This window comes from Triticum aestivum, chromosome 6A (assembly GCF_018294505.1).
Source record: "Triticum aestivum cultivar Chinese Spring chromosome 6A, IWGSC CS RefSeq v2.1, whole genome shotgun sequence".
In the NCBI taxonomy this organism is placed as follows: Eukaryota; Viridiplantae; Streptophyta; class Magnoliopsida; order Poales; family Poaceae; genus Triticum; species Triticum aestivum.
The window spans coordinates 593,947,020-594,019,108 of NC_057809.1; the positions used below are offsets into that span (position 1 = coordinate 593,947,020).

Sequence of the window (72,089 nt, forward strand, 5' to 3'; positions counted from 1 at the left end):
TTGGTGTAGCTAAATGCTTGGATTGCTTCAGGTCTTTATTTCACATGCAATCAGTTAATTATTGTTACGTGATTCTTTTTTCTTTTTGCTTTCTTTTTTGCAAATGATTATGCATTTTGCTGATCCATTGATTATCTGACGACGTTGAAAGTCTTTTTTTGCAGATGACTGACAGGAGATTAGTGAATATAATTGTTGGTTAGTTGCTTTTAAAAATACTGTAAAAATGGTTGGTTGCTTTAAAACATGTTTCTCGTCTTTTTTATACAATAGGTACATTGCCAAACAATTAAGCAATAAATTTTTTACACTTTCTAGTTTAGCATGGCTACTGACTGCGATTATACTCATCAAGAACCACCTACCAGTCAGACTTGGTGAGATCAATTGCTGCTGGCTGGTAGTGGCATATGCATTGCCTTCCCCTGCATGTTCCTCCACCTCCAGTGCACTTTTTTTGAAACGGAGGCAAAAGTTTTGCCTCATCCATTAATTAAGATAGAAAATAGTTTGTTACAAGACACCTAAAAACACGGCATGTGGATTACTCTCGTGAAATAAAACACCCTAGCTTTTTTGCACCGACAACGACCCAAAGGTTGGCCCTCAGTAGAGATGGAGGAGAGCAAGATTGGCACTCTTATGTTTGATGCCCATCACTCCTCCACCGAGTTGAACAAGTGCCGCTACACCCACCGTCTTTGGTCTTTGATCATTGAGAAATACCTCCAGTGCACTGGCCGACGTGCTTTATCCCGTTTCTAAAAAGTCGAGCCGCCCCTCAGCCCTGATTGGATTGGTGCTTCACGGCACAATACCCTGTAAAATATACAGACCTCCGTTGGTTGTTTTTCTTTCCAACTCAAAATTAAGTGTGGCCAGTAAGTGTGGACAGTATTATACACCTATAAAATAAATACAGGTGTATAAAAATACCCCACGCCAAGCGCGGCCTCAAGCTAGCCTCGGCCACGCACGGGCTGGCGTAGAGCGTGTCACCTGGCTACCGCCCACTGGCTAGCACAGAGCCTGCCATGGCCTCTCACTACTACCTCTATATCTCTTTTCCTCTCCCTCCGTCGGACCAAGCCATGGCTATGGTTACCATAAAATGAATAGAAGGGAGCACCTATTTAATGGGTGCCTAATTTTTTCCAAGCCGTTAGATGTGAAATAGACGGCTGGGTGATCTTCTTTAACCTCCCAACCCCCTCCCCACAAACACACCCATGAACAGATCCACTGCACGCAATCAAACCACCGAGCAACGTCGACTAGACCGCAATCACCCTCCCCTGAATCATAACCCATCCCTCTAACCCCCACCTCTAGTTCTTCTCCGGCGCAGGCAACCCCCACCCCAGCACCCGAACCAAAGAACAAACATCTATGAAAACAAACCATATTCACCTTACTCCTATTCACCAACCAAAACTTGTATTGTTTATGATTAATTTATCCATTCCCTTCACTTTAGTTGTTAGTCTACTTTTGACAGCGTACCCCATTGACTCATTTCTATGCATCATTATGGTCTGACAAGAAGCAACTATCAAATTAGCTAGTCGTATTCACCTTGTCCCCTTATGCACACCAACAAGTCATGTTGCCTAACATTGATTTGTTGGTTACCTTGAAACTTTCTCTCGCTCTCCTCACCACATTATTGTTACATGCCATTTTAATCTAAAAATTTGAAAGGATATCATGATACACATTAGCTAAATGCTGGATAGAAATAACACATACTCCATCTTTGGCACATCATTACGGCAGCGCAATCATTTTGGGAGCGCAAAGCCTATGTTGCTTCATTTTCCTGTCATGTTGCCTTTAGCGGTCAATCCACATTAAATAACTAACTAACCCTATTGACTCCTTTCCACGAAACTTATGATTTGATAACAACAAGAACCAATGGTCAATTGTGAAGCCAACCATATGCACCTTGTCCACTCATTAGGAACAACCAACTATTCTTATTTATCATGTTACATGGTTTTAACTACCTCCATTCACAAAATCTCGATATTGTCACGCTCCCAAAAGTTTGTGAAACATATCCTCGCTCCCCTCGCCGCATTCTTGTTGCACATGGTTTCATTCTCCAAACCTGAAATAGGTCTTTTGTTAGAAATTAATCAAAATCTAGGTAAAAACAACACATACCCCACGTCAATCTTCCCATGCAATGACACATAGTGAGCCATATAATTACCCCTATGTACCACCGATGACAGGTCATACATTAACTGCTCCAACCCTTCTTAACCCTTTACTAGCATCTTCCTATTTTTGATAGAAACATACATTAAGTGCTCCAACCCTTCTTAACCCTTTACCAACATCTTCCTATTTTTGATAGAAGTTCTATGGACATGACAACAAACCTACTACACTTTTCTTGCACCATGTCATAGAAATCTAGTCCTGATGTCCATCCTTGACTTTCCACTTATCTCGCTTTCAAAAATCACTTTGCATGGCACTATAATGTCATTTACCTACTCTCATTCGTATCACGCTCCTCCAAAAACATGTGAACCACCCTTACCTCATCCATGTATTAGACTGACCCATGTGAAATTTGTAAAACATGCAAGGATCACATGCTTAGTTTTTGAAGCCACCTAAAAATGCATGCATTCTTAGGATAGCATCATTTATTAATGTGAAAAGATCAATCTAGTTGTAAAATAAAAGTATATCCGCCTTGTCTCCTTGTTGCTTGCAGCTCTAGCCATAAGTCAACATGTGCGGGCCACTTTTCTTTCCTTATGTACACATTCAACATACCCCCTTATAACTGGTATTTTCACACTTCATTTGTCATCCTATTCTCACGATGCTCGACCATGGACATTGAGGCAACCCTACACCTTTCTAGTTTATTTTGTACCTCTATTTACATGTATTCCATAAGAAGAGAAAAATATCAAAGGCAAAATGTCAGAGGACAATATAAATGGTATTTGTTCCATATAATGGAAATGTGTCTACTTATGCTGGATCGCTAGGGATGGTAACACATGGAGGATTGAATCTAAAATCATCTCAATAGTCATAAAGGGATGCATTTATCCTCTGTAGGGTGACTAGTACTTATCGGTTTCACGCTTTCTAACCTTGTTCTTAAGTCTTTCTTCCAAGTGCCATGATGAAATTTAAAGTCTTTATGTGGCTACTTCTTTCTGATAGGTGAAATACATGAAATTTACTCAAGCGGAGACACTTGTGGTAACAACTATTCTTGCATCACATCACTGGTGTACTCGACGAGAGAATTGACCACATCTCATTGCCCATTTAGCATTTCTTGTTTGACACGTCTTCAAATCTAATGGACTCCCAATGCCTTGTGGATTGCTTTGGTACCAAGCTAACATGTAATTTGCTATAACAACAACTTGGCTTATTTGGAAGGTGCACAATAATTTCATTTTCAAAGGTATTAGGCCTTCGAGATCGGGGCAGATAAAAAAGGGACTAAATCCGATCTACTACTCCATAAATCAAGTTATCACAGGACCTTACTGGTTATATTACTTCTATCATAGACTCCTTTTAGTATGCTTCATTTTACTGTTGCTTTCTCCTTTTACGGGTGCCAACCCCCTAATGATAAGGTAGTGGTTACCTATTTCCCCAAGGATCAACGTGGCTTAGGCATGCAAGACTAAGAGGTTGAAAATACCACGCTCCTCAGTAAATGGTGTTCAAGCTTCTTACTAGGGACGAGGCCCTCGCTCTAGTCACATATTCTATTTATAGACCATTCTAATCTTCAAGCACAGAAGTTATACATTAATTAAAAGCAAGGTAAAAATAACACATACCCCAGGTCAATCTGACCATGCAATGTCACATACAGAGCTGGCTAACTATCTATACACTCCTTATGGCCATATCACCAATTGATATTCATAATTTAACAATCGAACCCACCTTACCCATTTACCAACATATTTCTATTTTCACAAGAACTTAGCATGCTAGCAAACCAATCATAGTTTTCTTGCTCTTGTGTCGCAAAATCCTAGTCGTCATGTCTATCCTTGATTTTCCACTTACTTTGAATTTAGAAATCATTATGTGTGGCACTATACTTCATTTTTCCACTCTCATTCTTGCCATGCTACTCCAAAAACATATGAACCATTGCACTTTCCTTCTCCACATCTTAAGCAGATCCATTTGAAATTTGTAGAACATGGAAGAATTGTGTGTTTAGTATTGAATGCGGCCTCAAAACATATACCTTCTTTTGTTCACATAATTTAGCCAATGCAAAAGCCCGATTGTAATCTAAAAGTATATTAACCTTGTATCCTTCTTATCCGCAACTCCAACCATAAGTCATCACTCATATGCCACTTTTCTTTCCTTTTGTACTCATTCGCATTATCCCCTTAACACTTGTATTGTCTCACTCCATGTGCCAGGTTATTCTCCTCATGCTAGGCCACGAACATTTAAGCAATTATGTACCTCTTCCAGTTTCCTTTGCATATCCATTTACCTATACTCCATAAGAGGAGAAATTTTCAAATGTAAAATCTCAAAGGTCAACAAGCAATGGTAATTTGTGCCATATAGTAGAATTGTGCCTACTTATGCTATATTACTAGGGAAGGAAACACACCGAGGGAAGAACATGAAGGTGTCTCTATAGTTGGCAAGGGACACGTTTGTCCTCTAGAGATGAGTGGTTATTAACACCTCATTGGGTTCTAATATGGTTATTTACATGATGTCGCTCTTCCCAGTGCCAAAATTAAGTTGAAATTATTTGGGTGCCTACTTATTTTTGATAGGTTTAATATACCGAATATGTTGAAGAAGATACAATTTAATATTGGTATCAATTATTCTTACACCCTCAGTCTACAACTAATGTTGAAGATGTTGGGGAATGTAGTAATTTCAAAAAAATTCCTACGCACACGCAAGATCATGGTGATGCATAGCAATGAGAGGGGAGAGTACCGTCACGTACCCTCGTAGACCGTAAGCCGAAGCATTATGAAAACGCGGTTGATGTAGTCGTACGTCTTCATGATCCGACCGATCCAAGTACCGAACGCACGGCACCTCCGAGTTCAGCACACGTTCAGCTCGATGATGTCCCACGAACTCCAATCCAACAGAGCTTTGTGGGAGAGTTTTGTCAGCACGACGGCGTGATGACGGTGATGATGTTGCTACCGACGCAGAGCTTCGCCTAAGCACCGCTACAATATGATCGAGGTGGATTATGGTGGAGGGGGCACCGCACACGGCTTGGAACAATCAACTTGTGTGTCTTTGGGTGCCCCCCACCCCGCCCCTGTATATAAAGGAGCAAGGGGGAGGCCGGCCGGCCTTGGTGCGCCCCAAGGAGAGGAGGAATCCTCCTCCTAGTAGGAGTAGGATTCATCCTTTCCTAGCCCTACTAGGAAGGGGGAAGGGGGAAGGAAAGAGAGGGAGAGGGAGAGGGAAAGAGGGGCCACGCCCCCTCCCCTAGTCCAATTCGGACTCCTCATGGGAGGGGCCACGCCACCTCTTGGGCTGCAGCCCTCTCTCTCCCCTCAGGACCACTATTGCCCAATACTTCCCCGGGGGGTTCCGGTAACCCCTCCGGCACTCCGGTTTTCTCCGAAACCATCCGAAACACTTCCGATGTCCGAATATAGCCGTCCAATATATCAATATTTACGTATCGACCATTTCGAGACTCCTCGTCATGTATGTGATCACATCCGGGACTCCGAACTACCTTTGGTACATGAAAACACATAAACTCATAATACCGATCGTCACCGGACTTTAAGCGTGCAGACCCTACGGGTTCGAGAACTATGTAGACATGACCGAGACTCATCTTCGGTAAATAACCAATAGCGGAACCTGGATGCTCATATTGGTTCCTACATATTGTACGAAGATCTTTATCAGTCAAACCGCATAACAACATATGTTGTTCCCTTTATCGTCGGTATGTTACTTGCCCGAGATTCGATCGTCGGTATCCTCATACCTAGTTCAATCTCGTTACTGGCAAGTCTCTTTACTCGTTCCGTAATACATCATCCCGCAACTAACTCATTAGTCACAATGCTTGCAAGGCTTATAGTGATGTGCATTACCGAGAGGGCCCAGAGATACCTCTCCGACAATCGGAGTGACAAATCCTAATCTCGATCTATGCCAACTCAACAAGCACCATCAAAGACACCTGTAGAGCACCTTTATAATCACCCAGTTACGTTGTGACGTTTGGTAGCACACAAAGTGTTCCTCCGGTACTCGGGAGTTGCATAATCTCATAGTCATAGGAACATGTATAAGTCATGAAGAAAGCAATAGCAACAAACTAAACGATCATCGTGCTAAGCTAACGGATGGGTCAAGTCAATCACTGAAGGAAATATGCCCTAGAGGCTATAATAAAGTTGTTATTTATATTTCATTATATCATGATAAATGTTTATTATTCATGCTAGAATTGTATTAACCGGAAACTTAGTACATGTGTGAATACATAGACAAAAAGAGTGTCACTAGCATGCCTCTACTTGACTAGCTCGTTGAATCAATGATGGTTATGTTTCCTATCCATAGACATGAGTTGTCATTTGATTAGTGAGATCACATCATTAGAGAATGATGTGATTGACATGACCCATTCCGTTAGCTTAGCACTTGATCGTTTAGTTTACTGCTATTGCTTTCTTCATGACTTATACATGTTCCTATGACTATGATATTATGCAACTCCCGATTACCGAAAGAACACTTTGTGTGCTATCAAACGTCACAACGTAACTGGGTGATTATAAAGGTGCTCTACAGGTGTCTCCGATGGTGTTCATTGAGTTGGCATATATCGAGAATAGGATTTGTCACTCCAATTGTCGAAGAGGTATCTCTGGGCCCTCTCGGTAATGCACATCACTATAAGCCTTGCAAGCAATGTGACTAATGAGTTAGTTACGGGATGATGCATTGTGGAACGAGTAAAGAGACTTGCCGGTAACGAGATTCAACTAGGTATTGAGATACCGACGATTGAATCTCGGGCAAGTAACATACCGATGACAAAGGGAACAATGTATGTTGTTATGCGGTTTGACCGATAAAGATCTTCGTAGAATATGTCGGAACCAATATGAGCATCCAGGTTCCGCTATTGGTTATTGACCGGAGACGTGTCTCGGTCATGTCTACATAGTTCTCGAACCCGTAGGGTCCGCACGCTTAAAGTTCTGTGACGATCGGTATTATGAGTTTTTGTGTTTTGATGTACCGAAGGTAGTTCGGAGTCCCGGATATGATCACGGACATGATGAGGAGTCTCGAAATGGTCGACACGTAAAGATCAATATATTGGACGACTATGTTCGGACACCGGAAGTGTTTCGGGAGGTTTCGCACATATACCAGAGTACCGGGGGGTTACCGGAACCCCCCTGGGAGTATATTGGGCATAATGGGCCTTAGTGGGAGAAGAGGAGGGGCGGCCAGGGAAGCCGCACGCCCCCTCCCGCTCTAGTTCGAATTGGACAAGGAGGGGGGCAGCGCCCCCCTTTCCTTCTCCTCTCCTACTCCTACTTGGAAGGGACTCCTCATGGGGCACGCCATAGGAGGTCGGCCCCCTCCCCCTCCTCCACTCCTTTATATACGGGGAGGGGGCCACCCCTTGGAGACACAACAATTGATCATTGATCTCTTAGCCGTGTGCGGTGCCCCCCTCCACCATAATCCACCTCGGTCATATCGTAGCGGTGCTTAGGCGAAGCCATGCGTCGGTAGCTTCATCAACACCGTCACCACACCGTCGTGTTGATGAAGCTCTTCCCCGAAGCTCTACTCGATCGTGAGTTCGCGGGACGTCACCGAGCTGAACGTGTGCTGAATGCGGAGGTGTCGTACGTTCGGTATTGAGGATCGGTTGATCATGAAGATGTACGACTACATCAACCACGTTGTTATAACGCTTCCGCTTACGGTCTACGAGGGTACGTAGACGACACTCTCCCCTCTCGTTGCTATGCATCACCATGATCTTGCGTGTGTGTAGGAAAATTTTGAAATTACAACGTTCCCCAAAAATCACATCATTCTCTAATGATGTGATCCCGTTAATCAAATGACAACTCATGTCTATGGTTAGGAAACATAACCATCATTGATTCAACGAGCTAGTCAAGTAGAGGCAAACAAGTGACACTCTGTTTGTCTATGTATTCACACATGTACTTAGTTTCCGGTTAATACAATTCTAGCATGAATAATAAACATTTATCATGATATAAGGAAATATAAATAACAACTTTATTATGGTCTCTAGGGCATATTTCCTTCTGAAGAGACAATTGAGCACCTCGGCATTTCTTGTCATTCAAATATAGTGGTCTCGGAATGCCTCACGGATTACTTTGGTACCAAGCTAAAGTGATCTTTCATGGTAATCTACTTTTTTGAAATGTTTATTACAACGATGTTGGGTCTTCGTAGACATGCCAACCATCTCGGGAGTGGCCAACATCTATCATGTTGCCCCAAAAATCAAGGTGGCCTAGACATCCATATATATTGGCGAAATATCATCATTCTCAATCAATGGTTTCTTCAAGCTTCCTAATGAGGTGAGTTAAGGCATGATATAGTATGTAATAAATAAATGGGATCTAAGGCAAGTCCATGGTAAATATGGGGGTACCACTTTTGGGTTGGTTCATTGACGAGGAGGCAACACCTTTTCTAGTTTGGAACCTTTGCTAGCAATAACAAATCACATGTTAGGATTTGTCATAGGCCATGGTTGGGAAATGTATCACCTTAGCTCCTACTACTTATGGCTTTTTCATACACTGCATCATAAACATGTCATAACAGCGGAGGTGGTGGGTAACTTGCACCCATTTGTGGTTCTGACATGACATGATTAGAATGATAGTTGTGGCTTCCGACATGACATGATCAGAACTTAGTAGCCTAGAATAGGATCTAATAGAGTGGCTATATGTTGTTAATTTATAACATGGGACATACAAATTTTGATGGACTTTACATGAAGATGGAAATTTCTCCATGAATTCATTATACCATGCGCTTGTGTGTACAGATGCACTTATTAACACTAAGGTGATCTAGAAGCTTAAGATATATTTTCCTTATGGCATTTACGCAGAAGGTTCATCTTAACAAGGGAAAATCTTGCAAAGAAAACCTGGTGTGGGGTACACAATGTAGTTTCATGATGAGACAAGTAATCACATATTCTTTGATTATAAGTACACATGGTGTATGGCCTATAATACATGTCGCACATAATTTGTATTCTACCCGGAGCATCCCAAACTTGTTTGGTAATTGGTTGTGCGGTATACATAAAAACATGATATCTTTTATCTTAGTAGCTGCGGCAGCCTTGGTTTGGGCGTTATGGTTATACAAGAATGATGTGGTTTTGACAAATAGAAGATATTTTCTTCACTGCCATAGTCATTTTCTTGTCTACACATTGGCTCCGTACTTGGCATGTACTACAGTGTTTGGATCACATGGAGCTCTTTAGGATGGCATGTACTAAGATGGAGAGGGTGATTAAGAAGACTCTTCCAAACATGGAAGGTGTTGTCTTCAAATCTGTCTTAGATTGCTTGCTATTGTTCTTCTTTTTGCGTCAAATAACATCACATGTTTTCATTTCCAAGAATATTATGGATTAGTACATGTTGTGTGCATGTAGTTCCTTCAAAATCAGAGTGGACGTCAAGGGCCAATAAAAAATTTCTTACCAGAAAATAGTATGCCTCACAAAAACACGTTGACAAAAGAGCAAGTGCAACTTATAAGTTATGACCAACTGAATAACGGAGATCAAACAGACATACCATGGAAGCGATCCCAAATAACAGTTTCAGTGAGAAATAAAAATGGCAGAAATGGACCATGGAAGAGATCCATAACAACATTTCAACTATTACAATGAAAGTGACTTGGCTCAAAGAGCACCAGTGAGATAGAATGTCTCAACTTATTAAGGCTGCCTTTCCTGCATCTTAGCTATGGAAAACTAAATCAAACTAGACAAGATGCACGTAGCTGGCCATGAATGTCATTTGAGCTGGCTAACAACATGTATCCACCTTATGGCCTCATCACAAATGGATATTCATACATCTACTGGTCTAACTCACCTTACCCACTCACCAGCGTCTTTATAATTTTGCAAATCCTACTAGCATATTGGCAAACCAATCATATTGTTTTTAATCTTATGTCAAAGAAATCTAGCCCTCATGTCCATCCTTGATTTTTCTACTTACCTTTAATTTAGAATTCAGTTTGTATGGCCCTATAACTTCATTTACCTACTATCATTCTTGGCATGCTCCTCTCGAAACATGTAAACCATTGCACTTACCTCCCCACAGTCTAGGTAGACCCATTTGAAATATGTAAAATATGGAAGAATTGTGTATTTAGTATTGAATGCAACGTAAAAGCACATACCTTCTTTTGTTCACATTATTTAGCCAATGTGACAACATATATATTAACCTTGTAAACTTATCACCTATAGCTCCAATCGTAACTCATCACTGGTATGTCACTTTATTTCCTTTTGTACCCATTCACTTTATATCCTTATAACTTGTATTTTGTCTCTCCATTTCCAGATCGTGCTCGGTCACAAACATTGAAGCATTCCTGCACCTCTTACAGTCTCCTTTACATGTCCATTTACATAAGCATTCCATAATAAGAGACACTGAGAAATATGAAATGTCAAAGGTAAATTGAATGGTAATTTGTGTCATTAATAGATATTTCCTACTTATGGTAGATTACTAAGGAAACACCTGAAAAATGGAAAGTGTCTCGATAGTTGTAAAGGGAAGATATTTTCATCTAGGGACGTTTGGTTCTTATCACCTCTATGAGTTCTAACATGGTTATTTACATGATGTCTTTCTTCCAAGTGCCAAAATTGAGTTGGAGTATTTGTGTGGCTACTTATTTCTAATAGGTTTAATAGATGAAATATGCTGAAGCGGAAACACTTCACTGTTGATATTGATTATTCTTGCATCCTATGTACTGCTATTGATGAAGAGACCATTGAGCACCTCATTTCAATTGCCCCTTTAGCATTTCTTGTTGGGCATGCATTCAAATCCAGTGGTCGCCGAATGCCTCGCGGATTGCTACCTACTTTTTGAAATTTTTATTACAATAATTTTGGTTCTCTCTGGGCGGGTCGACCCCCTTGGGAGCATTTGGTTCTATCACTGATGAAGAATAATACGTGCTTTTTAGTAGATGGTTGTTTAGGACTCTTACCGAGTATGAGTGATGGCATGATATCCTCGGTAATAAATATATGCACTATGAGGCTCTCTCCGAAGTCCAAAATAAATGGGGGGGCTTCCACTTTTGGGTTGGCAACACCTTTTCTGGTTCGAACCTTCACTATCAAAGGACGGCTCGCATGTTAGGTTTTGGCATGACTCATAGTTGGGCAATGCTCCACCTTAGCATCTACTAGTACCTAGGGCTTTTACTGTGTCATCAACATGTCATAATAGCAGAGGTGTTGGGTAGCTTTCTGCCAGATGTGGACTTCATACGTGACATGTTTAGGCCTTTGTTAGTAGCATGGAAGGATCTACTGGAGTGTATGAATGTTGTTAATTTATACTACCTCCGTCCCAAAATATAAGACATTTTTTCAGTTCAATTTTGAATTGCAAAAACGTCTTGTATTTTGGGATGGAGGTAGTAGCACGATACATACGAGTTTCGATGGACTTTACATCAAGATGGACTCTTCTCTATGAACTCATTGTACTAGCTCTTATAGATATTGGTGCACCAATTAACAATATGTTGATTTTTAAGATTAAGGTTCCTCCAAAGATTAATGTTTTTCCTATGGTATTTACATAGAGGGGTCATCTTAACGAGGGAAACTCTAGCAAAGAAAAAATGATAGGGGAGTAGCAATGTTGTTTCTACTATCATGATGAGAAAATTAAGCATATATTCTTTGAGCAAGTATGCTCATGTTCTATGGCTTATAATACATGTCATGCATAACTTGTATTCGCCCAAAGCCTTCCAAACTTTTTTGGTAATTGGCTTTGAGGTATACATAAAAAACAAGATCTTTTATCTTAGTAGGCATGCGGGCCCTGGTCTGGGCGCTATGATTATGCATGAACGATATGGTTTTGACAAATAGAAGATATTTTTCTCCATTGTCGGTTATTAACTTATGTACGCATTGGCTCCGTACTTGGCTCGTCCTACAATATCTGGAGCACTGGGAGCTTTTTATATATGGTGGCATGTATTAAGATGGAGCTGACGACTATGGAGATCGTTTCCAAACATGGACGATGTTCACTTTGGATCTGTCTTAGGTTGCTTTCAATTGTTCTTCTTTTTGTGTCAAACAATGTTATGTTTTTGTTTCCGCAATTATTTTGGCTTCGTATAGATTGTGTGCATCTAGATACGCCAAAATTGGAGTGGACTCTTCATACTTGGATCGCTCACGTGTTAAGAGTAAATAAAAACTTTATTATCAAAAAATAGTATACCTCATAAAAACATGTTGACAAAAGAACAGGTGCAACTTACGAGTTACGACCAACTGAACAACACAAATCAAACAAACGGACCATGGAAGAGATTCCATATAACAGTTTCAACGACTAAAATAAAAATGGCGACCATGGAAGAAATCCATAACAACAATTTCAAGTACTAAAATAAAAATGTCTAGGCTCAAAGAGCACCACCGAGAGAGACAGAATGTCTCAACTTATTAAGGTTGCCTTTCCTGCCTCTTAGCTATGCCAAGCTAAATCAAACTAGGCGAGACGCACGTAGCCGGCTATGCATTGCACGCTACAGGAAAAGACTTCTCTCCATCCTACCTTACATGGGAGGGAAAAGACTCCAAGATGATTCTTCAGGGTCGACGCCGCCCGATTGCCAACCAAACCCCACATCCAAGGACTTCATCCCACTAGAAGAGCCGGTGTTGGCGCTGGTACCGGGGCCGTCGTGCCAATTGGTGCTATAGCCGACGCTGGTGCTGGTGTCGGCGCCGTCATGCCCAGCGGTGTTATAGCCATTGTGGGCCAGGGCATCGAGGTTCCTTCCAGATCTCACCTTGTCGAGTCAACCCTCATGCTGTGGCGGCACCTGATACATCGTTGGAGACCCCACGTGCATGTTGTCGGTGACGTATGGAGTGGGCGACGGCTGCTGATTCATGGCGAAAGACCCCATGTCCATGTTGTTGGTGACGTATGGAGCTGGCTGGGACGCCAGATACATTGCCGAAGACCCGCCCATGTCCATGTTGTCGGGGATGTATGGTACCTGGGGCTGCAAGACAGGGGTTTGTCCGCTAATTTTAGCGATGCTTTGGCCCACGCTCTTGAGGATCTCCTCCAGCCTACTACTGACGATGGTGAGCTCATCGACTTTGAGATCGGGGAGGTCACTGCCGAGCATGGCCTTGTGTAGCAGGATCCTGATCTCGGGGTCTCGTACCTTGTTTTCCTCGACCTGGAGCTTGCTGAGGCGCTGGCTGAGGAAGTCTTCCTGGTTCACCGTCTTCTTAAACCTCCCATCTGCCATGGTTTTGTACCTATTCAGGATATCCACCGCCTCGGGATGCGATGGGTACACCTTTGGTGCCGCATTTCCCTCATCGTACACCAACACGCAGGCCTTGGCGTTGCATAGAATAGAAACCTCGCGTGCCTTACTTGCCAGGTTCTTCATGCGCGTATCCAAGGTACGGCGCCGGCTCGACTTATTCTTGATGTACTGGAGGGCAATCTTCTTGCGAGCCATTGCCAATAGAGGGATAAAATGAGAAATGGAAATTAGGTTGATGGTTTTGGCCAGCTGGGGAGGTTTGATTTATAGTGGAGGATCGACCAAGATGGGGAGGCTATATCGAGAAACTTTTAACTCCACGCTCACAAAATAAGGAGGTGCGCTATCTTCATAAATGCATCATCAAACCAGTATTTTCTTTCATTAAAAAGTGCTTATAATGGACCAAGGGAACACATATCCATAGCAAAGAACTTTGGTTTCTCTCAAGAGGCCCATGCATCTTATCCGAATATGCTTATTTTAGCTATGTATTGTCAAAATTAATTTTGCAATTTATTTTGTTCCAAAGTTAGATGGTTATTCAAAATTGTACATCATCCGATTAACCATCTACTATTAATTTGTTACCACATTAAGAAATAACAATAAATAACGTTCATAGATTATCCTATAATGTAGGACGAATTGAAAATACTAATGTTCTACCAATTTTTTCAAGAGCACTGCTCTGCACACGATGTATGCACGCACGATCCATAGACGACAAGTCAGGTAGACCATAGGATTAGCTGGGTTGTTTAATCTGTGTGGCTCCTAATCCGGTCGGCCACAAATCGTCCAGGAGCCAATCGTGTGCCGAGCACTTTCATTTTTCCAATACTTTAACTGAATACGGTCCCACATATCCAGGGCTGACTATAGTTGCTTATTTTATCCCTGACGCTGGTGAGCTAACACGTTCACACAAATTATAAAAAGAAAATCAGATTTATGTACCCCCCCCCCCCCCCCAAAGCAGTAATTGCTTTACATCTAGAAGAGATTGATCAAACTTTTTGATTGTGTGCGTCACATGGCATATAGCCTAGCTAAGCTAACTAGTGCTGCCCTGTACTAGTTATAAATATTTACGCCTAAAAATTGCATATGTAGTCAGGGTGATTGGGACGTGGAGTAACTGAGCGCGAGCTCAAATGCGCTCGTTATCCACATCGTTGGTTAGCGTCTCCAGATCTGTGCCTGTAGTTTTATACGAGCGTCGGTGGTCTTCCAGAAATTGAGTACTGTTGCGTAATACGTACTTCCTCCGTTCGGAATTACTTGTCGCAGAAATAGGTGTATGTAGACATATTTTAGTTCTAGATACATCCATATCGGAGACAACTAATTCCGAACGGAGGGAGTACGTGGCAGCGTTGTGTAGTGGGCCGGAGGTAACGCTCGGACGGACGGCAGTTTCCTGCCAGGACGGTGTTCCATGGATCAGAATCGAAGCCGCCGTCTGATCCGTGGATCGGGAAGTTTGCTTTTCCGTCTGGCCGCCCCAGAGTCGAATTGAATGGAGGGTCCAGCGTCGTGTCTTGCAAAGCGAGTGGCGTTTTGAAGGCGACGACGGGGAGATAGAGGTCTGGAGCGGCGGCGGCGATCCACCATGGAGTTTTTGATGCAACCAATAGGCAGGTACGTGGATCCTCTTTCCGCCGGCGAGATTGTCTGCACTCTTTGGGTGTTGGTTTAGCTTGTTGACTGCGGTTGCTTTTCTCGCATGATTTAGATCTGCTCTGCTTGAGGAGGTAGGAGAGGGGTTGGTGCCTGCGCCTCTAGTTGCGGATGACGGTGTGCCGGAGCAGCAGAGGCTGCCGGAACGGAGGCCACAGCGGGCAGAAGGGATCTGACGTCCGAGGCTCTGAGCTCTCGACGGGGAAGATGAATCCCCAGGTACCCCGATGGAATAAGAGGTCAGTGGAAAAGCTTCCTTATGCCATCAGAGATGCAAAGATTTTAGTAAATAAAAATCGACAACAGTGCAGAAACCAGGCAGGTATAGCTTTCTGGATTCAGAAATAGTTAGCACACTGCATTCATTTGAAACTCCCTGATATGAGAGATGCAAAGATTTTAGTAAAGAAAAAAATTGACAGTAGTAGCGAATTCAGGTAGCTATAGTTTTCTGGGTTCAGAGGAGTTAGTACACTGCATTCAGATAATTGACATTCAGATAAGGAAAAACTTCCTTCTGTCATCAGACATGTAAAGATTTTAGTAAACATAAATTGACAACACTAAAAAATCAGGCGCCTATAGCTTTCAGGGGTCAGAGTAGTTAGTTCGCTGCATTCAGTTGAAAACTCCTTCATACGAGAGATACATAGATTTTAATAAAGAAAAATTGACTGCACTAAAGAAATTAGGGAGCTATAGCTCTCTGGGTTCAGAGGAGTAAGTACAGTGCATTCAGATAATTCATGCTTACTATTTGGTGTCTGCTGCACCAAGCAGGACACCTTGCTCAACTCGAATCAGTGTGTTTCAGAAGGCTGTTAAGAATTTGAGAGAGGATGGGAAATGCTGTTGGACAAATACAAGATGAGAACACATCCTTACATGACAGCCTTTTGAGATTAGGCAGAAATGCTGCTGGGCATCTAAATGATCAGCTTGCTGCAACTTCAAGCAGAACTGGATGTGAAATGTGAGCACAAAGAAAATGTTTGTTTTGAAAAATATTATTGACGCCGACATGAGAAAGTAATTGTTAAGTGTGTGCTTAATATTTTGTGCATGTTTTTTGCAGATCAGATGGAGAGAGAATCCCGTGCATCGGCATTGAATGTGCAGATGGGTTTGGTTGAAGGGATTATTGACATCTCTGACAGTGAACGCAACGATGAAGTTAATTTTGAAGAGTGGTCTGATCCTGAGCATGCTAAACTGGTTGAGACAGATAGAAGGTTGAGAGAGCAAGAGGAGAAAGATGCAGAGGTCGTGAAGATGTATCAGGAAATGTATGGCAAAAATGATGGGCACCAAGAAGTCTCAGGCACGGATAATGATTCACTTGTTGAGAAGCACCGTAAGTTAAGGGAGCAAGAGGAAAAAGACACCAAGGTTGCAATGATGTATCAAACACTGTATGATCAAAATGGTAAGTGCGGCTGAAGGAAAATGAGATACAGTAAATCATGGTGGTCATAAACTGGACAACAGTTATCTAAGCCGTTTTTTAGTAGTCATCTAAGCCATTTGTGTGTTTCTGCAGCTACTGAAGCTCAGATCACCAATGTGCCAGCAAACAGAATTCTTGCTCAGGCGGCAAAACCTGCAGGTCGGGAAAGAAGCCCCATGGAGGGTGGGCGTAGAGGTAGGTTACTAAACAGAGTAGAGTAGATATTGAGCGTATCATGCCATAGGTTACAATTTTTTCAAGTAGAAACAGTACCACAACTGTGAAATATGCTGACAGTGATTTAGCTGCTCTTGCAAATGTAGATGCAGCTGTTCAGGTGAATGAACATGCCGGGGAGAGTTCATACATGGAAGAAAATTTTAAATTTGTGTTTTGAGAATGCACTTTGAATATTTACTAACAACAACTTTGCTTTGCAGGACGGGGGTGCGTTGGTGGTGCCTCCAGGGCAGGGAACATGAATTCCATGAAGTGGTCTTGGAGGCGGAAAGGGAAGAAGTCGGAAACGGGATCCAAGGGGCAGAGGAGAGTGAGGTTCTCGAACACTGTGGAGACGATATGCCCATCGAAATCCTGAGTGAAGACAGTTCTAGTGATGATGGAATGCAGCAAGCGAAGATGATCACGAGCCTGCACATCTACCTGGTAGCAACGTAGATGGTTTGGATACATTAGTTGCAAATGACATCGTGGCGGCGAGGTCAAAGGAGGGTGGAAGAACCACCGTCAGCCATGTCAGGAGTGCAGCACGCGGTGGAGTTGGTACGTGCCTCCGTGATGCCCGTGACCACCATATTTTGTAAGGACTAGTTTTCTTTAGATAGTAAACATAAATGTTCTGCAATTGCAGACGCTGCTCCGCACGGACATGGGACTCACAAAGGCCCTGGGACCAGCCGATATCGGGAGTAGCCCATGTGGGAGAATTGAGCATCGCGAGAGCGAACCTGGATACACATTTCAGTGGTTCATCAGGTTAGTGCAAGCCTGGATGGTCGACAGTATTTGTAGCAAAGATGATGTTGGAAATGTTGAAGGTGCACATAATTTTCCAAAAAATGAATAATTCGGCATGGCGGGGAGGGTGGCAGTCCTCCGGTTAAGATTCGGTGGTATAGCCTTTGATTAGTCGGCGCATTTCATCAGCAATATCAATGTGATGCTGATAAGCACCTAAAATTCCTGATTAGGATTATGATGATTCTTTATAGTTCTCTCAGCAAAAGAGTACATTTCCCATACTGTTGCTTCTGGGTTGATCTGCTAGAATAGTGGTAGCAAGCCATCGCTTGAATTCATCAAAGGACTCAGTAACTTCTACGGCATGCTTAGCAGAGATATGTGATGTTGGTGCTGGGGGGTCTCCGGTGTGTTCTGATGTATGGCTACGTGTGGGTACGTCCTCAGCAGCCGTCTCCCCCAGTAAGGAATAAGGACAGTAAGATTGACCAGTCATAGAAAGCATGAAAAATCTTGAAAATGTAACTGTGACTCGTAGGACTGGTCAAATAAAGATTCCTGTGAAATGTTTGGAAAAATACTGATGTCAACAACTTCCTTTGTGCACAGTTATGCAGTAATGCTGGATATAATCACATCTGCTGGCTTACATGCAAAAAGGTTTGTAGTTAAAAATCCTTAATTTACAACAGTCCTTGGTTGACGTTTGAGCAGATGTTGGCAGAGCAATTTGGTCATCTAATACATGAGCACATAATAATTCTTGTTAATAAATCAATCAGATCTAGCGGTACTAATAGATGGTAGAGCATGATATCTTACTTCTGATGAGAATATAATTAGATATGATAATATATGTGCGTGGAATGGTATCTGAAAGTACTGCATAATGGAGAGATCGACAAACTAAGATGCATCACTGACAATAAAATTCAGTTTGGCATGAACATCTGATTTGGGTAGGAAAAACCTTGGTCTACCAACTGCGCGGCATGCGCGACAAACATCAGGAGAACCAAATCAAACCTTAGATGGCACACTGCGCAGCATGCATGTAGATCGAGTGGGTGTGATGTACTTGATCAGCCGGTGTTGTATACGGTGGTCGGTCAGCACGTAGACCAAGGTAGTGATGTGACTAGTGTCAAAGTGTTGTTAGAAAAAGGTCTCAAAGTTTAAAAAAAAAAAACTGTAGCTGGTGGAACTTGAAAAAAAAACGCAGGCGCAATGATTTGCAGAGCTTAGTACTACTCCATGTGTGGCGCCGGTCGTATTTTATTAGTAGAACCCATGATTACAGCAGACTATATACAGGCACAAAAGAACCATCAGGGCTGATGACAAAGGGCTTAGCGCGTACTTCCAAATCTAAATGACAGATTGCATAGTTCGTGGTACATTTGGGACAACACTCAGGCTAATTAGCTAAAGGACCGTTTAACTGGTTTGCTGCCCAAAATTAGGACCAACAACGCCAGGACAAGCAGGTGGTTAGTGCCGGCGAGGAGCACCAATGTGCATCTGCTGAATCTGTGGCTGAGCAGGTAGATCTGCCGATGTGGGGCTTGGTGCTCGATCTCGGTGCCGGCAGGGAAATGCTGCTCCCGGCGAGATCACTGGTGGAGAGACGAAGCTGGATGCACTGATAGAGGCTGCTGCAATCCGTGCCGGTGGGAGAGGCCATGGCGACTCAGCTCCGGCAGGTACGTGTAACTGGATCTCATGAATGAACAGAGTACAGCCTGCGGGCATGGGGCAAAACAAGGTAAATCTAGTATCAGAAAGCACGTATTATGTTTGTGGAACTGAAATCTTACATTTTGTTGAAGCACTTGTAGAACCGGACTCCAGCCCGGGAGGGCCGGGACGACGAAGGTGACGACCTAGCCACCACAATCAGGACAAGGAATGAGCAGGAGTATCTCCCTAGGGCGCGAGGAAGAAGATGAGGAGGTCATGACCGGCGATCTGGTTTCTTGCGGCGCGTTGGTTGAAGAGAATGAGGAGAGGAGAAGAGCAGGAAGGATCTTGAGGAGGGGGTGGTTGGTGAGTTGCAGTAAATAAGGGGCTGGTGTGGACGGCGCCGTTAGTGGGATGGGGGCTGAGCCGTGGCCCTTGGTTGCAGGCCCGTCTGAGCCGGTTACTCTGGGATGACGCCCGTGACATTAATTGGGGTAGGTAGGCGGGCCCCGCTCCGGAAATAGATTGGCTGAATACATAGGAATATACTAGCACAAATGTCCGTGCGTTGCAACGGGGAGGAAAATTATGTGTGTTCATCAAAAAGTTTACCAGAGCCACACGATACATTCCTAAGTTGCTACCTGGTGGCGGCAAAGAGGCGCACACCGGCATTTAGAAGAAAAACATTATTAGCTGCACATTAGTTATGAAAGAAGCCTTGACACCCAGGGCAAGAAACACTTTTTTTCATAATCCTGAGATCTACTCTCTCCTCCCGGGTTTGCCAGGGCTATCTCACAAATCTCAGCAATAACTAAAGGTAGATACTAATCAGAGAGAAGTAATATTACATGCTCAAAACCACACAATTAACGCGCCTATGTTTTCTGTAAAATATTGGATTAAATTAAATCATGTTATAGTGAACTGATCCGGGAGAATAACACTAACTATTAGTGGAAATGTTGGTCGCTTCTTCCTCGACACCGACATAATGTCTGCATGCCTGACAATATTAATTGTTGGTAAACATCTGTAAATATCTATTGTCATTGAATTCTAATGAACTAACCTTATGTAGTCTTAGACTGATCACAGGTGACCTCCTGTCCATAAGATATCATAGAGCTACAAAAGTAACACAAATACCAGGCAGTAAGACTGGTAAGCTATCTACAAAAAAGTAAAATATTACAAAGTTACATACATTACCAGCAATATAAATAGCATTTTTCTTGTCGAGCTCGCAAAATTTATTCGTATCATGAATCATTCTCACCTGCAGTTTGCACTCTCATTTGTGAGATTCAACCGATAATTCTGTGAAGTGTCAATGTTTGCAATAAATAATCTTTAAAGGAGAAACACCTTTAAATATATCTTTTAAAAACATTAATGACATACAAGAGAATCAATACCAAATCCCCATAAATAGAAAATTCGGAGGATTAAAATATGTGTATGACCTAGGCTGTCGACATGGCATGGCTGCCAACAAATTGGAAGAGACAGAGAGTTTTTTTGAGTAACAAGAGAGAGAGAGAGAGTTGGTGCAGCGCCTTTTGGAGGTTTCGGCCCATTGCCTTTTCTCATGTTGCACAGGCCCAACTGGTCAACACGGCCCACGACACACCTTAACCTAGTTCGTCCCAGCCACCCTCGCCCGATCCCCTCGTCCTCCTCGTCGCCGCCTCACACACACACACACACACGCACGCACGCACAGAGGGCGGGGTGTGCCCGGCCGACGAAAGCCTTCCCCTCTCGTGCCTCCTGAGGCGAGGCAGCACCTCGCGCTCGATCCCGCTCGCGCAGCCACCGGCGAGCCCACGCCGCCGTGCATCCTGAGGCGAGGCTTCTTCTAGCCTCCTCCTTCCTTCCCTCTCGTGCCTCCTGAGGCGAGGCACCTCGTGGTCGATCCCGCTCGCCCAGCCACCGGCGAGCCCACGCTGTCGTGCCTCCTGAGGCGAGGTGCCTCGCGCCCGAGCTCGATTTGTTTATCCCCCAATGGCATCGATGATTGGAGCTCTTCTTTCTCTCGTTCTATATGAGAAGCTTTGTTTATCCCCGGTGGCATTTTCCTCTCTTTGTTTATGTAACCCTGAGGCTTGTTGATGGTCTATTTTTAAACAAAAATGCTAGACATACAAAGACTTACACGCTTTTACACGCTTCTTCCATCTAACAACCAATCACAAACCTCTCTCCCCTGATTTTCAGGGGGGTGGACCGCCCCGCTCACTTATTGTCCAATCAAGATTAACCATCCTGTAAAAGCCTGTAAATCGTTTGTACGTGTAGCATTGCCGATTTTTAAACGTATATAAATTAGTAGGATTGGTTGAAAAGTTACAGGGTGGGATTATTAAGCGAGGCATATGCATATTCAATATTTTGCTTGTCCTTAGAGGCCCGGTTCAGATGGTATATGTGTGCTCTTGCACGTGTGTAGAGGAGCGGCGTGGGCCGATGGGCCGATGCGAACGTAGAGCGGCGGCTGACCTGTTACCTTAGACAACGAACAAAACTTGGCGTGAGGAATTAGTACCACCTCATGTATTTCACATAATGTAAGATCAGAGATGCGGGACGAAACTAAGAATATCACCGTGCTTTATTAGTAGGTATAGATATAGATATAGATATAGATATAGATATAGATATAGATATAGACATGGGAAGTTGTGAATCTTGATGCTAGCGAACGACTGTGATATTGAGTGCATCTGAGCTCGAGCTCAGAATAGCACTTCCCGGATGATTGTTCTTTTTTTGCGAGGAATCAGGGTGAGTGTTCGAATATAATAGGAACTAGTTAAAATATGATTCTAATTACTCTAAATAATTGACGTGTATATATAGGACCAGTAATTGAAAAATATGTCTGGCGAGTTTTATAAGCCACTGCAAATTAACTTAAAGAGTTTTTATCTCCCATATGTTCCTACTAGTCTCCTAGTTTAGAAAGAAAAATAGAGTGATTACATAAAAAAAATCACAAAGGTATGGGAAAAGACTGCAGAATAGCTAGTGGATTTGTCACATTTTGTGGATGAATATTTTGTATATAGAAGAGGAGTGTGAGGTTCAATATTGTGTAGGGATTCTATCCGTTTGGGTAGGGATTGGGGATCATGTCCGGGCGTGTCCTGAGATGCGGTGGCCGTGCGTTCAGCGCGCGGACGAATCCCGACCGCGTCCTGTTCGCGTGCATTTTTCTTTGCAAGTCTTAACTTTTTTATCATTCATTTTTGGTACATGACAATACATCATCACATTTTAACTAATAAAGCAAGGCCAAAGAAAATAAAAACAACAAAAATACATTTTAGAAGATAGCCAATTTCCATAACTGCCCCCTTGAGTTGGGTTAGGGCCTTCTCGATGCACTCATTGTTGATCTGTGGAGGAGACTCGATCTGACATCCTCCTTTCTTCTTCAAGCCAGAAGTAGATGTTGCTTCATCAGACCTAGTCTCGTGTCTAGCTTCTAATCTAGCAACAAGTGCAGTTGTCTCATTTACAGCCTCTATGCTAGCTAAAAGTGCACGAACATGTACTAAATTTCGCTCTATCAATATATCGATGTACTCTTTTTCCCAATACCAAAACTTGCATCCATTCTACACAACAAAATTTGAAGTTAGCACAACTAGTCAAATCTAGAGCACAAAACCGAAGCTAAAAAAAGCGCATACCCCGTCGTTTAAGAACTTGATGAACACCCATCCGGGATGTTCCGGCGTTGTAGACACGCGGCGCACGACTATCCTTGGGCAGTGGTCGCACTTAATGAGTGGCAACGGTACGCCGGCGAGCTTTTGGGCAAGCACCGAGCCCGGCCGACCGCCATCCGTGTATTTGCCGGCGGACCACCGATGTGCAGATCCGAGCGGCTAGAGGAGGAGCCACTGCCAGCATGTGGCCTTGCGGCCCTGCCAGGGCCTTCCGGCGAGGTGCCCGGCCAGTCCATGGCGCGGCCTGACCTTCCACAGCCGGCCGAGCTCAAGACCGATCGGATCCGCCCCAAATCCGGTCGGCGGGTGCGCAAACCAGGTGGCAGTGGTTGGGTAGCTCGGCGGCGCCGAGGGGAAGGGGCTGGACGAGCTCGCGTCCGAACTGCACGGCTGCAATGGCAGCAGCGGCGGCGGCGAGGGGAAGAGTGGGGAAGAGCGGAGGGGGTGCGACCGAAGGGAGGGAGGGGCGGATAGAAAAAGGCTCGCCCTGTGCCACCGACGGACGGGCCAGGGGAGGACACGCGCAGACGACCCGCGCGTCCGCGTGATGTCCGTTTCACCCTGAAAGCGGCGCAAACTTGGACCGAGAATGGGTCGAAAGCGGACACAAAACGGACAAAAGTCCGTTTGCTCCCAACCATCCTCGTTTGTCCGTTTTACCTCAAACGGACGGGGCCGAATAAGATAGGGTCGGGCGGTGGAGTTGGCCTAAGAGACGACGAGAATTGTAGAAAAAAGAACCCGCGAACACTTTATCTCACCTGCTACTGTAAGATGGAAGACAACCTCGCCTAAAGGCGTTTCCTTTAGTGGCTGGCCCAATCGCACGGTTTTGAAAAGGTTCTTTGAGTTGGTACGAACTGCTTTTAAAACCTTCTGCGCCATTTTTTCTTTTATGTTTTTTCTATTTGTTTTTTCTTCCACTTTCTTTTGGTTTTCTACCCTTTTTTTAGTTTTTCCTTTTCGTTTTTCAGTGGCTTTCCATTTTTATTCTTTTTTAAATACATTTCGGCTCTTATTTAAATACACATTGATCATTTTTTAGATACTTATTGTACATTTTTTAGTGCACATAGAACATTTTATTAAAACCAGTTAAACCTTTTTTTAGTTACACATTCAATGTTTCTCAAACACATATCGGACATTTTGAATACACGATAAACATTTTTAACACACACTGGACATTTTAGATGAATGCTAAGAACATTTTTCTCAAAACATGCAAAACATTTTTCAAGTTTTATAACCATTTTTAAATGCCACTAATATTTTTTGACTGGTATGAAACATTTTTTTAAATTACGTGAATATTTGACGTTGTATAAATGTTTTCAAACAATTTCATTAACATATTTTTGAAATGCTAATTTTTTAAAATATAAAAAAGTTGAATGGTACCAATCATTTTTTTGTAAATTACGAAAACATTTTTTACATTTTATATACATTTTAAACTCTATCATGAAAAAATGCGTGATGAGTGCTTTTTTTATGGAATGCGTGATGAGTGCTTTAAAAAATGGAAGTAAATTAAATTTTGGACTATACGTAATTAGAATGTTTCAAAAAAGGAACGAATACCAAATGAAGGGAACTAAAATTGAAACATAATGTATTTGTTCTGGTCTGCCCACTAACGGGTCCCGTGAGGCGAGGTGAGTTCTATAGCCGCGCCCAAACGAATCGATCAACATCAACGTGCACCTGTTTTTGGGCTTGGACCTTGTTCGCAGGGGCTGAGATGAGAAGTAATGGGCCAAATTTCAAGGTGGTCCATGGACCACTATGGTCACGCTGTGGCTACACCCCCAATTCTCACGACAGTTCCTCACACAAAAAACCAATTCTCATCACAAGCATATGACTATCTAACCAAATCCTATTTGGCACTTATAGCATCCATTAAGAGCAAAACGGTACACATCACACATCTCCATGCCCTTAGCTAGATTTTGTGGGCCGGACGGTTATGCTTGTTTCTGTGAAGCTTCCAACCGGTTTTCGGAAGCTTTCGGTCCATTTTTTTCGTCTCTCTTTTTTTTGCCCTGTTTTTTCATTACTTTTCTTATTCCTTTTTTTTATTTTTTCCCTTTTATTTTTTAAACGCATCAACTATTTTAGAAAATAGCTTCTAAACTTATTCAAATTCATGAACTTTTTAGGAATTGAAATATTTTTATATGAACATATTCAAATTCCCCAACTTTTTACAAAGTTTGTGATTTTTTTGAGGATCAGTTTGTGATTTTTTAATTCACATTTCTATTATAATTTTTCGGACTTTCTTAAAATTCATGAAGTTTTTTTCAATTTAACAAACATTTTTCAATTTTAGATTTTTTTTTCAAATTCATAATTTTTTCCTCGAATTTCTGAACTTTTTAATAGTTTAAGTTTTTCCAAATTCTTGACTTAAAAGAAATTGTGATATATTTTCAAACTCATGATTGTTTTCATATGTTATGAATATTTTCCAGAAGTCAACGGTCAGCCGGTCAACTAATTAACGAATGAGCCGGTAAACCTTTTTTTCAATTTAACAAACATTTTTCAATTTTAAATTCTTTTTTCAAATTCATAACTTTTATCTCGAATTTATGAACTTTTTAAAAGTTGAAGTTTTTCCAAATTCTTGATTTAAAAGAAATTGTGATATATTTTCAAATTCATGAATTTTTTCAATTGTTATGAATTTTTTCCATAAGTCAATGGTCAGTCGGTCAACTTTTTTTTTTGAGAAACGGTCAGCCGGTCAACTAGTTAAGGAATGAGAGCCCGCAAACCAGTATCTCCCAACCCAGCGAGGTGTGAGCTTGCAATGAGGGAGCGAGCTTCGTGTTGCTAAGCCGACCCGCTACATGTCACGTGAAAACGCTAGCACGCTAACTCGCGCTGAACGCGCTGAATAGGAGCAGCTTAGAGCAACTTTAAGGGGCGACCCATTTTATTCGTTTGGATTATCCAGACATAAAATTTGGCCCAACGAGGCAACCCAAACGAACGTCCGTGTCCGTCTGTTTTCCGTCCCCGACCCAAACTCGACCCAAATCTGAGAAAATGGGTACGAAGCGGATGCTCTCGTCGCTCGCTACCGTCCGCCGCACTAGCACACATCTCTCACCTCTCTCGTACAAATTTCTCTCTCGATCCCCTCTGATGCCGCCGCTACGTCGGCCGATTCCGGCTGGAACGAAGAGGCCCAGCGGCGCGATGGGGAGCGGAGGGGCCCTGCGGCCGTGAGGGGAAGCGGAGAGGCACAGCGGCCCCGCATTGGAGTGGAGAGGCCTAGCGGCGCGATGAGGAGCGGAGGGGCGACGCGCGGAGGCCATCCCGTCCCGCCCGACGCGCCGCGTCCAGGGCAACACCGCCGAGCACCACGGTGAACCGCGCCATGGTCTCTCCCGTGAGCCAGCTCCTGTTAACGGACACCGGCCGCCGGCTGGAGGCGTTGACCACCCGGCCTGATGTCGGGTCGATTTGAAATTTACCTTCTCTACATCTTAGGCGGGCCCATTTGAAATTTCTTGAACATGGAAGAATTGTGTGTTCAGTTTTGAAGGCAACCTAAAAACACACACCTTATTTTGTTCACATAATTTAGCAAATGCAAAAACATAAAGCCAAGTTGTAAAAATAAAAGTACATTAACCTTGTATCCTTCTTAGGGCCAGTTCTTTTGGGCGATTCTACCAGAATCGCCCCCCTCCCCAGCTTCTCCTAGAATCACCACTCCATATGTTTTTTATAATCCTAAATAATTAGACCTTAACTAGATAGGATTGTAAAAAAATATGAAGTGGCAATTCTGGGAGAAGCTGGGGAGGGGGGCGATTCTGGGAGAATCGCCGAAAAGAACTGGCCCTGAAGGCCAACTAACTAGGTTGAATATCAAAAGACAACCAAAGACGACAAACCACTTGCAGGACCAACCCTAATCACCCTCTCCTCATGTCACTGGCTAAAAAAATGATTCCATATAATTGCTTCATCTATTTCCTTGCCTTGATTCTAATTACTATTCTGCTCACTACATTATTTTTGCATGTCACTTCAATCTTGAAAGACGAAAGGGTCGTATGTTAGGCATTAACTAGAGGCCAGGAAAAAGCAAATAACCCCTGAGGAATCATTCTAGCCACTCGACAAACACATAGTGAGCACACTACCTATGTTTTCTTTGCCTATTCCCTTGCCTCCATCGATCAATCAATTAACGATCTAACCTCAGAGGCCCCTTTATGTGAGCATTGTGGTTTTACAACAAGAATGAATTAACCCCCCTACCAAACCAGTAGTAGTATTACCTTGTGCACTTTCCGGTAACAACAAATGTGCTACCTATCATTGATCTGTCGGTTACCTTGACTTTCGTACATTCTACGTTACAAGGTTCTAGTTAATTCCTTTTACCAAGTCTCCTTACATTGATTGGTGGCATTAAACATGTCGTTTCGTCTAGACGTCAGCTCAGATGGGCATGTTCTTGGCCATCATGTTGGTGTCATGGTGCATCTGGAATCATCGCAATGTGATCATCTTCAACAACACTCAACTCAGCTTTATCACCTCCTTGACATGATTGAGACAGAGGCTAAGCTATGGGCGATGGCAATCATCTCGACTTGTCCAAACTATTCTTTCTATAAATGCATTTAAGCACAAGGCTTTTTTGTTTTGTCAGAAAAAAGGATGATTTGTTTCGTGATGATCGATGTAGCTATATTTTTAGATTTTTTATTGTTCTTATCTCCTATGAAAACAATATTGTTACATTTTTAAATCATTAGGGGTGTGCAAGCCCTCCCGGTTCCACTAGAAATGAAACCATCAAGTTCAGTAATTATTACAAGCTAGTAGTTCTTTTAAAGGAAAACAGGGAAATAAATGCTACATGATGGAGTTGATCATCCATACATAGCAAACAAATAGCATTTTACAAGCGCCCGAAGATACTATTACTCAATGCCATCATGAGACAACATCCACGCCACTGAAGCTATTTAGGATCACAACAGGTGGAGGTGTAGACACCATCTTGGTCTTCTTCATAGGAGATTGACCTGCTGAATTCACCATCTCAAGCAGAGTGATGGGGTTGAGGGAAATCATCTTCTAGTCCCATGGCTATCAAGGCCTAGGAGGGGAGATATCGCCATTGTTTGCATGATGTAGGACCAGGAGGCTTTTACCACATGGACATCTGGGAGAGGACATCTATATGATGGGAAATCATCTGGGAAAGAGGTTTTGCTTTTTCTAGATGTTCCTCTTGAGTAGAATCCGCCATTTCTTTAGAGTATGTAGTATCAACCATCGGGCATGCTTAATGTCAGGCTAGATTGCATTGTTAAAAATGTGAGAATTTATATTCTTCCAAATGCACCACGGAGCATAGGTATAGACAAAATTAAAAACTACATGGTTTTATTATCAGGAGAGTATATATCAATGGATAGGAAATATGTGCCTAACCTTTTACCAAAAAAGTTTGAAAGAAACTCCCAAAAAAATTTGCAACCAAACATTGAAACAAAATATGTTTTATGGTCTTATTCTCAGTACAGAAAATAGAATGTAATGGTTTACAAATCTTCCTTTTTTCTAGATAATGTCTATCATGAGTTTGTTGTGAGATAATAACCATAGGAAGACCTGGTTAACCCAAACAGACCACCACCACTCAGAGTGACCAAGAGTTAGGTCTTCAGAAATGCCTTTTAAGATGGAAACGACATCTGTGGATGCCATCTTCGCCGACATGGAGCCCCCTCAATCACAAAGCTTTTACCTAGACCCACGCTCGACCGCCCCACTAAACCTAGGGTAATGGTTTGGCCAAGCCAACCACCACCACCACCATGATACGTCTCCAACATATCTATAATTTTTTATTGTTCCATGCTATTATAGTATCAAACTTGGATGTTTTATATACATTTACAAGCAATTATATATCATTTTTTGGGACTGAACTATTAACTTAGTGCCAAGTGCAAGTTGTTGTTGTTTGCCTGTTTTTAGTTTTTCAGAATATTAGTACTAAACAAAGTCCAAATGCCACGAAACTTTTTAGAGATTTTTTGGACATAAGAGACCCTGGAAGCTTCGGGAGGGGGTGAGAAGATGGAGCAGTGGCCTACGAGGCACCCTGAGCGTGCCCTGGTGCCTCGTGGGGCCCATGTGGCTCCATTTGACCTAGCTCCACCTCTATAAATTATCTAAAATCGGGAAACCAAGAGAGGAGTCCACAAAATACTTTTTCCGCCGCCACAAGCCTCTGTTCTCGAGAGATCCCATCTGGGGACCTTTTCCGGTACTCTGCCAGAGGGGGAATCAATCATGGAGGGGCTCTACATGAACCTTGCTTCCCTTCCGATGATGTGTGAGTAGTTTACCACAAACCTACGGATCCATACTTACTAGCTAGATTGCTTCATCTCTCTTTTTTGATCTTCAATACAATATCTCCTTGATGTTCTTGGAGTTCTATTCGACGTAATCACTTTTTGCAGTGTGTTTGTTGGGATTCGATGAATTGTGAGTTTATGATTAGATTATCCATGAATATTATTTGAGTCTTTTCTGAACTCTTTTATGCATGATTATTATATCTTCGTATTTCTCTTTGATCTATTGATTTGGTTTGGCCAACTAGATTGATTTATCTTGCAATGGGAGAGCAGGTGCTTCGTAATAGGTTTGATCTTGCAGTGCTCAATCCCAGTGAAAAAAGGGGACATTACACGTATGTATCGTTGCTATTAAGGGTAAAAAGTTATTCATGTGTGAGTTTACTTTGACATCATGTCATCTTACTTAAGGCGTTACTCTGTTCTTTATGAACTTAATTATTTAGATGCATGCTAGATAGCGATCGATGTGTGGGCAAATAGTAGTAGATGCAGGCAGGAGTCGGTCTACTTGTCTCAGATGTGATGCCTATATACATGATCATTGCCTTGGATATCATCATGATTATTTGCTTTTCTATCAATTGCCCAACAGTAATTTGTTTACCCACTGTATGCTATTTTCAAGAAAGAAGCCTCTAGTTAAAACTATGCCCCCCATGTCTACTTCTATTAGATATTAAAAATCATAAAAATGCCATGCTGCAATTTTACTTTATTTATTTTATTTTGTATTTTTGTTCGGTCTACCTATATATCACCATACAATTTAATTTTGCAATTAACCACCAAGGGATTGACAACCCATTGTTCGCTTTGGGTGCAAGGATTTGTTATTTTGTGTGCAGGTGCTGCTAACGAGTTGTTGCGTGATTCTCCTACTGGATTGATAACCTTGATTTCATAACTGAGGAAAATACTTATCTCTACCGTACTGCATGATCCTCTCCTCTTCTGGGAAAACCCAATGCAGCTCACAAGTAGCACACCGCTGCTCCCACTCAGAGCAGATGTGCCCAAGTGTCGAGGGTCGGCAATGCCTCCAAGGAAGTGAATGACGCCATCAAGCACCATCATCATCAGTAACGATCGTGGGAGAATCAAAGGTTTCATCTAGAGTCTTATTCCACCCCACCTCAACAAACTTCGAGTAAAGGGGCTAGTTGTTGCGAACCTTTGAACCGAACCACGACTCCGTCTATATTCTTCAATAGTGGTCCACACTAAACCGAGTAGAAGGGAAACGGGGCCACACGTCACCATGGTGGATTGCCCGAGTCTATGTCGGCACAACTAGAGCCAGAACGAGTGTGCAACACCAGTGCATCTACCACACAAGCAGCACCATCCTGGACCAGCAGGAGCAGATCAGGTGCAACCTGATTTGACGCCCACGATCAAGCCATGATGATTGCTGTAGAGATCGATGATGGTGCATCCCCAGAAGTCAACTCCACCATTGCAATGCCGCGAATAGCCTCGCTGAGCTTTCCAACCACCACCACGAGGCCCCCATCTCGCTAGCAAGCTACCTGCTGGGCGGAGAAACAAGCCCCTCCATCACAGACTCCTGTCATGCTTCATAGGGCGGAGTCTATAGGTGATGGCGATGCAAAGGATGAGGAGAGTATGGGTAAGGGGCGTTGTGGCATGCTACCTCTTGAGCTTGCATTGTTTTTTCCCTTGAAGAGGAAAGGGTGATGCAGCAAAGTAACGACAAGTATTTCCCTTAGTTAGAGAACCAAGGTATCAATCCAGTAGGAGGTAAAAGTAAGTCCCCAAGCTATGCACCTGCACAAACAATCAAACACTTGCACCCAATGCGATAAAGGGGTTGTCAATCCCTTCATGGTCAATTGCAAAGGTGAGATCTGATAGAGATAGGTATAAAAGATTGCTAAAACGTATAACAAAATAAAAGTAAATAAATTGCAGCAAGATATTTTTGGTATTTTTGATTCATAGATCAGAAAATATATAATGAAAAATAGATCCAGGGGCCATAGGTTTCACTAGAGGGTTCTCGCTTGAAGTCAAATAATACGGTGGGTGAACAAATTACTGTTGAGCAATTGATAGAAAAGCGCAAAGTTATGATGATATCCAAGGCAATGATTATGCATATAGGCATCACGTCCGTGTCAAGTAGACCGACTCTTGCCTGCATCTACTACTGTCGGTGTCAAAACCGGCGGATCTCGGGTAGGGGGTCCCGAACTGTGCGTCTAAGGCGGATGGTAATAGGAGGCAGGGGACACGATGTTTACCCAGGTTCGAGCCCTCTCGATGGAGGTAATACCCTACGTCCTGCTAGATTGCTATTGATGATATGAGCATTACAAGAGTTGATCTACCATGAGATCGTAGAGGCTAAACCCTAGAAGCTAGCGTATGGTATGATTGTATGTTGTCCTACGGACTAAACCCTCCGGTTTATATAGACACCGGAGGGGGCTAGGGTTACACAAAGTCGGTTACGAGGGAGGAGATCTACATATCCATATTGCCAAGCTTGTCTTCCACGCCAAGGAGAGTCCCATCCGGACACGGGACGAAGTCTTCAATCTTGTACCTTCATAGTCCAACAGTCCGGCCAAAGGATATAGTCCGGCTGTCCGGAGACCCCTTAATCCAGGACTCCCTCAGTAGCCCCTGAACTAGGCTTTCAATGACGATGAGTCCGGCACGCAGATTTGTCTTCGGCATTGCAAGGCAGTTTCTTCCTCCGAATACTCCATAGGATATTTTGAACACAAGGACAGTGTCCGGCTCTGCAAAACAAGTTCCATATACCATCGTAGAGAGAATAATAATTCTACAGATCTAATCTGCTGACACGTTTTGCAACATGACATCATGCCATGGCCCGGTCATTATTCGAACCGTTTTTCTCAACCAGCACTGCACATATCGCGAGGAGGTTTTCTTGACACATCTTGTAGAAGCAGAGATCGTGTCCCCTTATCACGGGATTCTCATCAATATGGGTATGGGTAACCCAACCGTGCCATCAATTATGGCGTTCGGAGAATAAGCGATTTACCAGGTAAGTGGGGAGGCGCATCGCCTCTTCCGCCCTTATAAAGGGACAAAGATTCACCCTTTTTACCCACACCTTCTTCCTCCTTGCTCATCCATTCTCGCACACTCAAGCTCCAGTGCCCAAGTTTGCATCTTTCTCCTCAAACCACTCCAAGCATGTCCGGAGCGGGAGGCAAGTGGATGGTCTCCTCCGTCACGGAGGAGAACATCACAAAGCTACGGGAAGCCGGATATCTGGCCGCGGATATCGCGCATCGGCTGCCAGATGCGGGGCAGATCATCCCTACGCTCGAACCCCATGAGAGGGTAGTTTTTCTTACCCACTTTGTCCGCGGACTAGGATTTCCCCTTCACCCATTCGTCCGCGGACTCATGTTCTACTACGGGCTGGATTTTCATGATCTGGCCCCCGATTTCATCCTCAACAACTCGGCGTTTATCGTCGTGTGCGAGGCCTTCCTCCACATCAGGCCCCACTTCGGCTTGTGGCTGAAGACCTTCAATGTCAAACCGAAGGTGGTGGTCGGCCAGCAAGCAGAGCGCGGAGGCGCCATGGTGGGAAAATTCCTAACGTCACCTGGCTCAAAGGCTCCTATGTGGAGACCATAAAGGGGTGGCAATTGGGGTGGTTCTACATCACCGAGCCGCGTGACACCAACTGGGTGACGGCCCCCAAATTTCGATCCAGAATCGCCACGTGGCTCACTTCCTGGAAAGAGAAGGGCCTGTCCTGGGGTTCCCCGGTAGAGCTGACCGGACTCTAGACCTGCATCAGGAACATGATGAGCAAGAAAATCAAGCTCGTCAACATGGTCCAGGTCATGCTCTTCTACCAGATCGTCCCGTGTCAACGACGGGCATTCAATTTGTGGGAGTTCGACCCAGCCAAGCACCAGACACTGTGAGAGCTCTTCGACACGATGCACAAGGACGTCTGGAAGGTGCTGTTCAAGGGCGCCGAGGTACCTCCTTCCCTTACCGAGGACCGCGGACTCAGCGCAAAGCGCCATGCTAATCCAGTAAGTTTTTCTATTTCACAGGGTACTTACTTGCCCTAGTTTAATGATGTGCGGAGTCTAAGCTTCCATACCATTAACAGGACTGGGTAGAGACAGCGAAGCAGCTCGATTTCCCAGCCCCCCTGCCTGAAGATTTTGCAGATGCTCTCCTAACGGAGATGCTGGTTCCAGCGCCTTACGAGGTGCCGGCGAAGAAGGCCACGGGGACCCAAAAGGGTGTCCGGCGCAAGGTTATGTCAGACTCATTGTCCGTTAACTCCGAAGCGCAATCCTCCCACGAAAACGAGGAGGAGGAAGAGAAAAGTTCTCCCCCCCCCTAGTCGGGGGAAATAATAAAAGGAAAGCCGCCCCAACCGAGGAGGCCGAAGGGTCCAAGAAGGGAAGGACCCTCCTTCCGGACTGCTCCATGACAGCCGCCCCCAGCGACGACGAGTGGTTACCTAGGGACAAGCCTCTGGTGAAGTCGTAAGTATCCGGATACCATAGTAATTCACAGTATGTTTTATTGCACAGCTTCTCCTTACGCCAAATATGATTATGCAGTCCGTCTCGACCCTGTCTCGACGTATCTTCGTCGGACGGTTCTTTGGACTCGTCGGATATGAATAGCGATTTACTTCCGACCGCCTCCATCCCTCGCCCTATGGATAACGTCGAGGTGTTGTCTCAAAAGGCACCGAGCCGAGGGGAGGTAGTCCTGGGGGTGCCTTGAGGCGACCTTCCGGACCCTGGGCGCAGAGGGAGCAAGATCCCCACGAGCTCCAAGTTTGCCCCCCAGCCGAACATTGTGCCGGAACCTTCGGTGGTTCCGGACTCCTATGCGTGATCCTCCGTTAAGGGGGGCAAGCCGCCCGTGTCGGTGGCCTCTGTCCAACCAGAGGCACCGGACAACTTGTTGGAAGTGCTTCGCAGCGCTTCCATCAACGAAGAGCACCGCACTATCATGAGTGCGGTGATCGAGAAAGTTCAGTCCGCCAAAAACGGACTAACCGAAGCTTGTGCCAGCCTCCTAACAGGCTTTGAGGTAAGCAATCAAAATATAAGAAAATATTACTGCATAGACAGTAGCCCCTAATGCTCTATTCGGCGTTCGCGAAGAAAGGCCGAATAGAGGATCAAATGATGACTCAGGAGTCTAATCAGAATATGTCTATGTGCATGTGCAGGCACTACTAGCCGCTGCCGCATGTACTGCAGAGGTCTCTGCACTGAAGCGGGATCTGGAGCGGTCTAAGGACGAGCTCGGCCTTACCAAGAGGCAGCTCGAGGAGAGCAAAGGTAAGCAATACCTTGTCTATACATTAAAAAGAAGTTCGGTGTAAAGTAGTAGGATCATCATGAATTTGCTAGGGGCCACAACCGAGGTGGCGACCCTGAAGAAGGTGTTGTCCGAGGCCGAAGACAAAGCGGCCAAGGAGCGCATTGAGCGGGAAAAGCAAGAAGCCCGGGTAGGCAAGGTGCAGCAAGAGCTCGAGGCTCTTGCAAAAAAACACGAGTCCTTGGAGCTTGACTCTAAGACGCGAGAGTCCGAGCTTGCGAAGGCGCTCGAAAGCGCACATAGCGCCAAGTCTGAAGCCCACAAGGCCCTCTAGGAGATGGATGCGGTGAAGAAGATAGCAGCGGGTAAGGCATTCATTATGCAAAGCAAGCATGTGAAGGAAACTTTCCTTTTACTTACCCGAATTCGGAGCTCTCCAGGAGCGTTCGCAGATCTTCCCCGCAGTGTACTGGATGCCGCGGAGTTTTACCGAGCTGAGGAGGGGAGCTCGACGGAAAAGTTGTTTTGGTCTCAGTATACTGGGACCGAACACCCAATGCCCTTGAGCGACCAGCTGAAGCAATTGGTCGAGCTTCACAAGGCGGCCGAATAGGCCATGAAGGGTCTTATAGTCCGGATTTGGCCTGGCGAGCCCTGCCCAGCAGCTACTTAGGACTGGTGAGGCGGCTTGTGGATGCCTGCCTACGGCTTGAAGTCATAAAGCCGTCCGTCTGCATCGAGGGTGCGCGCCGGGCTTTTGCCCGGGCGAAGGTGCACTGGGTGAAACTGGACGCTGTGAAGCTGGTGAAGGAGGGGCCGCCGGAGGGCAAGGAGCATCGTTGTCCCGAAATGTATTATGATAGTGTCCTGAAGGGTTCCTGCCTTGTGGCGGATGAATGTGCCAGAGATGTAATTTTCGAATGAACATGCTTATGTGATCCTGTTTATTTGAAACGAGTTCATTTGCACTATGCAACGCTTTTTGAATTTAAAATATTACCTTCTATGCGGCTGTTTATAAAATCTGAGAGTTGGCCAGTCGTCGGCTTCTGCCCCCATGTACCTAGTACTGGGGTGTTCGGGATAAACCTGAGCACTCTTTATCCCAATTTTGGGTCCTTCGAGGGAGGTGTTCAGCACAACGAACCAGGCAATCGGACTATAAGGCTTTATCACTCTCACTTAGTCATGGAAGTCTACAATTTTAAATTTTGGCGAAGCCCCTAGTATTCGGAAGGCCGAATTTGGGGCGCTATATACGCCTAAGTCGGGCAAGACCGACTCCTCGCCCGAAGCGGAAAAAGTCTTTAAGGACTTGAGACCTCTCGAACAGCAACCAGCTCTCGCCTTATCATGACAGCCAGTTTTCAGCTTTCTCTACTAAGGTGCTTGTCCGGAAGAATCGGGACACAATTGCAGTAGTTCTCCCAGCGCTACCTTAGCCGATATAGCAGAACATAAGGTACCAAAACATGGGAGCCGGGCAAACCCAACTATTGACCCAAGACATGATCCGGAGCTGATGCATATAATGTTATAAGTTCGGGGTACTGCACTGTCGAAAGTGTTCGAACTTCTCACGCCGTATTATGGGGTAAACGGAAAGCCCCTGGCGTACTGACCGTACCAGAATGTACGGGTGCAAGTTGTCAAAATGAACATATAAGAAAAGATGGATAATGCAATAACAGACTAATGCTATGCATTGTTATTTAAATAATACGTCGAAGCGTACTGATACAAGTAGTGCAATAAGCAAAAAATAGGACTATTTGACATGTCCTATCCAAGGGCAAGCTGCGTACGGGAATTAAAAAGCGGGTATATCGATTGTTATTAGAGACCACCTGGAGGTTCCTTGTACGTCTTAGCTTCTTGCCTCCTTGATTGTTCCTTCCCGTAATGTGTCCGGCAATCGTACTGCCGGAAAGGGTTTCCAGAGAGTAAGGTCCTGAAAGAGAAAAAAATGATAAAGGTATACAGCCCCTAGGGCGGTTAAGCCGCATTGCGGGGCGTGCCCTGGTCGTGCCCCCGCCTATGCCCATGGTATTTTTAGTGCGTAATTATGTACGCGCGGCACGGATTTCGTTGCTTGATTGGGACTGGGACGGGGGCCGAATCGCTAGGCGAGCTCTGAACGTGCCAGGCGATTGTGTTGCAGTTTACTCCAGACTCGCTTGACAGTATCCAGGGGCTGTATCGCCAAATTGGTGGTTTGCCTTAAAAGGCTGCTTTGTGCTTCTGCTGCGAGGGCCGCAGTGTGCTCTTCCGTGCGGAGCGAGCGTTCTATGTTTCCATTGACTGTTATGACCCCCCTAGGTACTGACATCTTGAGCTTGAGGTATGCGTAATGCAGTACCGCATTGAATTTTGTAAATGCGGTGCGCCCGAGCAGTGCGTGATAGCAACTGCGGAACAGGACAATATCAAAGATTAACTTCACGCTTTGGAAGTTGTCCGGAGATCCGAAGACCACTTCTAGTGTGATTGAGCCCGTGCAATGGGCCACTACACCTGGGATGACGCCCTTAAAGGTGGTTTTGGTGGGTTTGATCCTCAAGGGATCTAACCCATTTTGCGCACTGTATCCTGATAGAGCAGGTTCAAGCTGCCACCGCCATCCATAAGGACTCGAGTGAGGTGAAATCCGTCGATGATGGGGTCTAGGACCAGTGCGGCGGATCCGCCATGACGGATACTAGTGGGGTGGTCCCTGCGATCGAAGGTGATCGGACAAGCGGACCATGGGTTGAACTTTGGGGCGACGGGCTCCATCGCATAGACGTCCCTTAGTGCACGCTTTCGTTCCCTCTTGGTAATGTGGGTTGCGTATATCATGTTCACCGTCTTCACTTGTGGGGGAAACCTCTTCTGTCCTCCCGTGTTCGGCGGCCGGGGCTCTTCCTCGTCATCACTATGCAGCCCCTTGTCCTTGTTTTCGGCATTCAACTTGCTGGCCTGCTTGAACACCCAGCATTCTCTGTTGGTGTGATTGGCTGGCTTATCAGGGGTGCCGTGCATTTGACACGAGCGATCGAGTATGCGATTCAAACTGGACGGGCCCAGAGTACTTCTTTTGAATGCCTTTTTCCGCTGACCGGATCTAGAGCCTCTGAATCTGGCATTGACTGCCGTATCATCGGCGTTATCGCTGTTGTTGCGGCGCTTTTGTCTGTTACGGCGTGGTCTGCCATTGGCATCTTTGGTATCCGAAGTGCCTGGATTCCTTGATGTGTTGTTGCTGCGAGCCAGCCAGCTGTCCTCGCCCGCGCAAAAGTGGGTCATGAGTGTTGTGAGGGCTACCATAGACTTCGGCTTCTCCTGGCCGAGGTGCCGGGCGAGCCACTCGTCACGGATGTTATGCTTGAATGCCGCTAAGGCCTCTCCATCCGGGCAGTCGACAATTTAGTTTTTCATAGTTAGGAACCGTGTCTAGAATTACCTGGCCGATTCCCCTAGCTGCTGAGTTATATGGCTCAAGTCATCATCATCCGATGGTCGCACATAAGTGCCCTGGAAGTTGTCAAGGAATGCGTCTTCCAAATCCTCCCAACTGCCGACGGAGTCTGCTGGCAAGCTACTCAGCCAATGCCGAGCTGGTCCTTTGAGTTTTAGTGGGAGGTACTTGATGGCATGCGGATCATCACCGCGAGCCATGTGGATATGGAGGAGGAAATCCTCAATCCATACAACAGGATCTGTTATACCATCATACGATTCGATATTTACGGGTTTAAAACCCTCCGGGAATTCGTGATCCATAACTTCATCAGTGAAGCATAGGGGGTGTGCGACGCCTCTGTGTCGGGCTATATTACGACGCAGTTCATATGAGTCTTGTCTGCTGTGTTCGGCCCGGCCAGATTTGCTTTTAGTGTATCCGGCACGACGGTCATCATCCCGCGTTGGTGCGCGCCCTCGTGACCCGTATATCGACCTTGCATGTTTTGCCCTGCTGTCCAATACGTCTCGCAGGTCCTGTGTGTTGCCCCGGGCTTTGGTATTTTTGTTTGAGTGGCGGCGGGGTGCAGGCTGAACCTCAGGCTGAAACGCCTCTCTGGCTCGGCCATGAGGTGGCCGGTCAGCCGCATCGTACACTGGTGATGTAGGTTTCAATGCTTCCTCCTCGAGATGAGGTAGCAACCTGCGCTTTGGGAAACTCTTGGAGGGGCGCTCGAGTTCGTATTCCTCGGTCGCAAGGACTTCGGACCATCTGTCTGCTAGCAGATCTTGATCAGCTTGAAGCTGTTGTTGCTTCTTCTTCAAGCTATTTGTTGTTGCCATAAGCCGGCGTTTGAAGCGCTCCTGCTCGACAGGATCCTTCGGCACGATAAATTCTTCATCGCTGAGGCTCACCTCATCTTCGGAGAGAGGCATGTAATTGTCCTCCTCCGATTCTCCATCTGCTGCCCGCTCTGGAGGGCTAGCTTGTTCACTCTCCCGCTCTAAATCGTGCTGGGGGGGAGGATTGTCGTCTTCAGCACTATTCGGAGTGTTATTATCTCTTGTGACGGTATCACTACTTTTGATATGGCGGGACTTAGAGCGGCGCCGCTGACGTCGGCGCTTGGGTTGCTTCTTGGAGGGGTCATCCTCCGCTGTCTCGTCGCCATTGCCTTCTTTGGGGGTGTCCATCATGTATATATATCATATGATGAGGTGGCGGTCCAGCGCCCTGTGGGCGGTTCCTGTTCGTCTCCTACATCGTCGTCCATACCGTCGATGTCTTCGGAGTCGAAGTCGAGCATGTCAGTTAAATCGTCGATAGTGGCTACTAAGTGGGTGGTGGGTGGGGAGAGAATTTCTTCATCGTCCGCATCCCACCCTAGTCGGACATAGTTCGGCCAAGGTTCTCCTGACAAAGAAAGGGACCTTAATGAATTTAGCACGTCGCCGAAAGGAGAGTGCTGAAAGATATCCGTGGAGGTAAACTCCATGATCGGTGCCCAATCGGATTCGACAGGCACGGACGCGGGCAGCTCAGAGTCCATGGCCGGAGAAGAATCTAGTGGTTCGGCAACACGGCTCTCGTAAGGGGTGAAGTCAGTATCTAGCTCTATCGCCACTGAGTGCGGCCTCCATGGCGGGGTCTATTCCCCCGTCCTCGGATGGCGCAATTTGCTCCGGATTAAGGGTCGGAGTAGTGGCAGATGCGATCTCTCGAACACTGTCCAATGGCAGAGTTACGTCATGCTCGTCGTGATTGTGCGGCGTACCTGACACGGGCTCGAATCCGTCGAAGATCAAGTATCCGCGGATGTCGGCAGTGTAGTTTAAGTTTCCGAATCTGACCTGACGGCCAGGGGCGTAGCTCTCGATCTGCTCCAGATGGCCAAGCGAGTTGGCCCGTAGTGCGAAGCCGCTGAATATGAAGATCTGTCCGGGGAGGAAAACCTCACCCTAGACCGCATCGTTACTGATGATCGAAGGAGCCATCAAGCCTTATAGTGACGGCATAGTGGAACTCTCAATGAAAGCACCAATGTCGTAGTCAAAACCGGCGGATCTCGGGTAGGGGGTCCCGAACTGTGCGTCTAAGGCGGATGGTAACAGGAGGCAGGGGACACGATGTTTACCCAGGTTCGGGCCCTCTCGATGGAGGTAATACCCTACGTCCTGCTAGATTGATATTGATGATATGAGTATTACAAGAGTTGATCTACCACGAGATCATAGAGGCTAAACCCTAGAAGCTAGCCTATGGTATGATTGTATGTTGTCCTACGGACTAAACCCTCCGGTTTATATAGACACCGGAGGGGGCTAGGGTTACACAAAGTCGGTTACGAGGGAGGAGATCTACATATCCGTATTGCCAAGCTTGCCTTCCACGCCAAGGAGAGTCCCATCCGGACACGGGACGAAGTCTTCAATCTTGTACCTTCATAGTCCAACAGTCCGGCCAAAGGATATAGTCCGGCTGTCCGGAGACCCCTTAATCCAGGACTCCCTCAACTACTATTACTCCACACATCGACCGCTATCCAACATGCATCTAGAGTATTAAGTTCATAAAGAATGGAGTAACGCCTTAAGTAAGATGGCATGATGTAGAGGGATAAACTCAAGCAATATGATGAAAACCACATCTTTTTATCCTTGATGGCAACAATACAATACATGTCTCGCTACCCCTACATTGTCACTGGGTGAAATCACGCAAGGTTGAACCCAAAACTAAGCATCTCTCCCATTGCAAGAAATACCAATCTAGTTGGCCAAACCAAACTGATAATTTGAAGAGAAAAACAGATATATCAAATCATGCATATAAGAATTCAGAGAAGATTCAAATAATATTCATAGATAATCTGATCATAAATCCACAATTCATCGGATCTCGATAAACACACCGCAAAAGAATATTACATCAGATAGAACTCCAAGAACATCAAGGAGAACATGGTATTGAAGAACATAGAGAGAGAAGAAGCCGTCTAACTACTAGCTATGGACCCGTAGGTCTGAGGTAAACTACCACGCTTCAACGGAAGGGCAATAGGGTTGATGTAGATGCCCTCTGTGATCGAATCCTCCTCCGGCAGATCGTCGGAAAAGGCCCCAAGATGGGATCTCACAGGAACATAAGGTTGCGGCGGCGAAAAAGTATTTTCGTGGCTTTTTTCTAAGGGTTTGGGAATATATGTGAATTTATAGGACGAAGAAGGAGGTCGGTGGACTCCCGAGGGGGGGGGGGCACAAGCCAGGGGCGCCCCCCCTAGGGCATGCCCCTACGGCTTGCCGCCGCCTCATGGGTCTTCTGACTTGGACTCCAAGTCCTACGGGTGTCTTCTGGTCCAAGAAAAATCATCGTGAAATTTTTATTCCATTTGGACTCTGTTTGATATTTCTTTTCTGCGAAACTCAAAAACAAGGAAAAACATAAACTAGCACTGGGCTCTAGGTTAATAGGTTAGTCCTAAAAATAATATAAAATAGCTTATTAATACATATAAAATATCCAAAACAGATAATATAATAGCATGGAACAATCAAAAATTACAGATACGTTGGAGACGTATCATGGCAACACCACCCATGTTGTTCTGGGAGGGAGCGACACGGTGGCGGTTATAAAAAACACATATCAATAAGATATGTAAAAGCATATTAAAATTTACGATTGATCAGGAATTTGCGTAAAAGATAATAGTGAAGGAAATATGCCCTAGAGGCAATAATAAAGTTGTTATTTATATTTCCTTATATCATGATAAATGTTTATAATTCAGGCTAGAATTGTATTAACCGGAAACTTAGTACATGTGTGAACACATAGACAAACAGAGTGTCCCTAGTATGCCTCTACTTGACTAGCTTGTTAATCAAAGATGGTTAAGTTTCCTAGCCATGGACATGTGTTGTCATTTGATGAACGGGATCACATCATTAGAGAATGATGTGATGGAAAAGACCCATCTGTTATCTTAGCATAATGATCGTTCAGTTTTATTGCTACTGTTTTCTTCATGACTTATACATGTTCCTCAGACTATGAGATTATGCAACTCCCGAATACTGGAGGAACACCTTGTGTGCTATCAAACGTCACAACGTAACTGGGTGATTATAAAGATACTCTATAGGTGTCCCCAATGGTGTTTGTTGAGTTGGCATAGATCGAGATTAGGATTTGTCACTCCGTCTATCGGAGAGGTATCTCTGGGCCCTCTCAGTAATGCACATCACTATAAGCCTTGCAAGCAATGTGACTAATGAGTTAGTTGCGGGATGATGCATTACGGAACGAGTAAAGAGACTTGCCGGTAACAAGATTGAACTAGGTCTTGAGATACCGACGATCGAATCTCGGGCAAGTAACATACTAATGACAAAGGGAACAACATATGTTGTTATGCGGTTTGACCGATAAAGATCTTCATAGAATATGTAGGACCCATATGAGCATCCAGGTTCCGCTATTGGTTATTGACCAGAGATGAGTCTCGGTCATGTCTACATAGTTCCCGAACCCGTAGGGTTCGCACGCTTAACGTTCTGTGACAATTTGTATTAGGAGTTATGTGATTTGATGACCGAAGTTTGTTTGGGTTTCCGGATGAGACCGGGGACACGACGAGGAGTCTCAAAATGGTCGAGAAGTAAAGATCAATATATTGGAAGTCTATATTCGGACATCGGAAAGGTTCCGAGTGATTCGGGTATTTTTCGGAGTACCGAAGAGTTACGGGAATTCATATTGGGCCTTAATGGCGATACGGGAAAGGAGAGAAAGGCCTCAAGGGTGTCCGCGCCCCTTCCCCATGGACTGGTCCGAATTGGACTAGGGAAAGGGGGCGCCCCTTCCTTCCATCTTCGTCTCCCTTCCCTTTTTCCTATTCCATGTGGGAGGTGGAATCCTACTAGGACTAGGGAGTCCTAGTAGGACTCCACACTTTGGGCGCGCCCTATGCGGGCCGGCCTCCTCCTCCCTCCATCCTTTATATACGTGGCCAGGGGCACCCCATAGACACACAAGTTGATCATTGTTCCCATAGACGTGTGCGGTGCCCCCCTCCACCATAATCCACCTCGGTCATATCGTAGCGGTGCTTAGGCGAAGCCCTGTTCCGGTAGCATCATCATCACCGTCATCACGCCGTCGTGCTGAGGAAGCTCTCCCTTGACACTCTGCTGGATCTTGAGTTCGTGGGACGTCACCGAGCTAAACGTGTGCAGATCGCGGAGGTGTCGTACTTTCGGTACTAGGATCGGTCGATCGTGAAGACGTAGGACTACATCAACCGCGTTGTCATAACGCTTCCGCTTACGGTCTACGAGGGTACGTGGACAACACTCTCCCCTCTCGTTGCTATGCATCACCATGATAGATCTTGCGTGTGCGTAGGAAAAGTTTTGAAATTACTGCGTTCCCCAACAGATAGCATAACTTATTTGCTGATGGTGAGGGAGACAATGCCATTGGTGGAGGCAGAGGCAACAAACGAGGATGGTGACGGAGACAGTGGTGGTGGCCATGGACATGAATTCACAATTTCTTTCATTAATCTCTTATGCACAGGTTTTGAAGTTCATTCTTACGCCGCTAACGGCGCGAGAGAAGAAAATGAAAATGACAGAAAAAGAGATGCAATGTCTCCGGTCCTCGTCATGTTGAAGTTTCTATTAAAAATGGTTCACTTTATCCATTGTGGAACAAACCCATAATAATAACTTAATTCAATTTATCAATTCCGAGTTAAAAAACTTGCATGCCAATTGAACTTGTTCAAACCTTAAAAACAAAATTGTACTGTGAATTAAAGAGGATGAATATTGTACAATGAATAAGAGAAGACGAAAGCGGTGGAGCTCTTATCTTAGAGCATCTCCAGCCGCATCCCCAACATGGCCTCAAGGCCCTTTTTCATCGCCGACGCGGAAAATTCGGCCCAGTCGCGCTCCCAGAAGCTCAATTTTTGCCGGTTAGGGCCGAATTTGGCGCCAGCGGACCTAGGCCGAACCCAACGTGCTGGGGGCGCCCGGGGGCGCAGGGGGAAACATTTTTGGCGTGAAAAGGAGTGGTTCCGGTGAGTCAGCAACTCACCACCTTTGTCGTCCTCATTGCCTCGGTTCCACGGGAATCAATGCCAAGGCTGCCGCGTTGCCGCGCCGGTTAGCCTTTCATTGATGCCTCACGGGCGACGTGGCAATGCGCGTCCCGCCCATTCCTTCCACGCGGCACACGGCGGCAGCTCTCCCACCGCCCATCTGCGGCTATAAAAGTCGTCCTCCCGTGTCGGTGTACGCACAAGCTCTCGCCACCGACGCACTTCTCTCCACCTCTCGCCGCCGACGCCCCTCTCTCATACTCTCTCCCCCCACCGATGGCAATGGACGAGCGCTTCCCAGGTGACGGCGCGGCGGTGAACGGCTCCGGCCGACGCCATCTGCACGAGGACGAGGCGCGGCTCATCTACGAGGCCGACTATCAGGCGCCCCCGACATGCGGGTGCCGGGCACCTGGAGGCTCAGCGCCGGCGGCGTCCCGGTGCCGCCCGCGCCCACCGAAGCTGCTCGACACACCGAAATCGCGTGCATCCAGTCTTCGCCGCCGAAGCCGCAGCGGAACCAGCCGAGGTACGCCCCCGATAACAACGCGCTGTGGACGGCGTACTTCAAGCGACGCCACGAGGAGGAGATTACCGCCACCAACGGCATCAAGCCATGCGGCCGCCTCAACTCCGAGGGGCGGCGCCAATGGTGGGGCGTCCCAGGCTGCACCCTTAAGGTTGTCCTCGAGTACATCGAGGCCGGCAACACGCCGCGCCTAGAGTACTCGGCGCCCCTTCCTTCTCTTGCCGCCGCGGCAGCTCCTGGATGCCGCGGCGAATGGAGACGGCGACCTCGTCGTCGTTGTCAGGCTCTGGCTCTCTTTCCTCCGGTTCGCCGGCGCTCCGTCCCGTCAAGCCGGAGCCGCAGAAGACGCCACTTGGGCGCCACACCAGCGGCGGCGCCCTCATCTTCAACGAGGGTGGTGGCCCCTCTCCTTCTTCCTACCGCCTCGTCAGGCAGAAGACCGAGCCGGGTCTACTCCCTGTGACGAAGGAGCACGAGGCCATGGCCACTGCCAACGAGACCGCCCTCAAGTGGGCGAAGGCGGACTACGTCCGCGAGCAGATGGAGCGCCATCGTCGGGCCTACGAGGAGATCAAAGCTCGGCGCCGCGAATGCGAGGAGGGCGGCGGCGTCATCCTCGACAGCGGTGACGAGGAAGCGCCGGGTCGCCAAACCCCCCGTGCATCGGCGACGCTGGTCAGGGGTACAGCAGGGATGGCGGCGGCGGCGACAACGACGACGACGACGACGACGGCAGCGGCGGCGGTGACTATACCCGGTTCTACGGGCTCCTCGACATGTAGAAGGCAGGAGGCGGCGGCGGCTGGGCGTAGTTGTAGTTTTTAGTTTGTGTTTTTAAGTTTTTTACAAATATCAATGAAATCGTCTAGTTTGAACGAAATTGTGTTGTGTTTGGCCGATTTTATGTTTTAAAAAACGGCATCTGAGGACGACCTGATGGCGATGGCTGGGAACCTGATCGGCCCCACGCTGAAATTATCACCGGTTCGCCCATAGGCAACGCTGTCTCAAGCCTCTGAAGGCCGAACGACCGGAGATGCTTTTAGTATGCGAGATACGTGGGTTGCTAACCGACGGCTCTCTGCCAGGCTGCCTCCGCCCTAGTACTGGTTCTCCGTGCCAGTCCACCTGCCTACCACGCATGCCTGATGACCGATGGCTGCGTCGCTCACTAGGACTCAATTCCTAATGTCAAACAATTGTCCAATCAAGAATCTTGAACGACCAGCGTAAGGCTAACTTCATCGTGTGACTTCAAACGGACGTTCGTTTTGTTCGGATTCTATCCATTTGGGTAGGGATTGAGAATCATGTCCGGGCATGTCCTGAGATGCGGCGGCCGTGCGTTCAGCGTGCGGAAGAATCCTGACCGTGTCCTGTTTGCGTGCATTTTTCTTTGCAAGTCCTTAACTTTTTTTTATCATTCATTTTTGATACATGACAATACATCATCACATTTTGACTAATAAAGCAAGGCCAAAGAAAATAAAAACAACAAAAATACATTTTAGAAGATAGCCAATTTCCATAACTGCCCCCTTGAGTTGGGATAGAGCCTTCTCGATGCACTCATTGTTGATCTATGGAGGAGACTCGATCTGGCATCCTCCTTTCTTCTTCAAGCCAGAAGTAGATGTTGCTTCATCAGACCTAGTCTCGTGTCTAGCTTCTAATCTAGCAACAAGTGCACTTGTCTCATTTATAGCCTTTATGCTAGCTAAAAGTGCACGAACATGTACTAAATTTCGCTCTATCAATATATCGATGTACTCTTCTTCCCAATACCAAAACTTGCATCCATTCTACACAACAAAATTTGAAGTTAGCACAACTAGTCAAATCTAGAGCACAAACCGAAGCTAAAAAAAGCGCATACCCCGTCGTTTAAGAACTTGATGAACACCCATCCGGGATGTTCCGGCGTTGTAGACACGCGGCGCACGACTATCCTTGGGCAGTGGGCGCACTTAATGAGTGGCAACGGTACGCTGGCGAGCTTTTGGGCAAGCACCGAGCCCGGCCGACCGCCATCCATGTATCTGCCGGCGGACCACCGACGGTGCAGATCCGAGCGGCTAGAGGAGGAGCCACTGCCTGCATGTGGCCTTGCGGCCCTGCCAGGGCCTTCCGGCGAGGTGTCCGGCCAGTCCATGGCGCGGCCCGACCTCCCACAGCCGGCCGAGCTCAAGACCGACCGGATCCGCCCCAAATCCGGTCGGCGGGTGCGCAAACCAGGTGGCCGTGGTTGGGTAGCTCGGCGGCGCCGAGGGAAAGAGGCTGGACGAGCTCGCGTCCGAACTGCACGACTGCAATGGCAGCGGCGGCGGCGGCGAGGGGAAGAGTGGGGAAGAATAGAGGGGGTGCGACCGAAGGGAGGGATGGGGCGGATAGAAAAATGCTCGCCCTGTGCCACCGACGGACGGGCCAAGGGAGGACACGCGCAGACGACCCGCGCATCCGCGTGGTGTCCGTTTCACCCCGAAAGCGGCGCAAACTTGGGCCGTGAATAGGTCGAAAGCGGACACAAAACGGACACAAGTCCGTTTGCTCCCACGCGTCCTCGTTTGTCCGTTTTACCCCAAACGGACGGGGCTGAATAAGATAGGGTCACGCGGTGGAGTTGGCCTAAGAACAGACGACGAGAATTGTAGAAAAAAGAACCCGCGAACACTTTATCTCACCTGCTACTGTAAGAGGGAAGACAGCCTCGCCTAAAGGCGTTTCCTTTAGTGGCTGGCCCAATCGCACGGTTTTGAAAAGGTTCTTTGAGTTGGTACGAACTGCTTTTAAAACCTTCTGCGCCATTTTTTCTTTTATGGTTTTTTCTATTTGTTTTTTCTTCCACTTTCTTTTGGTTTTCTACCCTTTTTTTAGTTTTTCCTTTTCGTTTTTCAGTGGCTTTCCATTTTTATTCTTTTTTAAATACATTTCGGCTCTTATTTAATTACACATTGAACATTTTTTAGATACTTATTGAATATTTTTAGTGCACACTGAACATTTTATTAATACCAGTTAAACCTTTTTTTAGTTACACATTCAATGTTTCCCGAACACATATCGGACATTTTGAATACATGATAAACATTTTTAACACACACTGGACATTTTAGATGAATGCTTAGAACATTTTTTTTCAAAACATGCAAGACATTTTTCGAGTTTTATAACCATTTTTTAATGCCACTAATATTTTTTGACTGGTATGAAACATTTTTTTAAATTACGTGAATATTTTACGTTGTATAAATGTTTTCAAACAATTTCATTAACATATTTTTGAAATGCTAATTTTTAAAAATATAAAAAAGTTGAATGGTACCAATCATTTTTTTGTAAATTACGAAAACATTTTTTACATTTTATAAACATTTTTAAACTCTATCATGAAAAAATGCGTGATGAGTGCTTTTTTTATGGAATGCGTGATGAGTGCTTTAAAAAATGGAAGTAAATTAAATTTTGGACTATACGTAATTAGAATGTTTCAAAAAAGGAACGAATACCAAATGAAGGGAACTAAAATTGAAACATAATGTATTTGTTCTGGTCTGCCCACTAACGGGTCCCGTGAGGCGAGGTGAGTTCTATAGCCGCGCCCAAACGAATCGATCAACATCAACGTGCACCTGTTTTTGGGCTTGGACCTTGTTCGCAGGGGCTGAGATGAGAAGTAATGGGCCAAATTTCAAGGTGGTCCATGGACCACTATGGTCACGCTGTGGCTACACCCCCAATTCTCACGACAGTTCCTCACACAAAAAAACAATTCTCATGCCAAGCTTATGACTATCTAACCAAATCCTATTTGGCACTTATAGCATCCATTAAGAGCAAAACGGTACACATCACACATCTCCATGCCCTTAGCTAGATTTTGTGGGCCGGACGGTTATGCTTGTTTCTGTGAAGCTTCCAACCGGTTTTCGGAAGCTTTCGGTCCATTTTTTTCGTCTCTCTTTTTTTTGCCCTGTGTTTTCATTACTTTTCTTATTCCTTTTTTTATTTTTCCCTTTTATTTTTAAATGCATCAACTATTTTAGAAAAGAAATTTCTAAACTTATTCAAATTCATGAACTTTTTAGGAATTGAAATATTTTTATATGAACATATTCAAATTCCCCAACTTTTTACAAAGTTTGTGATTTTTTTGGGATCAGTTTGTGATTTTTTTAATTCACATTTCTATTATAATTTTTCGGACTTTCTTAAAATTCATGAAGTTTTTTTCAATTTAACAAACATTTTTCAATTTTAGATTTTTTTTCAAATTCATAATTTTTTCCTCGAATTTCTGAACTTTTTAAAAGTTTAAGTTTTTCCATATTCTTGACTTAAAAGAAATTGTGATATATTTTCAAACTCATGAATGTTTTCAATTGTTATGAATATTTTCCAGAAGTCAACGGTCAGCCGGTCAACTAATTAACGAATGAGCCGGTAAACCTTTTTTTTTCAATTTAACAAACATTTTTCAATTTTAAATTCTTTTTTCAAATTCATAACTTTTATCTCGAATTTATGAACTTTTTAAAAGTTGAAGTTTTTCCAAATTCTTGATTTAAAAGAAATTGTGATATATTTTCAAATTCATGAATTTTTTCAATTGTTATGAATTTTTTCCATAAGTCAATGGTCAGTCGGTCAACTTTTTTTTTTTGAGAAACGGTCAGCCGGTCAACTAGTTAAGGAATGAGAGCCTGCAAACCAGTATCTCCCAACCCAGCGAGGTGTGAGCTTGCAATGAGGGAGCGAGCTTCGTGTTGCTAAGCCGACCCGCTACATGTCACGTGAAAACGCTAGCACGCTAACTCGCGCTGAACGCGCTGAATAGGAGCAGCTTAGAGCAACTTTAAGGGGCGACCCATTTTATTCGTTTGGATTATCCAGACATAAAATTTGGCCTAACGAGGCAACCCAAACGAACGTCCGTGTCCGTCTGTTTTCCGTCCCCGACCCAAACTCGACCCAAATCTGAGAAAATGGGTACGAAGCGGATGCTCTCGTCGCTCGCTACCGTCCGCCGCACTAGCACACATCTCTCACCTCTCTCGTACAAATTTCTCTCTCGATCCCCTCTGATGCCGCCGCTACGTCGGCCGATTCCGGCTGGAACGAAGAGGCCCAGCGGCGCGATGGGGAGCGGAGGGCCCTGCGGCCGTGAGGGGAAGCGGAGAGGCACAGCGGCCCCGCATTGGAGTGGAGAGGCCTAGCGGCGCGATGAGGAGCGAAGGGGCGACGCGCGGAGGCCATCCCGTCCCGCCCGACGCGCCGCGTCCAGGGCAACACCGCCGAGCACCACGGTGAACCGCGCCATGGTCTCTCCCGTGAGCCAGCTCCTGTCAACGGACACCGGCCGCCGGCTGGAGGCGTTGACCAACCGGCCTGATGTCGGGTCGATTTGAAATTTACCTTCTCTACATCTTAGGCGGGCCCATTTGAAATTTCTTGAACATGGAAGAATTGTGTGTTCAGTTTTGAAGGCAACCTAAAAACACACACCTTATTTTGTTCACATAATTTAGCAAATGCAAAAACATAAAGCCAAGTTATAAAAATAAAAGTACATTAACCTTGTATCCTTCTTAGGGTCAGTTCTTTTGGGCGATTCTACCAGAATCGCCCCCCTCCCCAGTTTCTCCCAGAATCACCACTCCATATGTTTTTTACAATCCTAAATAATTAGACCTTAACTAGATAGGATTGTAAAAAAATATGAAGTGGCGATTCTGGGAGAAGCTGGGGAGGGGGGCGATTCTGGGAGAATCGCCGAAAAGAACTGGCCCTGAAGGCCAACTAACTAGGTTGAATATCAAAAGCCAACCAAAGATGACAAACCACTTGCAGGACCAACCCTAATCACCCTCTCCTCATGTCACTGGCTAAAGAAATGATTCCATATAATTGCTTCGTCTATTTCCTTGCCTTGATTCTAATTACTATTCCGCTCACTACATTATTTTTGCATGTCACTTCAATCTTGAAAGACGAAAGGGTCGTATGTTAGGCATTAACTAGAGGCCAGGAAAAAGCAAATAACCCCCGAAGAATCATTCTAGCCACTCGACAAACACATAGTGAGCGCACTACCTATGTTTTCTTTGCCCATTCCCTTGCCTCCATCGATCAATCAATTAACGATCTAACCTCAGAGGGCCCTTTATGTGAGCATTGTGGTTTTACAACAAGAATGAATTAACCCCCTACCAAACCAGTAGTAGTATTACCTTGTGCACTTTCCGGTAATAACAAATGTGGTACCTATCATTGATCTGTCGGTTACCTTGACTCGACCCAAATCTGAGAAAATGGGTACGAAGCGGATGCTCTCGTCGCTCGCTACCGTCCGCCGCACTAGCACACATCTCTCACCTCTCTCGTACAAATTTCTCTCTCGATCCCCTCTGATGCCGCCGCTACGTCGGCCGATTCCGGCTGGAACGAAGAGGCCCAGCGGCGCGATGGGGAGCGGAGGGGCCCTGCGGCCGTGAGGGGAAGCGGAGAGGCACAGCGGCCCCGCATTGGAGTGGAGAGGCCTAGCGGCGCGATGAGGAGCGAAGGGGCGACGCGCGGAGGCCATCCCGTCCCGCCCGACGCGCCGCGTCCAGGGCAACACCGCCGAGCACCACGGTGAACCGCGCCATGGTCTCTCCCGTGAGCCAGCTCCTGTCAACGGACACCGGCCGCCGGCTGGAGGCGTTGACCAACCGGCCTGATGTCGGGTCGATTTGAAATTTACCTTCTCTACATCTTAGGCGGGCCCATTTGAAATTTCTTGAACATGGAAGAATTGTGTGTTCAGTTTTGAAGGCAACCTAAAAACACACACCTTATTTTGTTCACATAATTTAGCAAATGCAAAAACATAAAGCCAAGTTATAAAAATAAAAGTACATTAACCTTGTATCCTTCTTAGGGTCAGTTCTTTTGGGCGATTCTACCAGAATCGCCCCCCTCCCCAGTTTCTCCCAGAATCACCACTCCATATGTTTTTTACAATCCTAAATAATTAGACCTTAACTAGATAGGATTGTAAAAAAATATGAAGTGGCGATTCTGGGAGAAGCTGGGGAGGGGGGCGATTCTGGGAGAATCGCCGAAAAGAACTGGCCCTGAAGGCCAACTAACTAGGTTGAATATCAAAAGCCAACCAAAGGTGACAAACCACTTGCAGGACCAACCCTAATCACCCTCTCCTCATGTCACTGGCTAAAGAAATGATTCCATATAATTGCTTCGTCTATTTCCTTGCCTTGATTCTAATTACTATTCCGCTCACTACATTATTTTTGCATGTCACTTCAATCTTGAAAGACGAAAGGGTCGTATGTTAGGCATTAACTAGAGGCCAGGAAAAAGCAAATAACCCCCGAAGAATCATTCTAGCCACTCGACAAACACATAGTGAGCGCACTACCTATGTTTTCTTTGCCCATTCCCTTGCCTCCATCGATCAATCAATTAACGATCTAACCTCAGAGGGCCCTTTATGTGAGCATTGTGGTTTTACAACAAGAATGAATTAACCCCCTACCAAACCAGTAGTAGTATTACCTTGTGCACTTTCCGGTAATAACAAATGTGGTACCTATCATTGATCTGTCGGTTACCTTGACTTTCGTACATTCTACGTTACAAGGTTCTAGTTAATTCCTTTTACCAAGTCTCATTACATTGATTGGTGGTATTAAACATGTCGTTTCGTCTAGACGTCAGCTCAGATGGGCATGTTCTTGGCCATCATGTTGGTGTCATGGTGCATCTGGAATCATCGCAATGTGATCATCTTCAACAACACTCAACTCAGCTTTATCACCTCCTTCACATGATTGAGACAGAGGCTAAGCTATGGGCGATGGCAATCATCTCGACTTGTCCAAACTATTCTTTCTATAAATGCATTTAAGCACAAGGCTTTTTTGTTTTGTCGGAAAAAAGGATGATTTGTTTTAGTGATGATCGATGTAGCTATATTTTTAGATTTTTTATTGTTCTTATCTCCTATGAAAACAATATTGTTACATTTTTAAATCATTAGGGGTGTGCAAGCCCTCCCTGTTCCACTAGAAATGAAACCATCAAGTTCAGTAATTATTACAAGCTAGTAGTTCTTTTAAAGGAAAACAGGGAAATAAATGCTACATGATGGAGTTGATCATCCATACATAGCAAACAAATAGCATTTTACAAGCGCCCGAAGATACTATTACTCAATGCCATCATGAGACAACATCCACGCCACTGAAGCTATTTAGGATCAGGTGGAGGTGTAGACACCATCTTGGTCTTCTTCATAGGAGATTGACCTGCTGAATTCACCATCTCAAGCAGAGTGATGGGGTTGAGGGAAATCATCTTCTAGTCCCATGGCTATCAAGGCCTAGGAGGGGAGATATCGCCATTGTTTGCATGATGTAGGACCAGGAGGCTTTTACCACATGGACATCTGGGAGAGGACATCTATATGATGGGAAATCATCTGGGAAAGAGGTTTTGCTTTTTCTAGATGTTCCAGGAGTCTAATCAGAATATGTCTATGTGGATGTGCAGGCTTCACTACTGGCCGCTGCCGCACGTACTGCAGAGGTCTCTGCACTGAAGCGGGACCTGGAGCGGTCCGAGGACGAGCTCGGCCTTACCAAGAGGCAGCTCGACGAGAGCAAAGGTAAGCAATACCTTGTCTATACATTAAAAAGAAGTTTGGTTGTAAAGTAGTAGGATCATCATGAATTTGCTAGGGGCCACAACCAAGGTGGAGACCCTGAAGAAGCCGTTGTCCGAGGGCGAAGACAAAGCGGCCAAGGAGCGCATTGAGCGGGAAAAGCAAGAAGCCTGGGTAGGCGTGGTGCAGCAAGAGCTCAAGGCTCTTGCCAAAAAACATGAGTCCTTGGAGCTTGACTCTAAGACGCGAGAGTCCGAGCTTGTGAAGGCGCTCGAAAGCGCACATAGCGCCAAGTCTGAAGCCCACAAGGCCTCCAGGAGATGGATGCGGTAAGATAGCAGCGGGTAAGGCATTCATTATGCAAAGCAAGCATGTGAAGGAAGACCTGGTTAACCCAAACAGACCACCACCACTCAGAGTGACCAAGAGTTAGGTCTTCAGAAATGCCTTTTAAGATGGAAACGACATCTGTGGATGCCATCTTCGCCGACATGGAGCCCCCTCAACCACAAAGCTTTTACCTAGACCCACGCTCGACCGCCCCACTAAACCTAGGGTAATGGTTTGGCCAAGCCAACCACCACCACCACCATGATACGTCTCCAACATATCTATAATTTTTTATTGTTCCATGCTATTATAGTATCAAACTTGGATGTTTTATATACACTTACAAGCAATTATATATCATTTTTTGGGACTGGACTATTAACTTAGTGCCAAGTGCAAGTTGTTGTTGTTTGCCTGTTTTTAGTTTTTCAGAATATTAGTACTAAACAAAGTCCAAATGCCACGAAACTTTTTAGAGATTTTTTGGACATAAGAGACCCTGGAAGCTTCGGGAGGGTATGAGAAGATGGAGCAGTGGCCTACGAGGCACCCTGGGCGTGCCCTGGTGCCTCGTGGGGCCCATGTGGCTCCGTTTGACCTAGATCCACCTCTATAAATTATCTAAAATCGGGAAACCAAGAGAGGAGTCCACAAAATACTTTTTCCGCCGCCGCAAGCCTCTGTTCTCGAGAGATCTCATCTGGGGACCTTTTCCGATATTCTGCCAGAGGGGGAATCAATCATGGAGGGGCTCTACATGAACCTTGCTTCCCTTCTGATGATGTATGAGTAGTTTACCACAAACCTACGGATCCATACTTACTAGCTAGATGGCTTCATCTCTCTTTTTTGATCTTCAATACAATATCTCCTTGATGCTCTTGGAGTTCTATTCGACGTAATCACTTTTTGCAGTGTGTTTGTTGGGATTCGATGAATTGTGAGTTTATGATTAGATTATCCATGAATATTATTTGAGTCTTTTCTGAACTCTTTTATGCATGATTATTATATCTTCGTATTTCTCTTTGACCTATTGATTTGGTTTGGCCAACTAGATTGATTTATCTTGCAATGGGAGAGCAGGTGCTTCGTAATAGGTTTGATCTTGCAGTGCTCAATCCCAGTGACAAAAGGGGACATTACACGTATGTATCGTTGCTATTAAGGGTAAAAAGTTATTCATGTCTGAGCTTACTTTGACATCATGTCATCTTACTTAAGGCGTTACTCTATTCTTTATGAACTTAATAATTTAGATGCATGCTAGATAGCGGTCGATGTGTGGGCAAATAGTAGTAGATGCAGGCAGGAGTCGGTCTACTTGTCTCAGATGTGATGCATATATACATGATCATTGCCTTGGATATCGTCATGATTATTTGCTTTTCTATCAATTGCCCAATAGTAATTTGTTTACCCATTTTATGCTATTTTCAAGAAAGAAGCCTCTAGTGAAAACTATGCCCCCCGTGTCTACTTCTATTAGATATTAAAAATCTTAAAAATACCATGCTGCAATTTTACTTTATTTAATTTATTTTGTATTTTTGTTCGGTCTACCTATATATCACCATACAATTTAATTTTGCAATTAACCACCAAGGGATTGACAACCCATTGTTCGCTTTGGGTGCAAGGATTTGTTATTTTGTGTGCAGGTGATGCTAACGAGTTGTTGCGTGATTCTCCTACTGGATTGATAACCTTGGTTTCATAACTGAGGAAAATACTTATCTCTACCGTACTGCATGATCCTCTCCTCTTCTGGAAAAACCCAATGCAGCTCACAAGTAGCACACCGCTGCTCCCACTCAGAGCAGATGTGCCCAAGTGTCGAGGGTCGGCAATGCCTCCAAGGAAGTGAATGACGCCATCAAGCACCATCATCATCAGTAACGATCGTGGGAGAATCAAAGGTTTCATCTAGAGTCTTATTCCACCCCATCTCAACAAACTTTGAGTAAAGGGGCTAGTTGTTGCGAACCTTTGAACCGAACCACGACTCCGTCTATATTCTTCAATAGTGGTCCACACTAAACCGAGTAGAAGGGAAACGGGGCCACACGTCACCATGGTGGATTGCCCGAGTCTATGTCGGCACAACTAGAGCCAGAACGAGTGTGCAACACCAGTGCGTCTACCACACAAGCAGCACCATCCTGGACCAGTAGGAGCAGATCAGGTGCAACCTGATTTGACGCCCATGATCAAGCCACGATGATTGCTGTAGAGATCGATGATGGTGCATCCCAAGAAGTCAACTCCACCATTGCAATGCCGCGAATAGCCTCGCTGAGCTTTCCAACTACCACCACGAGGCTCCTATCTCGCTAGCAAGCTACCTGCTGGGCGGAGAAACAAGCCCCTCCATCACAGACTCCTGTCATGCTTCATAGGGCGGAGTCTATAGGTGATGGCGATGCAAAGGATGAGGAGAGGATGGGTAAGGGGCGTTGTGGCATGCTACCTCTTGAGCTTGCGTTGTTTTTTCCCTTGAAGAGGAAAGGGTGATGCAACAAAGTAACGACAAGTATTTCCCTTAGTTAGAGAACCAAGGTATCAATCCAGTAGGAGGTACAAGTAAGTCCCCAAGCTATGCACCTGCACAAACAATCAAACACTTGCACCCAATGCGATAAAGGGGTTGTCAATCCCTTCATGGTCAATTGCAAAGGTGATATCTGATAGAGATAGGTATAAAAGATTGCTAAAACGTATAGCAAAATAAAAGTAAATAAATTGCAGCAAGATATTTTTGGTATTTTTGATTTATAGATCTGAAAATATATAATGAAAAATAGATCCGGGGGCCATAGGTTTCACTAGAGCGTTCTCGCTTGAAGGCAAATAATACGGTGGGTGAACAAATTACTGTTGAGCAATTGATAGAAAAGAGCAAAGTTATGATGATATCCAAGGCAATGATTATGCATATAGGCATCACGTCCGTGTCAAGTAGACCGACTCTTGCCTGGATCTACTACTGTCGGTGTCAAAACCGGCGGATCTCGGGTAGGGGGTCCCGAACTGTGCGTCTAAGGCGGATGGTAATAGGAGGCAGGGGACACGATGTTTACCCAGGTTCGAGCCCTCTCGATGGAGGTAATACCCTACGTACTGCTAGATTGCTATTGATGATATGAGTATTACAAGAGTTGATCTACCACGACATCATAGAGGCTAAACCCTAGAAGCTAGCCTATGGTATGATTGTATGTTGTCCTACGGACTAAACCCTCCGGTTTATATTGACATCGGAGGGGGCTAGGGTTACACAAAGTCGGTTACGAGGGAGGAGATCTACATATCCGTATTGCCAAGATTGCCTTCCACACCAAGGAGAGTCCCATCCGGACACGGGACGAAGTCTTCAATCTTGTACCTTCATAGTCCAACAGCCGGCCAAAGGATATAGTCCGGCTGTCCGGAGACCCCTTAATCCAGGACTCCCTCAGTAGCCCCTGAACTAGGCTTTCAATGACGATGAGTCCGGCGCGCAGATTTGTCTTCGGCATTGCAAGGCGGTTTCTTCCTCCGAATACTCCATAGGATATTTTGAACACAAGGATAGTGTCCGGCTCTGCAAAACAAGTTCCATATACCATCGTAGAGAGAATAATAAATCTACAAATCTAATCTGCTGACACGTTTTGCAACATGACATCATGCCATGGCCCGGTCATTATTTGAACCGTTTTTCTCAACCAGCACTGCACATATCGCGAGGCGGTTTTCTTGACACGTCTTGTAGAAGCAGAGATCGTGTCCCCTTATCACGGGATTCTCATCAATATGGGTATAGGTAACCCAACCGTGCCATCAATTACGGCGTTCGGGGAATAAGCGATTTACCAAGTAAGTGGGGAGGCGCATCGCCTCTTCCGCCCTTATAAAGGGACAAAGATTCACCCTTTTTACCCACACCTTCTTCCTCCTTGCTCATCCATTCTCGCACACTCAAGCTCCAGCGCCCAAGTTTGCATCTTTCTCCTCAAACCACTCCAAGCATGTCCGGAGCAGGAGGCAAGTGGATGGTCTCCTCCATCACGGAGGAGAACATCACAAAGCTACGGGAAGCCGGATATCTGGCTGCGGATATCGCGCATCGGCTGCTAGATGCGGGGCAGATCATCCCTACGCCTGAACCCCATGAGAGGGTAGTTTTTCTTACCCACTTTGTCCGCGGACTAGGATTTCCCCTTCACCCATTCGTCCGCGGACTCATGTTCTACTACGGGCTGGATTTTCATGATCTGGCCCCCAATTTCATCCTCAACAACTTGGTGTTTATCGTCGTGTGCGAGGCCTTCCTCCACATCAGGCCCCACTTCGGCATGTGGCTAAAGACCTTCAATGTCAAACCGAAGGTGGTGGTCGGCCAGCAAGCAGAGCGCGGAGGCGCCATGGTGGGAAAATGCCTAACGTCACCTGGCTCGAAGGCTCCTATGTGGAGACCATAAAGGGGTGGCAATCGGGGTGGTTCTACATCACCGAGCCGCGCGACACCAGCTGGGTGACGGCCCCCAAATTTCGATCTAGAATCCCCACGTGGCTCACTTCCTGGAAAGAGAAGGGCCTGTCCTGGGGTTCCCCGGTAGAGCTGGCCGAACTCTAGAACTGCATCAGGAACATGATGAGCAAGAAAATCAAGCTCGTCAACGTGGTCCAAGTCATGCTCTTCCGTCAGATCCTCCCGTGTCAACGACAGGCATTCAATTTGTGGGAGTTCGACCCAGCCAAGCACCAGACGCTGTGAGAGCTCTTCGACATGATGTACAAGGATGTCTGGAAGGTGCTGTTCAAGGGCGCCGAGGTACCTCCTCCCCTTACCGAGGACCGCGGACTCAGCGCAAAGCGCCATGCTAATCCGGTAAGTTTTTGTATTTCAGAGGGTACTTACTTGCCCTAGTTTAATGATGTGCGGAATCTAAGCTTCCATACCATTAACAGGACTGGGTAGAGACAGCGAAGCAGCTCGATTGCCCAGCCCCCTGCCTGAAGATCATGCAGATGCTCTCCTAACGGAGATGCTGGTTCCGGCGCCTTACGAGGTGCCGGCGAAGAAGGCCACGGGGACCCAAAAGGGTGTCCGGCGCAAGGTTATGTCGGACTCATCGTCCGTTAACTCCGAAGCGCACTCCTCCCACGAAAACGAGGAGGAAGAGAAAAGTTCTCCCCCCAGCTGGGGGAAATAAGAAAAGGAAAGCTGCCCCAACCGGGGAGGCCGAAGGGTCCAAGAAGGGAAGGACCCTCCTTCCGGACTGCTCCATGACAGCCGCCCCCATCGACGACGAGTGGTTACCTAGGGACAAGCCCCTGGTGAAGTCGTAAGTATCCGGATACCATCGTAATTCATAGTATGTTTTATTGCACTGCTTCTCCTTACGCCGAATATGATTATGCAGTCCGTCCCGACCCCGTCTCGACGTATCTTCGTCGGACGGTTCTTTGGACTCGTCGGATATGAATAGCGATTCACTTCCGACCGCCTCCACTCCTCGCCCTACGGACAACGTCGAGGTGTTGTCTCAAAAGGCACCGAGCCGACGGGAGGTAGTCCTGGGGGTGCCTTGAGGCGACCTTCCGGACCCTGGGCGCAGAGGGAGCAAGATCCCCACGGGCTCCAAGTTTGGCTCCCAGCCGAACATTGTGCCGGAACCTTCGGTGGTTCCGGACTCCTGCGGGTGATCCTCCGTTAAGGGGGGCAAGCCGCCCGTGCCGGTGGCCTCTGTCCAACCATAGGCACCAGACAACTTGCTAGAAGCGCTTTGCGGCGCTTCCATCAACGAAGAGCACCGCACTATCATGAGTGCGGTGATCGAGAAAGTTTAGTCCGCCAAAAACGGACTAACCGAAGCTTGTGCTAGCCTCCTAACAGGCTTTGAGGTAAGCAATCAAAATATAAGAAAATATTACTGCATAGACAGTAGCCCCTGATGCTCTGTTCGGCGTTCGCGAAGAAAGGTCGAATAGAGGATCAAATGATGACTCAGGAGTCTAATCAGAATATGTCTATGTGCATGTGCAGGCTTCACTACTGGCCGCTGCCGCACGTACTGCAGAGGTCTCTGCACTGAAGCGGGACCTGGAGCGGTCCGAGGACGAGCTCGGCCTTACCAAGAGGCAGCTCGAGGAGAGCAAAGGTAAGCAATACCTTGTCTATACATTAAAAAGAAGTTTGGTTGTAAAGTAGTAGGATCATCATGAATTTGCTAGGGGCCACAACCAAGGTGGAGACCCTGAAGAAGCCGTTGTCCGAGGGCGAAGACAAAGCGGCCAAGGAGCGCATTGAGCGGGAAAAGCAAGAAGCCCGGGTAGGCGCGGTGCAGCAAGAGCTCGAGGCTCTTGCCAAAAAACATGAGTCCTTGGAGCTTGACTCTAAGACGCGAGAGTCCGAGCTTGTGAAGGTGCTCGAAAGCGCACATAGCGCCAAGTCTGAAGCCCACAAGGCCTCCAGGAGATGGATGCGGTGAAGAAGATAGCAGCGGGTAAGGCATTCATTATGCAAAGCAAGCATGTGAAGGAAGACCTGGTTAACCCAAACAGACCACCACCACTCAGAGTGACCAAGAGTTAGGTCTTCAGAAATGCCTTTTAAGATGGAAACGACATCTGTGGATGCCATCTTCGCCGACATGGAGCCCCCTCAACCACAAAGCTTTTACCTAGACCCACGCTCGACCGCCCCACTAAACCTAGGGTAATGGTTTGGCCAAGCCAACCACCACCACCACCATGATACGTCTCCAACATATCTATAATTTTTTATTGTTCCATGCTATTATAGTATCAAACTTGGATGTTTTATATACATTTACAAGCAATTATATATCATTTTTTGGGACTGGACTATTAACTTAGTGCCAAGTGCAAGTTGTTGTTGTTTGCCTGTTTTTAGTTTTTCAGAATATTAGTACTAAACAAAGTCCAAATGCCACGAAACTTTTTAGAGATTTTTTGGACATAAGAGACCCTGGAAGCTTCGGGAGGGGATGAGAAGATGGAGCAGTGGCCTACGAGGCACCCTGGGCGTGCCCTGGTGCCTCGTGGGGCCCATGTGGCTCCGTTTGACCTAGCTCCACCTCTATAAATTATCTAAAATAGGGAAACCAAGAGAGGAGTCCACAAAATACTTTTTACGCCGCCGCAAGCCTCTGTTCTCGAGAGATCCCATCTGGGGACCTTTTCCGATACTCTGCCAGAGGGGGAATCAATCATGGAGGGGCTCTACATGAACCTTGCTTCCCTTCCGATGATGTATGAGTAGTTTACCACAAACCTACGGATCCATACTTACTAGCTAGATGGCTTCATCTCTCTTTTTTGATCTTCAATACAATATCTCCTTGATGTTCTTGGAGTTCTATTCGACGTAATCACTTTTTGCAGTGTGTTTGTTGAGATTCGATGAATTGTGAGTTTATGATTAGATTATCCATGAATATTATTTGAGTCTTTTCTGAACTCTTTTATGCATGATTATTATATCTTCGAATTTCTCTTTGACCTATTGATTTGGTTTGGCCAACTAGATTGATTTATCTTGCAATGGGAGAGCAGGTGCTTCGTAATAGGTTTGATCTTGCAGTGCTCAATCCCAGTGACAAAAGGGGACATTACACGTATGTATCGTTGCTATTAAGGGTAAAAAGCTATTCATGTGTGAGCTTACTTTGACATCATGTCATCTTACTTAAGGCGTTACTCTGTTCTTTATGAACTTAATAATTTAGATGCATGCTAGATAGCGGTCGATGTGTGGGCAAATAGTAGTAGATGCAGGCAGGAGTCGGTCTACTTGTCTCAGATGTGATGCATATATACATTATCATTGCCTTGGATATCGTCATGATTATTTGCTTTTCTATCAATTGCCCAATAGTAATTTGTTTACCCATTGTATGCTATTTTCAAGAAAGAAGCCTCTAGTGAAAACTATGCCCCCCGTGTCTACTTCTATTAGATATTAAAAATCTTAAAAATACCATGCTGCAATTTTACTTTATTTATTTTATTTTGTATTTTTGTTCGGTCTACCTATATATCACCATACAATTTAATTTTGCAATTAATCACCAAGGGATTGACAACCCATTGTTCGCTTTGGGTGCAAGGATTTGTTATTTTGTGTGCAGGTGATGCTAACGAGTTGTTGCGTGATTCTCCTACTGGATTGATAACCTTGGTTTCATAACTGAGGAAAATACTTATCTCTACCGTACTGCATGATCCTCTCCTCTTCTGGAAAAACCCAATGCAGCTCACATGTAGCACACCGCTGCTCCCACTCAGAGCAGATGTGCCCAAGTGTCGAGGGTCGGCAATGCCTCCAAGGAAGTGAATGACGCCATCAAGCACCATCATCATCAGTAACGATCGTGGGAGAATCAAAGGTTTCATCTAGAGTCTTATTCCACCCCACCTCAACAAACTTTGAGTAAAGGGGCTAGTTGTTGCGAACCTTTGAACCGAACCACGACTCCGTCTATATTCTTCAATAGTGGTCCACACTAAACCGAGTAGAAGGGAAACGGGGCCACACGTCACCATGGTGGATTGCCCGAGTCTATGTCGGCACAACTAGAGCCAGAACGAGTGTGCAACACCAGTGCGTCTACCACACAAGCAGCACCATCCTGGACCAGTAGGAGCAGATCAGGTGCAACCTGATTTGACGCCCACGATCAAGCCACGATGATTGCTGTAGAGATCGATGATGGTGCATCCCAAGAAGTCAACTCCACCATTGCAATGCCGCGAATAGCCTCGCTGAGCTTTCCAACCACCACCAGGAGGCCCCCATCTCGCTAGCAAGCTACCTGCTGGGCGGAGAAACAAGCCCCTCCATCACAGACTCCTGTCATGCTTCATAGGGCGGAGTCTATAGGTGATGGCGATGCAAAGGATGAGGAGAGGATGGGTAAGGGGCGTTGTGGCATGCTACCTCTTGAGCTTGCATTGTTTTTCCCTTGAAGAGGAAAGGGTGATGCAGCAAAGTAACGACAAGTATTTCCCTTAGTTAGAGAACCAAGGTATCAATCCAGTAGGAGGTACAAGTAAGTCCCCAAGGAAGTGAATGACGCCATCAAGCACCATCATCATCAGTAACGATCGTGGGAGAATCAAAGGTTTCATCTAGAGTCTTATTCCACCCCACCTCAACAAACTTCGAGTAAAGGGGCTAGTTGTTGCCAACCTTTGAACCGAACCACGACTCCGTCTATATTCTTCAACAGTGGTCCACACTAAACCGAGTAGAAGGGAAACGGGGCCACACGTCACCATGGTGGATTGCCCAAGCTTGCCTTCCACGCCAAGGAGAGTCCCATCCGGACACGGGACGAAGTCTTCAATCTTGTACCTTCATAGTCCAACAGTCCGGCCAAAGGATATAGTCCGTCTGTCCGGAGACCCCTTAATCCAGGACTCCCTCAGTAGCCCCTGAACTAGGTTTTCAATGACGATGAGTCCGGCACGCAGATTTGTCTTCAGCATTGCAAGGCTGTTTCTTCCTCCGAATACTCCATAGGATATTTTGAACACGAGGATAGTGTCCGGCTCTGCAAAACAAGTTCCATATACCATCATAGAGAGAATAATAATTCTAGAAATCTAATCTGCTGACACGTTTTGCAACATGACATCATGCCATGGCCCGGTCATTATTCGAACCGTTTTTCTCAACCAGCACTGCACATATCGCGAGGCAGTTTTCTTGACACGTCTTGTAGAAGCAGAGATCGTGTCCCCTTATCACGGGATTCTCATCAATATGGGTATGGGTAACCCAACCGTGCCATCAATTACGGCGTTCGGGGAATAAGCGATTTACCAGGTAAGTGGGGAGGCGCATCGCCTCTTCCGCCCTTATAAAGGGACAAAGATTCACCCTTTTTACCCACACCTTCTTCCTCCTTGCTCATCCATTCTCGCACACTCAAGCTCCAGCGCCCAAGTTTGCATCTTTCTCCTCAAACCACTCCAAGCATGTCCGGAGCGGGAGGCAAGTGGATGGTCTCCTCCGTCACGGAGGAGAACATCACAAAGCTACGGGAAGCCGGATATCTGGCCGCGGATATCGCGCATCGGCTGCCAGATGCGGGGCAGATCATCCCTACGCCTGAACCCCATGAGAGGGTAGTTTTTCTTACCCACTTTGTCCGTGGACTAGGATTTCCCCTTCACCCATTTGTCCGCGGACTCATGTTCTACTACGGGCTGGATTTTCATGATCTGGCCCCCAATTTCATCCTCAACAACTCGGCGTTTATCATCGTGTGCGAGGCCTTCCTCCACATCAGGCCCCACTTCGGCCTGTGGCTGAAGACCTTCAATGTAAAACCGAAGGTGGTGGTCGGCCAGCAAGCAGAGCGCGGAGGCGCCATGGTGGGAAAATGCCTAACGTCACCTGGCTCGAAGGCTCCTATGTGGAGACCATAAAGGGGTGGCAATCGGGGTGGTTCTACATCACCGAGCCGCGCGACATCAACTGGGTGACGGCCCCCAAATTTGGATCCAGAATCCCCACGTGGCTCACTTCCTGGAAAGAGAAGGGCCTGTCCTGGGGTTCCCCGGTAGAGCTGACCGGACTCTAGACCTGCATCAGGAACATGATGAGCAAGAAAATCAAGCTCGTCAACGTGGTCCAGGTCATGCTCTTCTGTCGGATCCTTCCGTGTCAACGACGGGCATTCAATTTGTGGGAGTTCGACCCAGCCAAGCACCAGACGCTGTGAGAGCTCTTCGACACGATGCATAAGGACGTCTGGAAGGTGCTGTTCAAGGGTGCCGAGGTACCTCCTCCCCTTACCGAGGACCGCGGACTCAGCGCAAAGCACCATGCTAATCCGGTAAGTTTTTGTATTTCACAGGGTACTTACTTGCCCTAGTTTAATGATGTGCAGAATCTAAGCTTCCATACCATTAACTGGACTGGGTAGAGACATCGAAGCAGCTCGATTGCCCAGCCCCCCTGACGAGGTGCCGACGAAGAAGGCCACCGAGACCCAAAAGGGTGTCCGGCGCAAGGTTATGTCGGACTCATCGTCCGTTAACTCCGAAGCGCACTCCTCCCACGAAAACGAGGAGGAGGAAGAGAAAAGTTCTCCCCCCCCCCAGCCGGGGGAAATAAGAAAAGGAAAGCCGCCCCAACCGGGGAGGCCGAAGGGTCCAAGAAGGGAAGGACCCTCCTTCCAGACTGCTCCATGACAGCCGCCCCCAGCGACGATGAGTGGTTACCCAGGGACAAGCCCCTGGTGAAGTCGTAAGTATCTGGATACCATAGTAATTCACAGTATGTTTTATTGCACTGCTTCTCCTTACGTCGAATATGATTATGCAGTCTGTCCCGACCCCGTCTTGACGTATCTTCGTCGGACGGTTCTTTGGACTCGTCGGATATGAATAGCGATTCACTTCCAACCGCCTCCACCCCTCGCCCTACGGACAACGTCGAGGCGTTGTCTCAAAAGGCACCGAGCCGAGGGGAGGTAGTCCTAGGTGTGCCTTGAGGCGACCTTCCGGACCCTGGGCGCAGAGGGAGCAAGATCCCCACGGGCTCCAAGTTTGGCCCCCAGCCGAACATTGTGCCGGAACCTTTGGTGGTTCCGAACTCCTGCGGGTGATCCTCCTTTAAGGGGGGCAAGCCGCCCGTGCTGGTGGCCTCTGTCCAACCAGAGGCACCAGACAACTTGCTGGAAGCGCTTCGCGGCGCTTCCATCAACGAAGAGCACCGCACTATCATGAGTGCGGTGATCGAGAAAGTTCAGTCCGCCAAAAACGGACTAACCGAAGCCTGTGCTAGCCTCCTAACAGGCTTTGAGGTAAGCAATCAAAATATAAGAAAATATTACTACATAGACAGTAGCCCCTGATGCTCTGTTCGGCGTTCATGAAGAAAGGCCGAATAGAGGATCAAATGATGACTCAGGAGTCTAATCAGAATATGTCTATGTGCATGTGCAGGCTTCACTACTGGCCGCTGCCGCACGTACTGCAGAGGTCTCTGCACTAAAGCGGGACCTGGAGCGGTCCGAGGACGAGCTCGGCCTTACCAAGAGGCAGCTCGAGGAGAGCAAAGGTAAGCAATACCTTGTCCATACATTAAAAAGAAGTTTGGTTGTAAAGTAGTAGGATCATCATGAATTTGCTAGGGGCCACAACCAAGGTGGAGACCCTGAAGAAGCCGTTGTCCGAGGGCGAAGACAAAGCGGCCAAGGAGCGCATTGAGCGGGAAAAGCAAGAAGCCCGGGTAGGCGTGGTGCAGCAAGAGCTCGAGGATCTTGCCAAAAAACATGAGTCCTTGGAGCTTGACTCTAAGACGCGAGAGTCCGAGCTTGTGAAGGCGCTCGAAAGCGCACATAGCGCCAAGTCTGAAGCCCACAAGGCCTCTAGGAGATGGATGCGGTGAAGAAGATAGCAGCGGGTAAGGCATTCATTATGCAAAGCAAGCATGTGAAGGAAACTTTCCTTTTACTTAACCGAATTCGGAGCTCTCCAGGAGCGTTCGCAGATCTTCCCCGCAGTGTACTGGATGCCGCGGAGTTTTACCGAGCTAAGGAGGGGAGCTCGACGGAAAAGTTGTTCTGGTCTCAGTATACTGGGACCGAACACCCAATGCCCTTGAGCGACCAGCTGAAGCAATTGGTCGAGCTTCACAAGGCGGCCGGACAGGCCATGAAGGGTCTTATAGTCCGGATGTGGCCTGGTGAGCCCTTGGCCATCAGCTACTTCGGTCTGGTGAGGCGGCTTGTGGATGCCTGCCCACGGCTTGAAGTCATAAAGCGGTCCGTCTGCATCGAGGGTGCGCGCAGGGCTTTCGCCCGGGCGAAGGTGCACTGGGCGAAGCTGGACGCTGTGAAGCTGGTGAAGGAGGGGCCGCCGGAGGGCAAGGAGCATCGCTGCCCCGAAATGTATTATGACAGTGTCCTGAAGGGTTCCCGCCTTGTGGCGGATGAATGTGCCAGAGATGTAATTTTTGAATGAACATGCTTATGTGATCATGTTTATTTGAAACGAGTTCATTTGCACTATGCAACGCTTTTTGAATTTAAAATATTACCTTCTGTGCGGCCGTTTATAAAATCTGAGGCCAGTCGTCGGCTTCTGCCCCCATGTACCTAGTACTGGGGTGTTCGGGATAAACCTGAGCACTCTTTATCCCAATTTTGGGTCCTTCGAGGGAGGTGTTCAGCACAACGAACCAGGCAATCAGATTATAAGGCTTTATCACTCTCACTTAGCCATAGAAGTCTACCATTTTAAATTTTGGCGAAGCCCCTAGTATTCGGAAGGCCGAATTTGGGGCGCTATATACGCCTAAGTCGGGCAAGGCCGACTCCTCGCCTGAAGCGGAAAAAGTCTTTAAGGACTTGAGACCTCTCGAACAGCAACCAGCTCTCGCCTTATCATGATAGTCGGTTTTCAACTTTCTCTACTAAGGTGCTCGTCCGAAAGAACCGGGACACAATCACAGTAGTTCTTCCAGCGCTACCTTAGCCGATATAGCGGAACATAAGGTACCAAAACAAGGGAGCCGGGCAAACCCAACTATTGACCCAAGACATGATTCGGAGCTGATGCATATAATGTTATAAGTTCGGGGTGCCGCACTGTCAAAAGTGTTCGGACTTCTCACGCCGTATTATGGGGTAAACGGAAAGCCCCTGGCGTACTGACCATACCAGAATGTATGGGTGCAAGTTGTTGAAATGAAAATATAAGAAAAGATGGATAATGCAATAATAGACTAATGCTATGCATTGTTATTTAAATAATACGTCGAAGTGTACTGATACAAGTAGTGCAATAAGCAAAAAATAGGACCATTTGACATGTCCTATCCAAGGGCAAGCTGCATATGGGAAGTAAAAAGCGGGTATATCGATTGTTATTAGAGACCACCTGGAGGTTCCTTGTACGTCTTAGCTTCTTGCCTCCTTGGTTGTTCCTTCCCGTAATGTGTCCGGCGATTGTACTGCCGGAAAGGCTTTCCAGAGAGTAAGGTCCTGAAAGAGAAAAAAATGATAAAGGTATACAGCCCCTAGGGCGGTTAAGCCGCATTGCGGGGCATGCCCTGGTCGTGCCCCCGCCTATGCCCATGGTATTTTCAGTGCGTAATTAAGTACGCGTGGCACGAATTTCATCGCTTGATTGGGACTGGGACGGGGGCCGAATTGCTAGGCGAGCTCTGAACGTGCCAGGCGATTGTGTTGCAGTTTACTCCAGACTCGCTTGACGGTATCCAGGGGCTGTATCGCCGAATTGGTGGTTTGCCTTAAAAGGCTGCTTTGTGCTTCTGCTGCGAGGGCCGCAGTGTGCTCTTCCATGAAGAGCGAGCGTTCTGTGTTTCCATTGACTTTTATGACCCCCCTAGGTCCCGGCATCTTGAGCTTAAGGTATGCGTAATGCAGTACCGCATTAAATTTTATAAATGCGGTGCGCCCGAGCAGTGCGTGATAGCAACTGCGGAACAGGACGATACCAAAGATTAACTTCTCGCTTTGGAAGTTGTCCGGAGATCCGAAGACCACTTCTAGTGTGATTGAGCCCGTGCAATGGGCCTCTACACCTGGGATGACGCCCTTAAAGGTGGTTTTGGTGGGTTTGATCCTCAAGGGATCTATACCCATTTTGCACACTGTATCCTGATAGAGCAGGTTCAAGCTGCTACCGCCATCCATAAGGACTCGAGTGAGGTGAAATCCGTCGATGATGGGGTCTAGGACCAGTGCGACGGATCCGCCATGACGGATACTAGTGGGGTGGTCCCTGCGATCGAAGGTGATCGGACAAGCGGACCATGGGTTGAACTTTGGGGCGACGGGATCCATCGCATAGACGTCCCTTAGTGTACGCTTTCATTCCCTCTTGGGAATGTGGGTTGCGTATATCATGTTCACCGTCTTCACTTGTGGGGGGAACCTCTTCTGTCCTCCCGTGTTCGGCGGCCAGGGCTCTTCCTCGTCATCACTATGCAGCCCCTTGTCCTTGTTTTCGGCATTCAACTTGCTGGTCTGCTTGAACACCCAGCATTCTCTGTTGGTGTGATTGGCTGGCTTATCAGGGGTGCCGTGCATTTGACATGAGCGATCGAGTATGCGGTCCAAACTGGACGGGCCCAGAGTACTTCTTTTGAATGGCTTTTTCCGCTGACCGGATCTAGAGCCTCTGAATCTGGCATTGACTGCCGTATCATCGGCGTTATTGCCGTTGTTGCGACGCTTTTGTCTGTTACAGCGTGGTCTGCCGTTGGCATCTTTGGTATCCGAAGTGCCTGGATTCCTTGATGTGTTGTTGCTGCGAGCCAGCCAGCTGTCCTCGCCCGCGCAAAAGTGGGTCATGAGTGTCGTGAGGGCTACCATAGACTTCGGCTTCTCCTGGCCGAGGTGTCGGGCGAGCCACTCGTCACGGATGTTATGCTTGAATGCCGCTAAGGCCTCTGCATCTGGACAGTCGACAATTTAGTTTTTCATAGTTAGGAACCATGTCTAGAATTGCCTGGCCGATTCCCCTAGCTGCTGAGTTATATGGCTCAAGTCATCAGCATCCGGTGGTTGCACATAAGTGCCCTGGAAGTTGTCAAGGAACGTGTCTTCCAAATCCTCCCAACTGCTGACGGAGTCTGTTGGCAAGCTATTCAGCCAATGCCGAGCTGGTCCTTTGAGTTTTAGTGGGAGGTACTTGATGGCATGCAGATCATCACCGCGAGCCATGTGGATATGGAGGAGGAAATCCTCAATCCATAAAGCAGGATCTGTTATACCATCATACAATTCGATATTTACGGGTTTAAAACCCTCCGGGAATTCGTGATCCATAACTTCATCAGTGAAGCATAGGGGCTGTGCGACGCCTCTGTGTCGGGCTATATTACGACGCAGTTCATATGAGTCTTGTCTGCTGTGTTCGGCCCGGCCGGATTTGCTTTTAGTGTATCCGGCGCGATGGTCATCATCCCGCGTTGGTGCGCGCCCTCGTGACCCGTATATCGACCTTGCATGTTTTGCCCTGCTGTCCAATACGTCTCGCAGGTCCCGTGTGTTGCCCCGGGCTTTGGTATTTTTGTTTGAGTGGCGGCGGGGTGCAGGCTGAACCTCAGGCTGAAACGCCTCTCTGGCTCGTCCACGAGGTGGCCGGTCAGCCGCATCGTACACTGGTGATGTAGGTTTCAATGCTTCCTCCTCGAGGTGAGGTAGCAATCTGCGCTTTGGGAAAGTCTTGAAGGGGCGCTCGAGTTCGTATTCCTCGGCCGCAAGGACTTCAGTCCATCTGTCTGCTAGCAGATCTTGATCAGCTTGAAGCTGTTGTTGCTTCTTCTTCAAGCTATTTGTTGTTGCCATAAGCCGGCGTTTGAAGTGCTCCTGCTCGATAGGATCCTTCGGCACGATAAATTCTTCGTCGCCGAGGCTCACCTCATCTTCGGAGAGAGGCATGTAATTGTCCTCCTCTGATTCTCCAGCTGCTGCCCCGCTCTAGAGGGATAGCTTGTTCACTCTCCCGCTCTAAATCGTGCTGGAGGGGATTGTTGTCGTCTTCAGCAGTATTCGGAGTGTTATTATATCTTGTGCCGGTATCACTACTTTTGATATGGCGGGACTTAGAGCGGCGCCGCTGACATCGGCGCTTGGGTTGCTTCTTGGAGGGGTCATCCTCCGCTGTCTCATCGCCATTGCCTTCTTTGGGGGTGTCCATCATGTATATATATCATATGATGAGGTGGCGGTCCAGCGCCCTGTGGGCGGTTCCTGTTCGTCTCCTACATCGTCGTCCATACCGTCGATGTCTTCGGAGTCGAAGTAGAGCATGTCAGTTAAATCGTCGATAGTGGCTACTAAGTGGGTGGTGGATGGGGAGAGAATTTCTTCGTCGTCCGCATCCCACCCTAGTCAGACATAGTTCGGCCAAGGTTCTCCTGACAAAGAAAGGGACCTTAATGAATTTAGCACGTCGCCGAAAGGAGAGTGCTGAAAGATATCCGTGGAGGTAAACTCCATGATGGGTGCCCAATCGAATTCGACAGGCACGGACGCGGGCAGCTCAGAGTCCGTGGCTGGAGAAGAATCTATTGGTTCGGCAACACGGCTCTCGTAAGGGGTGAAGTCAGTATCCAGCTCTATCGCCACTGAGTGCGGCCTCCATGGCGGGGTCTATTCCCCCGTCCTCGGATGGCGCAATTTGCTCCGGATTAAGGGTCGGAGTAGTGGTAGATGCGATCTCCCGAACACTGTCCAACGGCAGAGTTACGTCATGCTCGTCGTGATTGTGCGGCACACCTGACACAGGCTCGAATCCGTCGAAAATCAAGTATCCGCGGATGTCGGCAGTGTAGTTTAAGTTTCCGAATCTGACCTGACGGCCAGGGGCGTAGCTCTCGATCTGCTCCAGATGGCCAAGCGAGTTGGCCCGTAGTGCGAAGCCGCTGATATGAAGATCTGTCCGGGGAGGAAAACCTCACCCTGGACCGCATCGTTACTGACGATCGAAGGAGCCATCAAGCCTTATGGTGACGACACAATGGAACTCTCAATGAAAGCACCAATGTCGGTGTCAAAACCGGCGGATCTCGGGTAGGGGGTCCCGAACTGTGCGTCTAAGGCGGATGGTAACAGGAGGCAGGGGACACGATGTTTACCCAGGTTCGGGCCCTTTCGATGGAGGTAATACCCTACGTCCTGCTAGATTGATATTGATGATCTGAGTATTATAAGAGTTGATCTACCACGAGATCGTAGAGGCTAAACCCTAGAAGCTATCCTATGGTATGATTGTATGTTGTCCTACGGACTAAACCCTTCGATTTATATAGCCACCGGAGGGGTCTAGGGTTACACAAAGTCGGTTACGAGGGAGGAGATCTACATATCCGTATTGCCAAGCTTGCCTTCCACGCCAAGGAGAGTCCCATCCGAACACGGGAGGAAGTCTTCAATCTTGTACCTTCATAGTCCAACAGTCCCGCCAAAGGATATAGTCCGGCTGTCCGGAGACACCTTAATCCAGGACTCCCTCAACTACTATTACTCCACACATCCACCGTTATCCAACATGCATCTAGAGTATTAAGTTCATAAAGAATGGAGTAA

General features: G+C 46.5%; 1 protein-coding gene, 1 long non-coding RNA gene and 1 pseudogene across 16 annotated transcripts; 1 reads left to right on the forward strand and 2 right to left on the reverse strand.

The window, feature by feature from the left end:
- Positions 1–12,933: 12,933 nt before the first annotated feature.
- Positions 12,934–13,863, reverse strand: LOC123131191 (MADS-box protein FLOWERING LOCUS C-like; annotated as a pseudogene).
- A 1,159-nt stretch (positions 13,864–15,022) lies between these two features.
- LOC123128779 (uncharacterized) lies at positions 15,023–20,079 on the forward strand. Of its 15 annotated transcripts, none has more exons than XR_006463429.1 (9): positions 15,025–15,312; positions 15,407–15,590; positions 16,132–16,324; positions 16,427–16,777; positions 16,892–16,993; positions 17,239–17,581; positions 17,670–18,439; positions 19,243–19,482; positions 19,609–20,079. XR_006463429.1 is itself a non-coding variant. In XM_044548876.1 (6 exons), exons 3-6 carry the CDS (start codon positions 16,282–16,284, stop codon positions 17,193–17,195), a joined length of 570 nt encoding a protein of 189 aa, XP_044404811.1. In that variant the 5' UTR covers positions 15,026–15,312; positions 15,407–15,590; positions 16,132–16,281; the 3' UTR covers positions 17,196–17,210. The 15 variants fall into 15 exon arrangements, 1 of the variants encoding a protein (XP_044404811.1); XR_006463431.1 differs by having other exon boundaries at positions 19,618–20,079; XR_006463424.1 differs by having other exon boundaries at positions 15,026–15,312; positions 17,670–17,794; positions 18,389–18,439; positions 19,243–20,079.
- Positions 19,011–20,029, reverse strand: LOC123128780 (uncharacterized). Its single transcript, XR_006463434.1, has 2 exons — positions 19,597–20,029; positions 19,011–19,521 (listed from the first exon to the last, which is right to left on the reverse strand). It is a non-coding gene; the product is annotated as an uncharacterized lncRNA (long non-coding RNA).
- Positions 20,080–72,089: the final 52,010 nt, after the last annotated feature.

Bases quoted from the DNA above. Each gene is read 5' to 3' on its own strand.
- LOC123128779 (XM_044548876.1), top strand. From the start codon at position 16,282: ATGATCAGCTTGCTGCAACTTCAAGCAGAACTGGATGTGAAAT. The intron at 16,778-16,891 runs GTAAGTGCGGCT...GTGTTTCTGCAG, and splicing joins AACACTGTATGATCAAAATG to CTACTGAAGCTCAGATCACC. The intron at 16,994-17,121 runs GTAGGTTACTAA...TTGCAAATGTAG, and splicing joins CATGGAGGGTGGGCGTAGAG to ATGCAGCTGTTCAGGTGAAT.